This window comes from Ptychodera flava, chromosome 5, assembly GCF_041260155.1.
Source record: "Ptychodera flava strain L36383 chromosome 5, AS_Pfla_20210202, whole genome shotgun sequence".
In the NCBI taxonomy this organism is placed as follows: Eukaryota; Metazoa; Hemichordata; class Enteropneusta; family Ptychoderidae; genus Ptychodera; species Ptychodera flava.
The window spans coordinates 19,610,554-19,666,438 of record NC_091932.1 but is presented as its reverse complement, the minus strand read 5'-3'; the positions used below and the strand labels follow the sequence as shown (position 1 = coordinate 19,666,438).

Below are 55,885 nucleotides of genomic sequence, written 5' to 3'. Positions count from 1 at the left end.
ATGACGTCAGACAACTTCACGTAGTACATTTTCTGTCAGCTTTTTACTTGGTATAAAATTGCGTGTGTTTAGGAGTTCAAGAACAAGATTTGCGGAGAATGTACGATTGATCCACGGTCGTTTGTGGTTAGGTACACCACAGAGTGACAGGGAACCCAGAAATCTGGTTGTTGTTGTATTTGTTGTTGTTTGTATTGGACTAATTATGTGCAGTGCAGAGAGTGTACCTTTGGGCGAGTTGCATGAAATGATGATAGTGTGATTTTAGTGTTTCTCTGACTCATGACATGTTCATTACGTTTGAAACAACAACAACACAATAGCTATGTTCGTTCGAATTTTATTGGTCAACACCAACACCAACACCAACAGCACAACTAATATAAACATAAACAACAATACAAACAGCAGCAACCAGATTTCTGGGTTCCCTGCGGATATACGGCATAATTTATTCAATAAACCAGCATGGATGGATACGGATGGCTTCCACTCCATGTCTAAATTTCTACCTTCTAGTTTGCATCTCGTCTGTCAATCTTCTATGCATTTTGGATGCGATTTCCGAGAGGACCTATGCTGTCAACACAATTCATGCGTTTTCAAGCTACTTCAAGGAGGCTGCTATACACGTGATTCTGTGATTGCATAATTATTTTTTTTCAATGGTCCAGCTGATCGCGCACTCACAGTAGTATGATAGCCAACCACAAAATCGGTACTCTCGAATGTACAGCAGAGGTAACTTGAAAGCGCTCGTTGACAGCAAGTGAAAAGTGAAACTCATTTGGTTTACAGGGAAGGGTTCGCTATCATTGTGGGCAAATTTGAATCCGCACTGAGTATGCGACCACTGTAGTGTTACGCGATAAAAACTCTGTAAACCTATCGGAGTAATATACCCGGTCCGCAGTCGTTGGAACTGCGCATGTGCAACTTTCTTGCCTAAAAACAATGCATATCATTTACGGTACCTAGCTACATCACGTCAACATACATAGCTAACATAAAAAAATTACGATGTAAATTATAGCAAACATGTGTATAACTTTCACCAATTGCAAATGTACCTTGGATACAGTGTTTGCATCGGTCATACGGCTCCCAAACAGCATTTGAGCGCAGTTTCGACGACCTTTAATTGTATGTGCAATATGGTCCGACTTTTTGTGCCTGCCCGACCAATAGCGCTAGCTCTTTATTCCTTGTATCACTATATATAACATAAAGTAAAATGTTGACGGTCCTTGCTTTAAATATCTCTCTCATATCAATGTGATCCTACGAACGTTGTTATTTAAATATTTTACCATTATAGGTAGCTAATATGAATATAAACGCACTTTTGCAATGAATAATATTTGTCAAAAATTGCTATGCCGAAGTTAATGAAACGATTTTAAGTGGTTAATATACATGTCCATATGTGCTGCCCTGAATTTTATGATATGTTTTTAAATCCCACATTGACTTCACGTGACATCTATATGATTAGATACACAAAACTCCGATTAATCTTGTACTGATATGAATTCACAGCGCCTTGTAATTAAGGTAGAACGCACCACGGGGACAGACATTAGGACTCTCAAAATTATACAATTATCTTCTGATATACCACATGTGGGGGTTCATTTTAAAGCTCTTGGCGAAAAAAAACTTTTCACCGGCTGAGTTTTTCGAACTTCGAAAATTTTTATTTTTCTCCATAGAGTTAACACAGGGATGGCGGCCATTTTGAATTTCTAATATGAGTAAATTTTGGGTAATTTGTTTCTCTAGTACCAAAATTTGCACGGTGACCCCCTATTTTTATTCTTGATTTTGAAAGAGAATGATCGAAAGATCCCTTGAGGAAAGTCAGAGCAAAAGTTTAAGTCTTTTACTTTCGAGGTGCATACTACCTTAATTTCATTAATAATTTGCATATTTTATTACATAATTGGAATATTCCATAGATTTCAGTAAATAGGTCTGTACATTGAGTAATGCTGAACCACAAAGTTAAAAGTTGGTTTAGATACAGGAGACACACACAAAAAAGAACTGTTTTGGCAATTAATTGCTCATATGACTAATTATAATATGCCTAACTGGAATCCGGCAATCTAATTGGCTTGAGCCTGGGTTTCTCAACAAGAGGATCTGCGCGCTGCGTAACATTTTTGAGCTCGCGCAATTTTCGAACTACAGCTTTAGAGCTCAAACGCAAAGCGCCATAATGTAGAACAAGTCAACGGTTTGAGGTTGATTTTGATTGTTAAATTTTAGTAAGGTAGTGTGGTGCAGTTCAATGAACCCACAAGTGAAGAGTTTGTATAGCAGCGGCGGCGATGTAACAACAGCAATTTTTTGAAGTTCTTTTTGAGCTTTTTTTTTCAAGAAAAATTCAAGTTTGATGCGTAATCGCAATAGCGATGCGTCACGCTACCTACTGTATTGTATGGAATCAACTGGAGTCCAGCTAATAAAGAATCCATTATTTATCTGGTATCCTATCTTTTTCGAAGTGGTATCGGGTGTGTCTGACTTGCAGTCAAAAAATAATGTCGCACATTTACAGTGTGATCTCTGTCTCTGTCTCTGTCTGTCTGTCTGTATATATTATATATATATATATATATATATATATATATATATATATATATATATATATGCCTATATATATAGGCCTATATATATATATATATATATATATATATATATATATATATATATATATATATAGGCCTATATATAGGCCTATAAATCTGCTTTTCGCATCAAGCACTGTAATATCCCACGAGGACATCTATATACTTATATATCACACACACACACACACACACATATATATATATATATATATATATATATATATATATATATATATATATATATATATATATATATATATATATATATTGACAGGATAGGTCAAGCAGCACCAATCTAGGACACAGTGTTCTTCACTACAAACTAAATTTTATTGTCCGACGTTTCGTGGGCTTAATCCCACTTCATCAGGGTTAAAAATTGTTGACTGTCAAGATGGAAATATATATATATATATAATATATATATATATATATATATATATATGCCATATATAGGCCTATATATAGGCCTATATATAGGCCTATATATATATATATATATATATATATATATATATATATATATATGTGTATATATATATAAGTATATAGATGTCCTCGTGGGATATTACAGTGCTTGATGCGAAAAGCAGATTTTTCAAATTACTTCAAGTACACAGTAATATCTGTTCCTTAAGGTGAAGTACTACGAATTACGTCAAAATTAAGTTGTGGTGTCATTTTCTTGAAACTTTGCACAAATATTCTTGAAAGTTGTGCAAGTGCAAAAATAAAATAAAAAATGGGGGTCACCACGCTCGTTTCCATGGAAACGGACGTTAAAATGGCGTCGTTAGAAATAAATAAAAATGATAAAATTCACTTAAACTAAAGAAAGCAATTATAAAAAGCTTAGCAAATGAGTTAATTTAATAAATACCAAGACTTAAGATCCATATCTATCGAATGTATAGTTTTCATGATGTTTGTAAAGAAATTTTTACATAAGTATCGATTACAAAATGACGATATCGAAATTATATCACTACATAATTTTCGAACTTTCTTCCTGTCGCTTTGAATGGTGTCATTTTGACCAAACTTGGCGAATAAAATCCTGACATAATACCATTTAGTTTACACTTTTAATAAAAGGGTGTCACCACGCTACTTTTTACAATATCTCCAGGTGAATGGGTAATATGCGCCATGTAAATGGGAGAGAAATCTTAATTTTTCGCTCATATTGAATAAAAACCAGCTTCCTAGGGGGTCAAAATATGACAAGGTTATAGGTCACATGTATTTCTAAGAGACTGGGTCAAAAAATTAGGTAAAAGCGCAATTTCAACAATGACAGGTGATGTTAAATACATCCGCTACTACAAAGTAGCCCATTTGCGACAGGCTGGAGTTAAATCTGCGCAGAAACGTTCTAAAGTGTGTGCGCGTCCGAATTCGTCGCCCTTTACCTTAAGTTTCATGCATCTTGCATCCTGCATGAAACTTCAGTGACATATTAGGCCTATTTGTACTTGAAGTAATTTGTGTTATTATACAAGTATATTATACGCATACATAGTATATCGACAGAGATATAATGCTTTCTTTATTTACAATGTCTTGATCTGAACGAAAAGTACACATTACAAGTGTTACTGAATTATGCAAAGGAAGTTGTGTTAGAACAATGGGAATAATTTCCTCATGGGCTAGTACAAGACGATTTACATTGCCTTTGTTGTTAATTGTGAAACTACCGCTATATACCATTTCCTGAATGCCAAGACTTAGTCATGGTCTGAGAACCATTAAATCCTCCCAAAGTCCTGATTTGTTTGGATTTTTAATAGCTGGTGGATGGAAGCACAAGGAAGATGAAAATGTCTTGTGTTAACAAGTTTTCTTTGTGTTTTCACTGGAAACTTACTATTTGTAGATTACCAAATTGTGTTAAGCTTTTTAACTGGAAAAAAAGTGATTCTCCTTTGTGTAAACATTGCTAAATATATGACATTTAAAAGCATAGATTTTGGGAATGTACTGTTGCAAAAAATATATGGAGTTTTACGGAGAGAGTAACAAGAAAGGTGTTACAAATGCCAGTTGAGTTAAATTTTGCAGATGTGATCAGAGGATATTATTTCAATTGGAAAAAGTTGTAAATCTTGCTATCATAGCCAAATGGTCTATACATAAATACGATGTCTGTAATCTTGAAGTCATTTGCTTCTGTAATTGTCTTGAGAAACGAGTTGTATCAAAGAGCTCAAACTCAGAAAAATTGAAACTATGCTTACAGTCATGTGATTCTTTGTTGGTCACTTCGTTGCAGTTTTCAGATATTATACCTTTTGTGAAAAAAAAAATTGTGTATTCTTTGCTTGAGAGGAACAGAGAAGTCACACTTTTTGGTTAAAATTTTTATTAATAACATATACGTGTACAATCAAATTAAAATGATTCAAAAATATGCAAAGATAGTGACAGAATATGATACTAATGAATTTAAAAATTATACGCCTACATTGTAAATTATCATTTTTAGGGGGGTGAAATTGTGTCTATCATGAGAATTCAAGTTGGCTGACGGATAAATGCAAGTATATAACAGTCACAAAGTAAGGTGATATGTCTGTTGGATACACTGATTAGGCAAAAAAGATAAATTGTGCTGTTCCGATAACATGGTTTTCAAAAATAGGGTAGGTAGGTAGGCAGGCAGGAATTTTTTTCAAAAATATTTATTTATTTTTGATATTTATATTTTATTTTATATATGCATTTTTCAGGGGTTCAGGGTGGTCAAACACTGGCCACAACATTTCCAGAAAAATGTATCATACATATAAAATGAAAAAAAACAACAACATAAAAGGCATCCTCGTTCAAGCAAAAATCAAATGCCAAGTAACGAACGTGTGATTTTACGGTTTTTTTCTTTCTTTTTTTTACTTCCATGTTTACATAGCTCTAAAAAGTTTAGGGTCGGCAGGTAAAAAATAGGGTAGGTCGGGTTATCAGAACAGCACAAATTTTTTTGTTCAGCCTTATGCAAGTTGACAAGGCTGTGCTCATTCTAAAACATTGCAGATAACAGAGCCCTGATCATTGGTATTGCTAGTGCACCAACATGTGCTGCACCAGTTACAAGGGCACCAAAATATCTTGAAATTTGAATTTTGGTCAAAACTGTCCCATAAAAATTGGCATCTTAAAAAAATCTAAATTGTCTGTCTGCAGAGCAATAACATAAACCGTACAGTTTGAAGGTTATTAATGGTTTTTTCACAAACAGAAAACATATTGCAACCTGGTAAACTTACAAGACAAAACTGAAAAATAAAGTTCATAAGTGAATGTAAACAGCATCTAAGATAAGAATACCATGCCGTTTATGCTAAATTTTGATGATTTTTTTTCACTATTTTTGTGTTTAACGTGGAACATAATTTCTTGTTCTACTCACCAAAACATGTTTATATTTACAGTGTTAAAGCTTGTCAACTCACTCTACACATGTGTACACTGCAATGTTATTTTTGAAATTTGAATTCTGTTCCAGACTAGAATTCAAATGTAAAGAATAACAGTGCATTTTACACATATAGACACTATGTTGATAAGCTAAATAATGGTTGTTCCTACATTCTTTTGGGAGTAGATTAAGAGTTTGCAATTGACATATAAAATAAAAATAATGAAAAAATCATCAAAAGTTAGTTTTACTGGCCCTTTAAGTGTACGTTCGATATAGTTTTTGAAGGGACAAATTCAAACAATGAAGCAAAATATCAGAATATACTATCTGAAGTATTTCAGGAAAGAAACTTTTGTGGATTTTGAGTATCTGTGTCATCACTTGTCTGAAAATAGGTACACATAGAGGTATCATTACTGTAATGACAGGACTTAATCACCCACAATAAAATACAGTATGTATATCAGAGGTTCCCAACAGCCAGTATTAACCTTTCAGCCATGATTCCTCGTATATACATGTAGACCACCCATCCAAAAACATTATACGGGGATGCATCTAAGTCCAAAGGTGCAAGGGATAAATTACTTGGTCATCCCAGATACCCGTAAAAAGGTCCACAATCACCATGGATGGCAATGAGTTTGCAAACCATCCTTCAAAAAAGCGTTAAAAGAATTCAATCGTACCTTTTTCATAGATGCCAGATATTTATGTCACTGTGTACAGAATGTGAAACAGCGGGTACTTGTGTACAAAACATTATGCAGCCAAAACTGTACAGTGTTCCAGACATCCAATTAAAGTAAACAAGACTGACATGCTGGTGTAACATTCCCGTACATTGCATTTGAAATTCAAGTGTCTGTAAAATTATTTCAGTACAGAGTACCATTTAATAGTATGGCATTTTCATATCATGACTAGAATTAACAAGTAACCCAGCAGCCGATATAGCTCCACTGTGTTCTTTAGAGATGTACTACTTTTGACACAATTGTTGATGAAGGAGGTGGAAGCCTTTGATAGCTCATTTCAGTGGCCTGACGAAAAATGGCAAACATAGATGCAGAGATACACAATTAAAGATTTCATCATAATTTGAACATACCACATTAAAATCATCCCTAAGAACATGTCAACAAAGGCTACACGAGAAGGCAATTGTTGATGGATGACAGATGACAGATGGATGACGGAAAATCAGCCTATTTGATAAGCTCCGTGTTGCTGACAGCGGAGCTAAAACAGTCAAGGTTATACATATACAAAAGTGCATGCAATGAAATACTACAGAGATTCCCCAATTTCATACTAGTACTGTGAGCAATGAAGGTAAAGCCCTTTTAAATGTGTCACAATGAATTAATCTAAACAAAATGCATTTTCATAGTAATTATCAACACAACTCATCTTAGAAAACAGTTAAATGTTACATAAATATTCCACAGCAAACTATTTTCTCTAATAAAGGCAGCATTGCGTCAAGTATATCAGAAGGTGTTGTATTTGATGTAAGGACAGAGGTAGATACAGGTATAAATTGTTAGATGACTGTCATATGGGAGTTGTATATATGAAATGATTGGAACTAATTTGGGATAATTGGATGGTGAAGTAATGCCGATTTAATCTACAAATGTAATCTCATCTGCTTTTCTTTTTACATTACACACTTGCTTTGATGAATAATTTGCAATATTGAAACATTCAGCCATATGGCACCTAACACTTTTGAGAAATTTGAAAAATATGAAAATCCAATTATCCCAAATTAGTTCCAATCGTGTTTATATATATATTATATATATATATATATATATATATATATATATATATATTGAGAAATTTGAAAAAATGAAAATCCAATTATCCCAAATTAGTTCCAATTCTGTTTTATATATATATATATATATATATATATATATATATATATATATATATATATATATATATATATATATATATATATATATATATATATATATATCCATACATGAATACAGTAATGCTAGACACAGAATTGCAACTTACAAAACTCTTATGAATAAAATGGTACACTTTCCATCGTAAATGAAGCCTGCACTATCTTATGTTGATACAGGTTTTAAATTTAACTTCACTTTCGTCAAAATTACTATCAATAATTTATGACTATTTAGTTGTAGCAAACATGATACCAAAAGAGTCCCATGTTATAATGTGAAAGTAAACTGTCAAAGTTGTGCGTAGTTATTTCCTGTCAGAACACATTTTTATACTTGTTGAGGTTTTGTACTTGCCATAAAAATAAACAGAAAATAATAGAAAAGGTTATACTATGGCTTTTGACAAATTTGACATTGGAATACCAAAAGGTTACACTATTGCTGATGACAAACTCGACACTGGAATACAAAAAAATATTATACTATGGCTGGTGACAAATTGAGATAAGAATACCAGAAAATGTTATACTGTGGCTTGTGACAATTTTGACATTGGAATACAAGAAAATGTCATACTGGGGCTGGTGACAAATTTGACTTTGAAATACAGGCAAATTGTGCCATAACTGATGACAAATGTGACATTGGATTACAAGAAAACGTTGTGCTATGACAGGTGAAAAATTTGACATTGGAATACCAGAAAATGCTATACTTTGGCTGATGACAATACCAGAAAATGTTATGGTATGGCTGATGACACATATATTGAATTTTAAAAAGAAACTTAACATTTGAAGGCACCTAAAACCATAGCTACTGTAAACATGATTTTTACTGACCAAATCCCGCTATAACACACCATGTCAAGTAGTCTTGCTTTCCAGACCTCGTTTGCTTAGCTTACGCATTAAAACATCAAAGTTAAGTGAGCTGCACTGGCGGTACGGACAGACATATCGTTGAGCGAAGCAACTCATCACCTCATGACTCGATGTTAAGTCACACTCTTCAACACTTGCGACACACTTTTCTATGATTATTATGCAAGAGCGAAGCAACTGAGGTCTGGAAGTCGAGACTAAATGCCAAGTACCTGATAATACATGTGAGTTGTGGCTCAATCAATACTGCCTTTAACAGACTTGGCAGACAGCTTTTGACAAATCTTGCATGGAAGGTTTAAAAATATAGTGAACCTTGTTCTTGAGATTACCTACATATATATCATTTGAACTATATTGTTTTTGGAGGGGCACAACAAATAAACTGAAACTAGAAATTATCATTGTTACGTGCAGAGAAAACGAACAAAAGGGTGAACTCAGCAGTTAACGTTTAAACAAAATTTATTACGAAAATAAAACTAATTGCTAAGTCAGGGATAGAGTACAAGCTTTAAAAGTGTACAGACTACTTATCTCAGCTGGGACGGCAAAGCTCCAGTCTCAGAGTTGTAACAGTCAGTTGGATGAATGAACAGTCCTTGCAGGCTTGAAGCTGCACAAAGTCCACAGTATAAATCCAGCGTTGGCAGTGAAGGTCTTGAAAAGTCTTGAGAATGACTACTGCTGGAGTTTAGTAACACACAAGAGACACGATCCCAAAAGTCTGACTGGAAGCTGTGCACGTCCCTTTTATAAAGGCATATAAGAACAATCTAGAACTTTTATTGACATGCTAATTACTGTTCTAAAATTATCTCCCTTACACAACTAATCAACTTTCCAGAACATTCCAAACATGAGTAATGAATTCAAGGTTGTGAGGTCATCAAGGGCAGTGACCTTGAGAATGTTCTAGACTAATTGAACTCAGGTCATGATGAGTGTGGGGGAAATGACCTACATAACACACCCCCTCTTCAAAAAAAGAAAATTTTTCAATGAAAAATCTTTCTTTTACAAATGTAATCTTAAAAGTGTGAACAACAATAAGTTCTAAATACGAGAGAGACAGTCTGCAATTAAATTGTCTCTGCCTTTGATATGTCTAATGTCAAGATTAAACTCCTGTAACATTAAACTCCATCTTAGCAATCTCTGATTTTTGCCTTTAAATTTCTGCAGAAAAAACAAGAGGGTTGTGATCAATATAAACCACTATTGGCTGATTTGAAGAAGTAACTTCAAAAGTAACTTCAAAATGCTGTAAAGCTAATATCAAAGATAAACACTCTTTTTCAATTGTAGAGTAGTTTCTCTGGGATTTGTTAATTTGTGTGAAAAGTAGCAAACAGGATGTCCCATGACTATCTTCTTGCAATTTGTTGTTGGAAAACTTGAAATGGCACTGAATTTGGCATAAAGTATGCACGGCAAAGTCCGGTTATTTTTACTGAGTTCGATAAAGTCATTGTTCGGCAAATACTTGGCTTCTCTCTGGAGATATTCCGCTTTCGCAGGATTCAGTCCGTCTGGATGTTGTTCCACTGGATTACTGTCGCAGACATCTTCGTTGTGATAGATGATGTTTGTCCTTGTTGGAACATCTTGAAACAAATGTTCATGGATTGGTTCTTTCAGCTGTTGTTGTTGTTCTGGCTGGAGGTGTGCCAACTTTGTAGACTCCAGCTTCTCCAGGATTTCTGAGTTCTGAAGCTTGACCGAGCCCAGCTTTGAGTTTAGAGTATTTTCACTCAAGTCAGTTTCAGTATCACTATCTTCATAATGGTTGAACTGACTGCACTGACAGGCTGAGTTATAGTAGGATTATCCCTATCCAAATATGGCTTAAGCATATTTACGTGACATAGCTGTTTTTGTTTTCGCCTGTCAGGTGTTATTATGATGTAATTTAAATCACTCAATTTTTATCAATTAGGTATGGCCCAAAGTAACGAGCATGGAGTGGTTTGCCAGGAATTGGAAGTAGAACAAGAACTTTTTGACCTGGTTTAAACTTCCGTTTTGAGGTGCTTTTATCATATTTGGTTTTCATTGACTGCTGAGATGACTCAAGATTTTCTCTGGCTAATTCACATGCTTTAGAGAGTTTTGTACGAAAATCTGACACATATTGCAAAATATTCAGACAATCATCATCGTCTGATAGGAATTTCTCTTTAACGAGCTTAAGTGGGCCATGGACTGTATGTCCAAATACAAGCTCAAATGGGCTAAAACCAAGAGACTCCTGAATTGACTCTCTAACAGCAAAGAGCAGAAAATGAATTCCTTCATCCCACTGCTTCTCTGTGTCAAAACAGTAGGTCCTAATCATGTTTTTCAAAGTTTGATGAAATCGCTCAAGAGCACCCTGACTTTCTGGATGATAGGCGGATGACCTATACTGTTTAATGCCTAGCTGATCCATTACTTGTTGAAAAATTCCAGACATAAAGTTGGAGCCTTGATCGGACTGGACACATTTAGGGAGGCCAAATAAAGTGAAAAATTTGACTAAAGCTCTCACTATAGTCTTTGTCTTTATGTTTCTCAGTGGTATGGCTTCTGGGAACCGAGTTGATGTACACATAATTGTCAACATGTACTCATTTCCTGATCTTGTTTTTGGTAGGGGCCCAACACAGTCTATTAGTATCCTACTAAATGGTTCTTGAAATGCAGGAATTGGCTGTAAAGGGGCCTTGGAATAGTCTGATTTGGCTTTCCTACCATTTGACATGTGTGACAAGTTTTACAGAAATGTGCTACATCCTGCCTGAGATTAGGCCAATAAAAGTGACTGAGAATTTTATGATAAGTTTTCCTGACTCCTAAATGACCAGCCCAGGGCGTTTCATGGGCCAGGCGCAATATTTCAGCACGATAGGGCTTTGGAACCACAATTGATGTTTTATAGCCAATCGTCATCAACCAAAACATCTGGAGGTCTCCATTTACGCATGAGAATACCAGATTTTGTATAATAGGAAACAGAGCTATCTGAAGTTTTATCTTCATCATCTACCCTGTCAAACAAAGACAAGATATCTGGGTCTTTGTGTTGTTCTGCAATGAGATTTGATCTAGAAAATGTCTGACTTTGGTCAGCAGTTTTACTGGAAGTTGCAAATCCACGAGGGATAACGGAATGATCCGTGTCAAACACCTGACTGAGAAAGGTGTCATTTAAGTCAACATCTGTGACATTATTTTTGAGAGTATTTTGATTCTCGGAAGTTTTCTTTGACATGGCTCGAGTAATAGCACACGAAGGAAATAAATCGGGTATCTCTTGTTCAATTGGCTCTGGATCCTGATCTAAAGTAGGATTATCAGTCACAAGTGGATTAGTAATGACCTTGTCCCCAGCAAGGTCGTTTCCAAGAAGAAGGTGAATCCCTTCGAAAGGCAAAAAGGCCTAATACCTAAAGTCACAGGTCCAGAAACAAAGTCTGAAGACAAATAGACATTATGGAGAGGAACAGGAATGTAGTCATTACAATCTACCCCCTTAATAAGAACTTTAGAACCTGAAAATGACTTTTCAGAAAACGGCAGGGTATCTGCCAACAAAAGAGACTGGGAAGCCCCGGTATCTCTTAAAATTTTGACAGGGGTAGCGGAAGAGAAATCACTAGAAAGTGATATAAAACCATTATGAATAAATGGCTCGAAAATACCCATAATGCTATCTTGAGAAGAATTGACCTTGACCTCATTAATTGGGGATAAGAGGGGTTTAACCTCAGAAAATGTGTTACACACATTATTAGACTCTAATTGAGTTGATGAAGAAATAAAGCCGGTGGGCTTAGATCCACTTTGACCACTTTGACCTTCACGTTTTCTTTTCAATTTGAAACACTCTGACATTAAATGGCCGTCTTTCTTACAATAATTACAAGAAAGTGTACCAAACTGTTTTTCAGAAGGAGATTGAGACTTGGGATCTGATGATGTGGGAGTGTTACTTGAACTCTGTGAACTGTTGTCATTTGATTTTCTACTGTCCTTTGAAAAATTCTTGGATGAAAAGGAGGAGTTAAATTTACCTGCATTGTTTCTGTAGGAAAAGGACTGGGATGGTTTGCTGAGAAATGAAGATTTGTGGGTCAATGAATAATCATCGGCCAAACGTGCAGCAACCTCCAATGTATCTGCCTTTTGTTCATGGATAACGTCTTGATGTCACTCCGGATGCACCTTTTAAATTCCTCAATCAAAACAAGTTGTCGTAATTTGTCATAATTCTGACTGACCTTTTCCGAAGAACACCAACGATCAAACAGTTGTTCTTTTGTTCGAGCAAATTCAACGTAAGTTTGATCTTTCACCTTCTCACAATCCCTAAATTTCTGACGGTAAGCTTCAGGCACCAACTCATAACCTTGAGAATTAATTCCTTCACAGAATCATAATCTGAAGCCTGCTCTACTGACAACTGAATGTAAATTTCTCTGGCTTTACCCACCAAAGCACTCTGCAAAAGCATAGACCAGGACTCCTTAGGCCAATTCAGACTCTGAGCAATTTTCTCAAAATGAAGGAAATATTTATCAACATCCTTTTCTTGGAAAGGGGGAACTAACCTGAAATGCTTAGTGATGTCAAAATTGTCTGAAGGGAAGAATTTTCCTGACTTTCCAAGCTCTAAACGTCTCATTTCTAACTGCAGTCGGTGTTCTGCTAATTCTCTTTCCTTTTCTTTTTCCTCTCTTTCTTTCTCCCTTTGTCTTTCTTCCATTTGCAATTCTTTTTCTTTCATTTCCAATTCCCTCTCTTTCTGTCTTTCTTCCATTTGCAATTCTTTTTCTTTCATTTGTAATTGCATTTGTATTTTTTCTTTTTCTAATGCCAATTTTTTAAGCTCCAAATCTGCCTGAATTTCTAATTCTAATTTTTGAGTTCGAAGGAAGACTCAGGCTCATAATCTTTTAAGGCAGACTCTTCAAAATGGCCAGAATTAACTAAATGTTTTGCAATCTTGAATTGAATTTCTCGCTTGCGCATAGATCTTTTGACATCTACTTTAAGGAATTTGCCAGTGCTATGAGGTTGTCTTTTCTGAGGGAATTAAATGTGTCCTGATCAAGGTCATCCATAAATTCGTCTGGCTTAAATTCCGCCATGATTGAATTTCGCTGAGTTCACAGTATACAGTAGTTTTGAAAAGGTAGGCAAAATGTTGTCAAACGGCTCAAAATATTCGTCTCCGGACGAGCCCCCAATTTTGTTACGTGCAGAGAAAACGAACAAAAGGGTGAACTCAGCAGTTAACGTTTAAACAAAATTTATTACGAAAATAAAACTAATTGCTAAGTCAGGGATAGAGTACAAGCTTTAAAAGTGTACAGACTACTTATCTCAGCTGGGACGGCAAAGCTCCAGTCTCAGAGTTGTAACAGTCAGTTGGATGAATGAACAGTCCTTGCAGGCTTGAAGCTGCACAAAGTCCACAGTATAAATCCAGCGTTGGCAGTGAAGGTCTTGAAAAGTCTTGAGAATGACTACTGCTGGAGTTTAGTAACACACAAGAGACACGATCCCAAAAGTCTGACTGGAAGCTGTGCACGTCCCTTTTATAAAGGCATATAAGAACAATCTAGAACTTTTATTGACATGCTAATTACTGTTCTAAAATTATCTCCCTTACACAACTAATCAACTTTCCAGAACATTCCAAACATGAGTAATTGAATTCAAGGTTGTGAGGTCATCAAGGGCAGTGACCTTGAGAATGTTCTAGACTAATTGAACTCAGGTCATGATGAGTGTGGGGGAAATGACCTACATAACATCATCCATCTGGATTACAGCTTACTGAGGCAAGCAGCCAGTGAATTTTATGAATATTAAAGACTCATACTTGACTAAATAGTGGCTTTGTTATCAAGAAGTACTTAGTCTTGATTTAAGTCACTGGATGATCAGGTATACAGGTATACTAGTACTGCTGGCCAGCTGTCTACAAATTTTGTATGATCTTAGTAATAATATACATCTTACTTATTTGATAATATGTAAATTACAAATTTAAAATGTTGTTAAACTAATGATGGCAACAAATTTTATTGTTTCTATACATGAATATTACTATGTTTAAAATCAACTTGAATCAGTCATACTATGTTTAAAACTTAAGTAGTTGCAATGTTTGTTTAAAATGAAATATTTCATTGACTTAAAATCCATTTCAAAATTTTATCCTAGGTGTGAGATATCTTCATATTGACAATTTATTTAGGACTCAGGAGGTTTGGTGTTCACTCTGCATATAAGATCTGGCAACTGCCCACAGCAATTTTCCCTGCCTATATGTACTTATACCTGAGAAATTCAAAGAAGTTGATAACTTCACTGATCAGACTAAACTGTGCTTGCTGTGAGTAGTTTAATATTGCCCCATTAAGAATGACGCACAGCTAGAAATTTCTGATAACAGTTGTTAGCATACTGTGTTGTGTGAAAAAGTGGCTGAATATTTGCCTTACGTATAGCAATGTTAAAGCCTAATTTCCTAATTGCCTGTTAAGCTACGCCAGTCTAAGTAAGGAGAAAAAAACGCACATTAATACGAAAATTAAGTGTGGCTTCTTCAGCTGTCTGTCACTGAAGGAAGGAACAAGCTCGGAATGAAGTATTGCACCATATAAACAGGCAAGGAATACTAAATGTGTCTGGTCATGATTACAAAAATCTCACTGCTTGTGTCATGTAAAAATTCTGAATTCATATCATTTGTAACATGATATGCTGACATCTGCATTTACCTGTCTACATATTTACATACAAGTACGTGGCAAATCTGAACTCAACTGTGATTATAATTCTATTAATAGCTTACTGTTTTGCACTATGCTTCATCAATCAATCAATCAATCAATCAATCAATTAAAAAAATATGCTTCATCACTACAGATGTATAAAATTCAGAATACCACTACAGCCTGAATCTGTGTATAGTAACTTTAAAAATATAATTTGCTAGGCTTTCTATCTTTCTTACTGTCATGTGGATGATTGCACAAACATTGAAGTGTTTGTTCACGCAGCAAAATCTGGCAAATTAATGGCAAATATCATCAAAAATTCCTGAGATTTGATGTACCTTGCTGTTTGTGTGCGGTTGAACATTCCATTATAGGAAACTCTGTCACAAGTCCACTGGCCTGGAGAGGACAGATTTTTGAAAAATAAATGTTTTGAAATGAAATGTCACCTGTTGATTTGGCACACTTAGTGTGCTTTGGACACTTGGACACTCCTGGAAGGAGTCTATAACAGACAGATTTTACGGTACTGCGATTCCCTAGTCAAAGAGGGACTCCAGTAGAGTCACCTACTACAAATACTTTGTGCGTTAGTTTACCCTACTTCTTAATTCAGACAGAAATTAAATGAGAGATGTGACCGAAGTATCAAACACTAAATAAAATATTGATACATGAACGGTAACGCAGTGACAGGAATCCTCAATATTATGGCTGCCATTGGATAAGACAGTTACAGTTCTGTACTAGCATCTGCAGTATTCATAAAGACAAATACAAGGTGTCGTACCTGACTGACCAAATTGTCTGGCAAGTCTCTGATCATTTTCATTTCAATTTTTCTACTAACCATTTTATATCATTTTTATGTAATAATCACATGACAGTGAATATTTGCATTTGGCAAAGTTATGGGCAAGATTGGAATGTAATGATCATCTCTACTATTTCAACACTACAATACGAACCTATTGATCTTAGTGACCTTTGTTATTTTCTGCAGTAAAGTGGGAATGTTCCAACAAGAAGTTGAAAGGTTCTGGATGATGTTGAGAATCACTCAGAGACAGTGTAGATCATTTACTAGTGGTTTGTGTTGAACTTTTGGCAGTACAGGAACTAGACATACTGTCTATAATGGGAGTTGCAAAACTGGTAATTATTGTCTGGGTAGTAAAATCAGTCAACCACAAATAAATCAACTCTGCGAAAGTTGAAATATTGTCTGGAAGGAGGTCACGCTTGGTCAAAACAACACCACATATTGACTGCACACATTCCGCTAACTATCCAGAATGAATCACTTGCAAACATTGTTTGTGCAGATCTGGTGGTGTTTTTATGACTACATGCACCTTTGACCTTCTTCCATACAATGTACCAACTTTTCACAGAGTTGATTTCTTTATGATTGATATTATTACTAGATGATATTTACACCTTACAGTATAGGCAACTCTGCAATTTAGACAATGTGTCCGATTGCGTACCGCCAATGGTTCATTACAAAGAACTGTAGCAATATTTCCAGTAATTTCGATGTTTAGCAGTTACTTAAGTAAATGTACATCCGTAACTCTTGATACATTTTTCAGAGTTTTTGTTTGTAACATCAACTGCAGTTTCTTCTTCTACTTCCAAAAATTATGCTGAGATATAAAAGTATTCATCATGTTGAACTCAGCCTGTACATGTGTTCGACTGCACTGTTATTATTGACAGGTGAATTCTGGTCTGGACTAGAATTCAAATGTAAACTATGAGCATGCATTTTAGCATATAAACATTGTGTTTACAGGCTAAATACGTATAAGTAAATATGTGTGTCAACATACTTCAGGAGTAAAATGAGAAAGTGTACTTGAGAAAATCATCAAAAGTTATATCTGCTGTCCCCTTTTGGACTAGGACAGTGTGCGTATTTTTTTGTTTGTTTTTATCAGCCATCATCCAACGAATGTTAGCCCAATTACAGGATGAGGTACCCATAACCCACTAACCCTAAATGGAGCACAGAGGAGTAAAGTGCCTTGCTCAGGGGCACAACACCATGCTGGAGTCTTGAACTCATGTTTGCTAGAGATGTATGAAATATTCAAACAATGAAATAAAATAAAAGTTGCTGTGAGTACCGCATGGTCATCAGTGGAGGATAATGAACTGTATGCAGCATTTGTTTAACAACGTAACAGAGATACCTTGACAAGAAATGCATGCATTTAGAATGCATCTCAGGACAGATATTCAGACTCAAATTTTTCCAATACTTCTCTGGTCTATTGCTTGAGCAATCTCATTTTAAACCTCTTGAAGTCAGAACAATTTTCAGCGTTTGTTTCTTGAAAATCAAAAATTGTATTCTTCCCCATAGAGGGGACACAGAAATGGCAGCCATTTTGAATTCCAGATATTTGTAAATGTTAGGTAATTTGTTTCGTTAGTTTCAAACTTTGCATGCATGGTGACCTCTGAATTTTATTCCTGATTTGCTAAGAGGATTGTTGTTAAAGTTTCACTGAGGAAAGTTTGAGCAAAAGTCTAAATCTTTCACTTTAGAGATTTTAATAAATAGGTTCTCCACTACCACAAAAGACAAACATCACAGATCCTAGTGCATTAATGACAGCGGTGGAAGTGAAGACGGCAGTCCAGCTGCCAGTGAATTGCAGTATGTGCCCGCTGATGTACACTCCAATGAAGCCTGGAAGAGCCCCTGCAGTGTTGGCAAAACCTGGAAAATGTGACGTAAAAATAAGAAATAATTGATAATGAATTTGTAATGAAACAGCGTAACTCTCTTGTACATAGTTTGTGACTTGATACATACTGTATGTAAAGGTTAACATAAACAAATCAGATGAGATTAACAAATTTACATATTAGCATCTTATCTGTAACTTTTAAGTCTGTCATGTTTTTACATGTAATGGTCTTGAACATGGAGCTCTTTCTTTATATTTGTCACAAATAATGTGTTTGCTTGAGGAAATACAAAGTACAGCATAAGAGACATACATGTACATCAATAGCTTAAAATTACGCATTCATATAAATTTTAGAAAGTTGATATTGTTATTCAATGGGCTCTAGAAATTTACATTTCAGTGTTCTTTTCTATATCAGGATATATTTCTGTTTTGATTTGCCGGTCAGGTCTAATGTACATGTACTACTTTGGTGTTCATTTTTTCTTTTCCCTGATGCAAGAATTCATCATTCCCCAATACATGGTTTTCTCTACCCTGTTTGCAAGTCCCAATCAAAGCACTATCATGTTGCTTTCCATGATCTGAACACGGTGAACTATTCATGTGGCAGTACAACCCAGAAAATGCAATTCTTCATCATGCAGTGACATCTATGGTAGACTGTGCCTTGGGACATGTACATGTGTATAGACTCAAATTAACAAAACTTTTCTGGGCTACTGCTTGTGTGGGCTAATTTTGAGGCTCTTAGAGTAAATCAAGTTTCCACCATTTGTTTTTGTGAAAATTGAAAATTTTGTTTTTTCCCATAGAGTTAACACAGGGATGGCAGCCATTTTGAATTTCAAATGTTGGTAAATGTCAGCTAATTTTTTTCCCTGGTACCAAAATTTATGATGAACCCCGGTTTTCATTCTTGATTTTGACAGAGTATGAATCAAAGTTTCCAATTGGAAAGTTTGTGCAAAAGTCCAGTCTTTTAGTTTAGATGTGAATACTATTTTAATTCTCATATTCCTAAATGTTTATGCATGGCTTGTCTTCCCCGATAGCAGAGTTGAACCTCTATCACCCTGCCACTTACCGTAAACAAAACCAGCCCAGTTTGGGGCAAGATCTTGTGGGTTGATTGATGCACCAGATGAATTGAAGCCGTCAAAGAAGAGAATACCCGTAATAACCAGCAGGGCTGACGTGTATGATTCAACAAATGGGAAGAGCATCAGGCAAACTGTTGTACCTAGACCGTATAAACCCTGGAAGATAATGAAATTACTTTTTTCAGATACTCATACAGTATTACGGATGTACATGACTTCATTCACAAAAATTTTGGTTGTAACGGCACACTGTTAGTATGTGCTCTAGCAATCATTTTGTTGATCAAAGATTTGTAGCTCTGAGTTGGGATGTAATATGTGGTTATGCAGACTGCAGACGGTAAAAAAATATACCACTTCTCCGCAATTGAATATGGTTTCCTTGTAGCCATGGTTCAGTTTATAATGACATTGTTTCATCTTTGTACGTCTAACTATATATGAACCTCTGTACGGATTTCCCTTAGATAATTGAATTGTGGTACAAGGCAAAATCACTTGGTTAGAATCTACCATGATCAGTCTTCACTTCTAAAAAGCAGGTAAGATATCTTGGGACGACAGTTCATGAGCGAGTCCATACTGGCGCAAGGCACGTATCGTTAAAAAAAGCATAAAATTCATATACTTCAACAGTTACAGAAGATGAAAATTTACATGGCGGATGATTAACAGTACACTCATACACACCGTAGATTTCATTATAAACTGGGATAAAAAGGGAGCGCCACCTACCTGGATAATTTTACGAGCTGTTGTGACAGAATATTTCCTAATCAACTTGTCTGCGATGAACCCCATGGTGATACGGGATGGCCCACTTACAAGCCATGGTACAACATTAAACACCCAGCCCTGTGAAAGCAAACAGCAGTACTTGAAACATGAAATATATTATGGACAGCTGTAATAGCTTTCGGGTATGCTATGAAAAATCTATTCTTTGATATATGGGTAGTGATAAGAGCTCTTCATTGAATTCCATCTGAACTTAACCCTTTGAGCACTGTAATTTTCCCCCTAAATATCAGGGTAAAAGTTTACCAATTTTTATGAACTTTCTGTAATTTTTTCCAAGATTTTGGACTAAATGGACATAAATTTTCACGAACTACACTTTTTGACCAAAATTTTGGTAAAAATTAGAAAAAAATTGTCTAGATCTGAAAGAAATTGTTTGGCGTTTTATTGTATAAAATCGACTTTGGCGCTCAAAGGGTTAATCTTTATTCATGTGATCCTCCATGTGTACTAATCAGTCTGTGGAACACCGCACATCCCCATTTTATTCTGCCATTGAACCGTTGGAAATACACATTGTCTACTGAAAATTCTCCTTGCTCACCTTCTCTCCGGGAAACTTGTCTTCGAAATACGTAGGCATCCATGAAAACACAAGGAAGAACGAATAGCCATTGCAGAAAAAAGCCATCAACATTGCCCTGTTGGTACAAATAAAAGAAAAAGAGATGATATAAAACAATGCAGTATGTTTAAATGGGCTTTGTACATGTTACGGCATCCTCTGTACTGTACATTCACACAGTAAATTAATTATTGCATGTTCTATATTTGTTCCGGTACATACCCGGTACATCCCCATATATTAAGGAACAGTGACTTAACCTGTAACATTTGAATTTCATACCTAAATAGTTAATATTAATTTAATATTTCAGCTGAAGTTCATGGTCATTGACATTTGCTTCATATGATTTTGATTTAATATTTTGGTTGTATAAGGTTTGATTGTTGTTCTTTGTGTATCTGTACTTACCATATGTGATTGACAGCGATTTAAAAAATGTCTCCCTAAAAACTGCAGACAAATATTTCTTTTTTGCGTGTTACTAGCCCAACTGTAACATACTGGTAAGTTAGAAACAGCCCTTTTCACACTTTTCAAAACAGAAAGGCCTAACTCACCAGAATGCTTTGTGTTTGAACCAGAGTTTCCAGGGAATCCTCCGAGAACTCGACGAAGGCTTCCTCCGGAACAGGTCTATGGCTGACTTTTTCACATTGCTGGTATTGCACGTTTTTTCCATGAGAAAGTGTCTCATCAAAAATGCCCAGAGAATTGAGCTGATACCAAGGAAGTAGAAGACGCTCTCCCAGTGATATTTGTGTATTAAATAGGAACCAATGCTGCCACATAGCACTACTCTACATGTAACGATGACAAAAAACAGATGGGAAATGTAAATGAAATTGAAAAGAAATAAACCAAGCATGTACATTTAATCTAAAGAATTTAAACGGGCTCAATTTTGCAGCAGAATTGAAATATTGAAAACAAGGAATATATGCAATCAAGGAATGAACACATCTATTTATCTGCCAATTTATATACAGCGGTTTGTGTTGAACTGTTGGCAATATGGGAACGAGACATACTGTCTAAATTGCAGAGTTGCTAACACTATCAGGTGTAAGTAGAGTATAGCAGTAATATCAGTCTATCATCAACCCTGCAAAAGTTGAAAAGTTGTTTAGGAGGAGGTCAGTTACAGTCAATACAACACCACTACATGTAGATCCGCACAAACAACATTTGCGAACGAAGCGTTCTGGAAATTGCGTGGGATATGTGTGGATGCGTGTTGTTGTTTTGACTATGTTACCTCTTCCAGATAATGTTTGAACCTTCGCAGAGTTGGTTTATTTGTGGTCAACTGATACTACAGCCTAGACAATAATTACGCCTGGCAGAGTTGGCAATTTCCGTAGAACCAATGGTTCAATGCCAACCACTGTATGTACTTTATTGTAGTAGATTGTTTGTTTCACAGAATGTTGGCCTCCAGAATTGAAACCCTGCAGTACTGCGAATATGTGCAATTTAGCTTTCCAATATGTTAATTTTGACATGGCCACTAATAATAATGGTCCAAGTTTTTGTATTGTTTTGAAAAGAGAGTATTTAGCTCATTGATTTTATTTCTTTGGTATGACTACAATTAATGTGGAGTAAACGTGTATCCTAAGTTAGAAATGTGTAAACTAATGATGACGAGTTTCTGGTGAAACACTTCAATAGATGATGGTTTAAGGAAGAACATGCCTCAAAAGTGAAAGACTTACACTTCTGGCCAAATTTTCCTCAGTGAAACTTTCAACCATTCTCTTACCAAATCAAGAATAAAAATCACCGGTCACTGTGTACATTTTGGTACTAGAGAAACAAATTACCTTACCTAACATTTTACTGCTATTCAAAATTCAAAATTGCCACTATCCGTGTGTTAACTCCACAAGGAAATGTAAAATTTTCGTTTTTTGAAAAACTATGGCAGAGAAACTTTTGCTTTCCCCAAGAGCTTTAAAATGAGCCCCCATAAGTGGTAGATTAGTTAAACAATAAAGCACACCCAGCGATGGTATACCACGAGATTTTAACAAGTTCATGACATATATGCAAGAGTGATAGCGAGTGCATATACCGGTATGAAGAGACCTGGTCAAAAATCGAGTGGTATGGGTATGATTTTTTGCTATTATATCATAACAGTATTTTGAAATTCTGGCGTGGAATGCAAAGACTGATGTTTGCTCAAGCTAAGAGCTTGAGCATATGCCAGCCATGGTATATCGCCAATATACCAGGGTTCTTTTCGCATCTCAACCAATCCGATCGCTGTATTTGCGCCATCAATATACTGGTATGATATAATAAAGAATAGAGAAAATTTGAGAGTCTGTATGTGGCGCATTCTACGTTAAACAGTAACATACAGCAAGTAGCAACATATACATGTATGATGCACCATCAAAACTAAGACACTAACCACACGGAGATACAATAATGAAACTGTCTTTACCCAGTTGGAGAGCCGGACACCATTATTCCATAAACAGTGGATTTACCCTCTGTTGGTACTTTTTGACTGATTAGACTGATTATGGCAGGATAGTGAAGGGCTGGAATGGAACATACATGTAGAGCCGTATTTAATTGAGAAGTTACAAATGTAACATCAAGGAGACATCATGGGCCAGTGGCTAGAGCAGTGGACTCACGATCAAAGGAAAGCGAGTTCGAGCCCCGGCATGGCTATGGTGTTGTGTCCTTGAGCAAGGCACTTTATTCCTCATTGTTTCTCCCCACCCAGGAGTGATGGGTACCTGGTAGGACAGAGGTTGTTATGTGTGCGTTTAGCTCTGCTGCGCTTACTGGCTGCACATGTGAGCTGTTGTTTGCTCCCCAGGGAGTTGTAGTGGTATCACATTAGGTCCCTTGACCAGGGGTAATAATAATTGTAAAGCGCCTTGATCACATGTACTTGTGGATATGTGCGCTATATAAGAACCCATTATTATTATAATTATTAACTGAAGAATATGTTTCACAATGCAGAGACCTTACTTTGCAAACTATGACAAAGAAGAGAAGGTTGGAGGGATGCACATGTCAGAAACTGTCAGTCTTGAAAACTCTTTCGTAATGGCATTTGATGTCCGTCTAAACCTGTTGTCCATTTCCTGATTCTCACACTTGCCCAATCTTATGAAAACACCAACCTTGTAAAGTACCGAAGACAGTCCTTTGCAGGACCAAAGCTGTCATCTGCACTGACTTGTCTGAAAACGTGTGGCAGAGGTATGGCATAGCTAGCGTCAGCGACCCCCATCCTATGGCTGCCAAGGTGATGACCTGATCTCCTCCAATCACATCACTGATATACCCGGCTGGTATCTGCGTCAGGGAGTAGCCCCAGAAGAAACTGGACAACACTAGTCCCTGTAAATAAAGTTGGAAATTTTGAGAAAATTCTGAGAAAATGTTGAACCTCATGATGAATGATGATATCATTCAGAACAACAATTTGGCATTTTTCAAACAATATCAAGGTCAATGAGTTAGGCTAGATTTACAGAGAACGCCACATTAACCCGTCAAGCCATTTAGCTAAATGCCTTGTCAAACAGAGAGTCATTTGGCCAGATTACAAGGCGGTCAACTTCAGTGGTCTGGTACAGCGATTGTAATACAAAAGTCCGCAGGAAGCCCAACTCTGGCCATAAAATTGATACTGATACTACAGGCTGCGTAAATATTGCACAGTGGTACAAACCATTTCTCTCATGGTGTATCTTAGAAAATAAACTGAATCGAATGAAGAATAATTCACGATTGACACCGATTGAGATTACCCGCTGATTTTAGTGTTTGCAATTGCTGTACCCAACCAGTGAAGTTGATCGCCAAATTATTTGTTATCTGGCCAAATGACTCCCTGTCTCACTAGGCATTTTGCTAAATGGCTTGACGGGTTAATGTGGTGTTCTCTGTAAGGTAGAATGTGCCTCAGGGACAGATATTCGGACTCTCAAATTTTTACAATTCTTTTCTGATCTGCCACTTGTGGGGGGGGGGGGGTTCATTTTAAAACTCTTGGGGTATTAAGAAAAAGTAAGTTTTTCAAAAATCAAAATTTTTGTTTTTTGTCATAGAGTTAACATGGACATGGCAGCCATTTTGAACTTCAAATATCGGTAAATGTCTGGTAATCTCTTTCTGTAGCACTAAAAGTTGCATGGGACCCCTGATTTTTATTCCTCATTCTGTAAGAGTGTTGATGAAAGTTTATTGAGGTAAATTTAAGCAAAAGTTCATGTCTTTCACTTTCGAGGCACATACTACCTTAAATATTTTTTTCTGCCTTGGACTGTGCTTATTATTATTTTACCACTGCAACTTGGAGAACCACAATACCACTTGAGTTGAAAAATACAATTATATCCCTATAAAACAGTGTATAATGGACAGCATCAACTAGGGTTAAAACAAATTTATTCCCTCAAGGTTTTTCTGAAATCCATTTAAAAGACTTTGTCAAATTTGTGTTTACTGATGGACATGTATTTTCAAGAATTTTGACCTCAATAGCAACTGAATTGCTTTCTTCTGATAGGAAACCTTTTTGCCAAAATCAAAATTTAGCCAAGCAAAATGGATTTTTTTCCAAACCTGACATTGACTTTTGACAGTTAATACTAGACAAGTATCCGTCTCTCTGTCTGTTTATTCCCACATATACCAGACAATCTATCTTACACTCAGGCTTTCCTATACCGTACACTGGACATGTGTACTAGTATTTATCTATGCAGTAACACTTATGTCAAAAAGTTACCGTTTCTGCTTTGTCCCATCCAAGTTCAGTTCCCATGGCAACAGCGAAACAGGCACGGCATTTCGGCAAGAGTAATTCAGCGTTGAGAGAAAAAACAAGGCAAACGTCCACATCCATTTTTCTCTTCTGAAATTGGGAAACAATTGGAAGGTTACTGACAGCATAGAAATGAACATGTAATCATACAAATACTGATAGCACTATGTACATCAAATTCCATTTCCATGTCTACAGCATGTTAGTTTGATCTATGGTCCATCAATTGAGCAAACCACACAAGTTCTCTGGGAAATGTCAAAATGAACAACGGCAGAGTGGAATGCATTTTATACATGTACTAATGAAAATCCTGGCATACTTTTGGCATGTTTGTTGTTAAAACATTGTGGGATTACAAATCGGCCATAAATAAATTATTTCCCACAAAAATGCAATTATGATACACATTGCATTTCATGTGAAAATGTACATTTTACACAATTAATGTTGGTTTTGACTTCAAGTGCTTTACCAGCAGCAATTGATAATCATTTTTTCTCATTAATTCCTTAGTTGTTCAATGAACTTTAACATGCAATAAACAAGTTAATCATGAAAATTTCAAACAAATGAATATATAAAAAAATGAATAAATATAAACAAATGAAAAATGAGTAAATTAATAAAAACAAAATAAATCAGTAAAAGAAAAAAACAATAAAAATGTGAATATATATAACAGTGTTCTCCCTGATAAGGTAACAGGGGCGTGGCGCCCTCTTGTAAATTCCGAGCGCCCCCTTGCCAGAAATGAAAAAGATTATTTTTTTGAAAAATAAAACAATAAAATGTACGGGAAAAAAGTTGACAGTGATTTACAAGCAAAATGCGAGCGTGAGCGTCGATCCTGCAGACTGCAAACGTAATTCTCATCGATCTTGCAAATCTCGCGAGTTTGTGATGTCATCCGAGATCATAAGCCCATGTGCAACTCATCGAAGGCAGCATGGCTCAGTCCGTAACGTCACGTTAGCCACGGTCCCTCCATAGGGACCGTGCATTAGGTAGCTGAGTAAACATGGCAAGGAGCTTGAGGGTAACCAAGGACAGCAGAGTACACTGAAGTTTTATAGGAGGTTAGAATTTCGTTTGTGTATTACTTCCAAAAGCAAAACAACCTAATTTTAGGCTCGGTCGGACTTGTATCAGGATGAGAACACGTGAGTGTTATGGTGATAATTTTGCCATCGATGAATAAATGTATGTCTCTAGACTCGCTATGTTTTCGTTTGTAATAAAGTTATGGAAACTGTTTCAGATCTCTTTTCCTTTGAGTTTTTTGTACGAAAAAAATCTGAAAAAATGCTCCCCAAACCTGAGTGTTATGGTGATAATTTTGACATCGATGAATAAATGTATGTCTCTCGCTACGTTTTCGTTTTCAAAAAATGAAATCTTCATAATTGAAATCAGTGAACTGTAATAAAAGTTTGGTACACTGTCTCAGATCTCCTTCCTTTGAGTTTTTTATACGAAAAAAATCTGAAAAAAATACTCCCAAGTGCCACCAAATAACACCATTTTAATCGCTGTTTTTCAAAAGCTCCAACGGCAGGAGGGGGGACACCCCCCTCCTGACCTCCCCCCGCGACCGCTAACGCGGTCGCTTGTGGTGCTTCGCACCACGTCTTCGCCCTCTTCTTCAAAAAATCCTGGGGAGAACACTGTATATATATATATATATATATATATATATATATATATATATATATATATATATATATATATATATATATATATATATATATATATATATATATATATATATATATATATACATACATATATATATATATATAATGTATATATATTATATATATATGTATGTAATATATCCTGAGACTGTGAGAGAATAACTATGATGCAGTACGGTATATCCTGAAAGAATAACTAAATTAAACAAGTGTAACATAGCTGTTAGAATTTACTTTAATTTTAAACTTTAATTTTGTAATCTTTTAAATGAAGTTACTTTAAATTCAATCCAATTTTATTTTGAGATATTGGGCCACAATATTCCTTGCATGAGTACCTCTCATTACTAGGTCACTGTTAGCTGAGCAACTATGATTCATTTTCTAATACAGTGTAATGGGTTCTTTAGTGCCACCTGATGATACCAATGGAATGGAAAAAAAAAGAAATGGAAAAAATGGAATGACAAAAATAAACTGAGAAAAAGTAACTTATGTACATGTATGATACCGTAGGGCTATCGTACAGGTATGATTTTTAGTATCAAGCGTATCTAAATTTTTTATCACATACCAAACTAAACGACTTAGGACTAATATAACACTGTGGCTAAATTATTTCAGCTGTTTGCGCATCTGAATACTATAATCCGGCATTTGGATGAAAATGTGGAAAATAAATAGAGGGTAACAGCTGCTACAAAGATACTGTACATTATGTAGCAAATTCTGAACAAAAATGAATATGTGCTTCCTACACAATGTTGCATGGCATATACACCAAAATTTCACTTCACTGATATGACGGTGAAGCCTGATCATGATGGATACAATAAATAAAAAATTTGGGACAAATTATTGTATTAGTAGGTTTATATGTACTTTTTTAATTTGGATTGTAGAAAGAAGAAAAAAGACGCGTGTACCAATCATCTTACTACTCCACCGTCTGGCATGGCAGTATATCACATACATGCGGGAATTTTACAAAGATATGTTAGTTTTTTTATTTGGGAATTTCAGTACCTTGCCCTGTTCTAAATAGGAATTGCTTACATTCGTAGCAGAAACTCACATTGACAACATCTCTGCCAGTATTCTCATAGAATGATGTATTCACATTGATTCCAAGAGAGATCTCTTGATTGGATGACAAACACCTTACTATTATTTCTTAACAACAATGTGGGATTTATTGAAGGAACTTAAATTTATACGAATTTCATATTATTACCATTACAAATTATAGGTTGCAATAACTATTTTACTTGCAAGTTGTATGGGTAAGTAAAAATGTACACTGGCCACAGAATACCAGTACATCTCTCCACATCTGAAGGAAATTACTAAGAGAAACAAGTCTCATACAAATATCAAATAATTAAACATACTTTCATATGTTGATTATTAAGACATGCATATTATTTGTACTAAGTTTAGATATAAGACTGACAGGGTGCACTCATGAAAAAAATTATTAGCTGAGTTTTCATTAAGGTAGTATGCACCTCGAAAGTGAAAGACTTAACTTTTGCTCAAACTTTCCTCAATGAAACTTTTGACCATTCTCTTACCAAAGCAACAATAAAAATCATGGGTCACCATGCAAACTTTGGTACTAGAGAGACAAATTACCCAAGATTTCCAGATATTTGGAATTCAAAATGGTCGCCATCCCTATGTTAACTCTATGGGGAAAAATAAAATTTTCGATTTTCGAAAAACTAGATGATGAAAAGTTTTCTTTCATCAAGAGCTTTAAAATAAGCCCCCCCAAGTGGTAGTTCAGAAGAGAATTTATAAAATTTGAAGGCTGGAATTTCTGTCCCTGAGGTGTGTTCTACCTCAAGCCAGTGTTACAATCATCATCTGGTCATTTACTAAAGCAGACTCTGCAAGTCTATGATACTTGACTGGTGTCGAAAGAAGGTACTTACTTTTTACGTTGGGGTGAAAAATACATCCTTGCTGTTTGTGTGTGTTTTTTAATTTTAACGTTTTGGCGTAGAATTGGTTTAGATTGAACAGCAAGTCTGCCAATAAACTTGCTATCAAACAATTTTGTTCATTGTAGATCGTTTCAGCCTCTTGATTGCTTATTTAGGATAAAAGAATAATAAAAATGGTAATATTTATTGCATGCTTGTATATGATAGATTTACCGTAGAAGAAAAATGACCTGATTTTGGTTTGTTTCTGTTGTGAGTTTAATTTTGTTGAGAAAGTTGTTTCTTTGAACTTCACACTTTGGACAGACTAGCAAAAAGTGCATTTCATCTTCAATACTGTCTGTATTACATTGAATACAGTATCTTTCTGTCATTGGAATTTTTGGAATAATATTAATAATTGTTACATGTACTTTTAGCGATTCTGTCTGCCATCAGTTTTATACTCCAATTGTTAATAATTAGAAAATACTTACCCTTTCCAATAACATTTTGACGTCAAACCGACCATTTCAGAGCCTTCGTCATTTGTACCGTGTTCATCAAACTGCGAATCCTCCTCAAGTAGAGGTTTGGTGTCGGCAGACTGGTCTTTGTGGGCGTTTCTTGACATTATGAAGCCCGATATGACCACCAATTACAACATTTAATAGCATGTAGGCGGCATTATGAGGTGGCACTTAGGCTAAATTTATCGAGCCGTCTATTCTGTGATACATTATGCCCAACACATGTTGTTGGCACTTTGAAAAAAACACACCGGGAAATTGTAAAGTACTTGCAAAGCTGTTACCCCGAACCAGCGACGCACGGTAACTTGTCTATGAGTCCATATGGAACAACATTGTTATGACCTTGGAGTTGAACAATGTAAGCATTAAACTTTGTCCTGACGTTACGTTTTCAGCTATAAATGTGTAAAAGCGGTCCCTTATATGTGTAGAATCGTGTGGTGAGTGAAATCAACGCTTAAAGTCGTGAAAACACTAAAGGTAAACACACGTGCTGCATTATTGGCACACAGAGCCGACGATCACTGGGTGCGACAGCTACCTCCCTGCTTCAAGATGATAAGGTCGTGACGTTTGCACTCTGACCTGGATTTATTTAATTTTTCATGTTGATGATTATATGTTTAGCTTAATTTTCTCTTGTTTAAACACCATAATGCCAAAATATTGCCAATGAGATGACCTTTGTCAAGGAATCTCTTGTTTGCTATTGTTGTGAAATGAAAATTCAGAATATGATTAAACTTTCGAACTGAATGTTGGGTAATTTGTAAACAAAAATGGCTGCGGCCAAGGGAAAGCCGCCTTCCACGTTGCAGATCTCGCTATCTGACTCTACAAACAGCAAAGCGGCGGCGACAGTACATTATTGGAGCAGGCAAGTATTGTTTCATCCATGTAGAATTTGCAATAGAAAATTGAAATTCGAATTCGTTTTTCGGAGGAACGTCCTCGGGCTCCGAAACGATCGACTGAGAATAACGTTTCAACAACAAACAAACACGTACAGTCAATGAATGAGTTGTAAGAGGTAAGGTACGTACGAAGACGTGTCAACGGGACTTCCGGAACACAGATTTTTAAGTACATAGTCCTAAATAAAGCTCCCCTGTAAGTCGTTTCTCATGAAAGGTCAACCCTATTACCGGAAATTGTAACAAAAATGCACTATCGATATAGATGTATGAAAGAAAGATTAATTCTCAGGGGAATGATGTTCGCGCGTATACACTGTAGTCTGGACGGTGGTGTCCGTGACTTCCGAGTCGTGGGTTTGTTTATTGTTAGCCAGGCCATGGTCAGTCTCGGTAGAGTGACTGTAGCCAGGCCAAGGTCATAAAGTGAAGTCAATTGTTTCTATAACTCTTTAAAAGTTTTGAAAAGCCTCGTGACTTCTTGAAATCATGACGGTACTCGCTTGAGGGTCAGTGTTGAAATCAATATTTTGACAGAGGTCCAAAGTTCAGTTACTTTGAGCTACCTCCATGCTTTGAGAAAGGGTTGAAAATATGGGGAGGGTGTTCATGCAGGGCACGATTTTTGGCATATTGCTCCACAACAATATTTTGTCATGGTGGTCCCAATGAAAATTTTAATTTGTGGCTTTGCAAAACAAATTTCAATGTCATAAATGTACTCAGTCAGTGAACTATTCTTTTCGAAATTTGTTATGGAGTCAGAAATTCTATTGATTGCTCAAGGGGTAATTCATAATGTTACATTTAGTCCTTATATAAAATTTATGGACATTGCATTCATTCACTGGAAATTACATGGTTTAATGTGTTCACCCCAATGCCCTGTGAAGAAGTCCACATATCACTATTGATAACAATGGTTTTGGGCTAAACCATTGTGGCAAAAGGGCTGAAGTTGTAAAAAGTTTCTCAGACTTAATTATGGAAAGACCTAAGGCTCAGTCTGTTACAATTTACCATCAATACTTTTTCTGAGAAAATCTTCAACTACTCATCTTCTTGAGTACATACTGTGTCACGTTGTGAAAGCAGAGAGGATCACCAATGTTTTGCTTGTAAATGTGGTCAAAAATAATAAAAATTGGTCGTTGTTTGACTTAAAAGTATTTTAATTTAATATCAAACCCTCTTCTCAATTTTATTTTGATAGGATTTTGTTCAAACAAATATGCTGCTCCTATGTACTCATCTCTGGCCGTTTTGTTCAATATTATGTGTAAAATTGTAACTACGGGAAAGTTCATAAGAATATTTACAGTTTGTAGAATTTTGATGATCTGAATCATCGTATGTATCGTAACTTAAAATTTCATTCATGCAGTGAACTATCAAATTTATTGTAGCTACATGTACTGCAGCTTTTGATTTGATAGTTGATGGGAACTTCTCCCAAGATATCTACTCCATCACTTACAATACATGTACAAGGAAACCATGCAAAACTTGTGCACAATTATTCTCTGCATGTAAATGTGATTTAGGAAAATATCCTACTAGTTTTACATTGTGATCGAGAATTTACAGTATTTTCACTAGTTTTACAAGTGTACTAGTTTTGGGTAATATTGCTTATGAACATTTTGTGGGTTTTTTTTTGAGTAGACAGGAAAAGAGAGCATGGACCCTGGCACTGTTCATCGGAACTGTCATTATATATGCTTCCAGAAATGCAATGCCACTATGTGCTGTGTCAATCTCCAAAGAATTTCAATGGGACAAGGCAGAGACTGTAAGTTTGTCATTTTATTTTCAAAGTTTGTTTTCAAGGTGTTACTTTGAAAATGATTCATGATTTGACTAGGACTAGCAAAGAGTTTACTCAGCATAATGTGTCCCCTTGTTATTGTTATGGTGTCTGTAACTTTTCATGCATGGCTATTCCAAAGTGATTATGCTGGATAAAATTGCAGTACAAAAGGTGTAAATATGACAAAATTTAGCTGAACATTTTTTATTTAAAATCTGGAAAAAAACACTTTGCAATCACAAATATTTACTGATGGATTCTCCATACCCTCAACAAAACAGTAGGGACAGATTTGCTAGTTTGAGTGGCTGCTCGTATTTGCCAACTTAACTCATTACAAGTAATAACAGTACCACAGCAAAAGTGAGTGTTACAAACTATCCATATGTTCCACTGATTAGTAGAACTTACATATGATTACATATGATTGTAAAATTTGAAGCGACTTTGTGGAAGTGACTCGTGTGAGCTATGAGAAGCTGAAAGTATTTGTCATTGGGAATATTGAACACAGGAAAAATTTTGCATATGGACAAATTTATGTTCCACTACATGTATTAATGTATACAAACTTACCTGTATATAATATTGTATTAGCCAACTTGAAATTTTGTTTCATTACAGAAAAAGGTTGGTCTGTGCTATATTTCTTTTGCATATTTGTTAGATAGAAAGGCTTACAATGTATGATAAATCAAACATATACACTGTCCTGTCTGAATTTATTTTATCAGTTCTGAGACAGAGCCATAGCCAATTGGACAATTGCATGGCTTTTCACTTTTCAAGTAGCCACATAAAACAATGTTAAGCTTAAGTTAAAATTAACACATGGAATTAATTCAAAATATTCCTGTTAGGAATCAATACAATTTTTCTCGTCATTTCACAAGCATGTGTGACAATGTACAAAGAGGAAAAGCTGTTGCAAGCAACAGCTGTGACCTCTGTACATATGTCAGAGGTAATGTGCTGCCATGTAAAATGTTTGTGACCTTTTAATTCAAGGAACAAATAGTAATTTACAAATAAGAAATATTCTAGAAAAGATTGGCTTCTAGGAATTAGTTTCAACATAGAGTCTACGGCATATTGAAGTGCACCTTGTCTTTATAGAAGATGTTGTTTGTTGTTGATCACTCTAACTTCAAATTAGCAGACACTACTCCATTTCCATTGTAATATGCATGTCTGACCTGTGTCACACATGAATTTTAGATTATTCAAACTTGAAATCAGCAGATATTACTCCCATTTCGATTGCAGTATGCATGTCTGACCTGGGTCAGACATGAATTGTAGATTACTCTAACTGTAAATCAGCACTTACTCCAACTGTATTTCCATTGCAATAGACATGTCTGACCTGGGTCAAAAAGGTTATTAATGAGGGTCCATCTGCATCTTACCATGATAGTGGGTGTACATTACAGCTCACACATGAATGATTGCCATGACAATTTCTCCTGTGACATATTATGCTACATACCGATATGACCTTATGATATGTTTTTGCTTTCCTCTGATGTACCACTACATATGGTAACAGACGGTATAGACAACAATACCAGTGTTTATGATTGATGATCATTGCATTATCTATCTTTGGACCTCAAAAACATAAGTAGATTGTAAATGGACAACAGTTGGTTTGCAGGGTGAAATTTTCAGTCTGCGGTCGCATCACTCCCTTTCAAACACGTTGTTAATTGCCAGCACACTGCTGTCTCCTTGCTGAATCTTGTCATTTGTTTATGGTAGTACTGCTACAACACAGTCCCATTGGTTGCAAGGGTCTGAAGTGCTAACATTACAGGCCCAGAAAGAACAATTACAGGTTGCATCCAATTAAATTAAATGTCGAGAGCATAACCGGTACAACATGATCATCTGCATTCAATGGCATTGTCTGTTATGGTAGTTCTCCGAAATTTATCAACCAATGGATCAGCCAATTGTGTAAAGTAACACAATGTTATCTTAGTTTTTTTTACATTCAGGATACAGTAAATGTGTTCAGGAAAAATGTGTGCACTGGTGATGTGTACATATAATTTCAGTAGCTGACCTTAATTACCGTTAGATGCTCAGAAAATTCATGTGGTTGATTGCTTGATAACTACTCACAAGACCTTGATTGACTCAACCTGTGGAAAGAAAGTAACATACAGTATCCCTTTTCCTGCAAGTTCATATTTCACCATCAGGTCAAGTTTGTTAAAACTAGTGAAGCACAATATGTCCCATTTGATGCATTTTAACAAAAAATTAATTGAAGGCCCCTGAAATCACAGATACTGTAAACGTGATTTTTATGGACTAAAGCTGTTGGAACAGACCAAGCCAAATGGATGGAAATGCATATGGTTTTGGTTCAATGACGCTTTTCGCTGAGTTGGTTGATAGGGAAGTGACATCGTCTGGCAGGGAAAGGGTTACGTTAAACCAGTATGATCAGCAAAATCTGTGCATACCAAGTTGAATTTAGTGGAGTGTCAATGTTCAATTCATAACATGTAGAAATACATTGTAGATTCAACTTCAAGAAACAAACAGTAGTAAAACAAAGTGTAATTTTGATTCTTGATAAATAAACGTCTATATTCATTGCATTATAGTGTATTGAATGAAGGATACACTGCTATACCACATGGAACATTTTATAGACAGAGTGATGTGCAAGTATTGGACTTGTAATACGTTCAAGTACATCCAACCCATCAGATATGAAGTATAATCCCATGGTAGATTGAGGATTCAAATTGCATTATTAATTGTTTTCCATCTGTTAATTGTCTCCCATGAACCAGGGACTTGTCTTGTCTTCCTTCTTCTGGGGCTACGCACTGACGCAGTTCCTATCTGGTTACATCAGTGACAAATATGGGGGAGACTTCATTGTAACACTGGCTGCCATGGTGTGGGGACTACTGACAATCTTGACGCCGTACTTGGCATATCTTTATGAAGACAAAGCCTCACAGCTGACTTTTATGGTTTTTCTCAGGGTTATTTATGGTGCAGTACAAGGTAAGCCTACAGGCCTTCTCTAAGTCGAAAATATAAAGTAAATTTTCCTATTTTTAAAGCTACATGTAGATGTATTTAAGAACTTATATGTCAATTGCAACAAACCAGTAGGAAATTTACATATATAAGTAGAATATGGATGACAATTCGTTGGATAAAATGGTTTTAATCCTGTGTGTGACAGTCCAAAAATTAAAAAATACAGAAGTGGCACAACATAAATGTTCATTGTGAAAAAGATAGCTCTGGGTTAAATGTCGGCGCTTTTCATGACTTCTACATGACTGTACATCATGGTATTTTCATCTGTCATGTTCTGTAATTAAAATGCAAAAACAATGTAATGACATTCCTGTCTAAGGGTTGTCAATGAAAACTGATAGATTAATACCAACAGAAATACCATGACGTAATGGGATGTGGGTGCCATGATAATTGCCAATTGTTGTTTTTCTTTCAAGTTCTGCCTTACAAATAAAACCATCGACATTGTCACGCATTATGCCACAGTTAAGTGAATGCTTTTCAGAAATCATCATAAAATGGCAAGTTTTCTAATTATAAGGGGTGTGGGTCATTAGTTTCACTTGTGAAATGTGGTTCTTCGGGTATCATTAGAACTTAACAGTGTCATGGCAGTTTGAAGTGGGTAAAATGTCCAGACACATGTGTAACTTTCATATCCTTGTACATTTATAATGTACATGTGTTTGGTCCAGCTAAATGCTGCAGATAGAAGGTGAAAATACTGATGGAGTCAAAGCAGCTAGGAGGACTGTATGCATGGATGTGTGTTTTGTCCCACTCCCTGTTTGATACAAACTCCTGTACAGTTGCGCGAGCTGGATTGTAACACATCTCCATGAGCAGTAAACAGAACTACATTGTACTACACTGTTACTCAGGTCAAAACTACATGTAGCTACCACAGTTACTCCGAGTGTTATCAATGATGGTTTCTGGACAAAAAATAAATTTGTTGAAGAGACACTGTCACATGTGCACAAAATGACCTACACCTTTTAATGCAATGAAATACCTAGTAAATTAACTATGTTGAGAAACTTCTACCAGAACTGTTTTGACATCATGAATTTCATCATACAATTCATATTTGTACAGTTAACCTGTTTGTAAGCTGTCATCATCAACTACCTGTACATATTGATGATGAAATGACATACATTTATAACTTTTATTTTGAGAAATTGTATAGCTACACGATGAATTTCATCTTTGTGGTTCTTCTGAGGGTATGCTAATGTTTTCTCATCTTTCCCTGTGTCAATCTCTATCCCTAGCTTTTCATTATCCTTCTATGACTAGCCTTCTGGGCAGGAAGGTAGACAAATCTAGCAAATCATACGTTTACACTACAGTGATATCCGGTACTTATGCTGGGTAAGCATTGTAAAATTCTAGACTTTTTGTGTTTTTATCATGACATTTCAGTCAACTTATCCACCCCTCTATCTGTAATGACTAACCCAATCACCATTGTATACAATGGTATTGGACCTGTCCAGTTCTGGCTGTGTAAGCACCACACTACATGTATATAACATACATGCTTTGAATGCTATAAATACCATACATCATTGTGAAAGCTTTTTAGTCAGTCTGCAGATCGCTTACTTTTTGGATTAACTAAAAAAATTTTCCTCCGAGAAACAGTCTTTAATATTCTAGAATCCCAGAGTATTTCCAACATTAAAACACTGAAAATGTTACACATAGTGACATACTGCCAGTATGAAGGTTCTAAAATATGTACCGTACTTTACAATACCTTGTTGTACATTTTTCTATGAATGCCAAGGTAACATACAGCTGAAAGTTGGTGATTCTTTTTAACGTATTCCCATTCTGAAGTAAAAATTAAGTGGGCGAGGTGGAAAAAATTTCTTCAGCTCATGTAATTTCAAGTTCAACATGTTTAATGTGGGTATTAGCTGAATGAGGAAACTTGTATTCACATACCCTGAATGACCATAGTGAAAATCAGTAACGCAAAGAAATGCAGGTTTATAGTATAAAATAAAAAACAAGTAAAATTGAGTAACAGAATGTGACTAACTCAAAAAATTGACTTGTACCAATTACACAAAATTTGTTAAACATTCATACACTTTGTATACAAAAAACAGTGTCTAAACTTCTAGCTCCTTTCTCAAGATTCGGAGTTTTGACTTTGTTAAATAAATAAAATGTAACGAAAGAGCATACAGTAAAACTGCCAAGCCCAGTTGTTTGATAATGAGTAAATGTCATACTAGTACTTACTGAAAGAAAAATTGATAGATTGACTGGATAGCTTTCACAAAATATTATTTGCTTTTTGATCAGCACCTGTCACCCACGCATACTTTTTGCATTGCAGCTTCGCTTGCTCAACCAGATTTGAATTGACATATCTGAGTTTGCGTATTGTTTTTACAAACCTTAAATTGAGCCAGTTTCTGTTCTGAAGTTTGTAATATGCAAATGATTTTTCAACTGAGTACATGGGAATAACATCTGTGAAAACATAATGTTGACATCGATAATAATGGAATAAAAAAAATAATCCAGTTGCATCTTGAATGTTGGAATTATCATGTCAGTGAACACACGCCAGTATGTGATTCAAATCTGTTTGATGTATTCTTGTGTAAGTTTTTTCTGTGTATATACCGCAGACATACAGCTTTAGATCCGGCCACAGCCTTTCACAAAGCCATCCTTTGTCATTCCAGCCTCCCACTACCCTTCTATAACCAGCATTATAAGCAAGAAGCTTTGGAACAGTAGACAAAAGACTGTGATCTATACCACTGTTATATCAGGTGGCTTGGCAGGGTAAGGCTAGCCCATTGGTCTCATTTACATTCATGATATGAATCACAGTTATTATCCTGTCACTGTTCACCCTGCAATAAATTCCCTGTATTAAAAGTGGTCCACAATCATCTCTGATAAAAAAGGGTTTGGGTCAAACCATTATGGCAAACGGGTTAAACCTCCTGAGATGAAAACCATGTAATTGTGCAAAAACTGAGTAAAGTACAATGTATGCGTCATTGTTCAAGGTTTCGGCCTCTTTCTCACTTTTTAAGGGATGGTGCTGTAAGTCTGTGGTTTGATTCTAAACCATTTCTCTTAATTACACTGAATCTGTCACCTTGGGTCAATCTTGACAGGTGTAGCATGCTAACAGGAAACGTTTACGCCTTCTGGAAACCTTGTACCGGCACTAAGCATTTTTTCAAGATGACCCTATTGTCATTTATTATTTGTTTCTATGACCCGGTAAATTATTTATTTACATTTAGTGACTCTGATTATTAGACCTGTTTTGATGTTGTATAGCAGTGACAATGGCTAGGCACTGATATATTGTGTCATAAAAGTAAGTTTTGACACACATTCTACAATTAATTGCCTTATAAATGTAACTCTGAGTGCCAAAGTCAATTTTGTCACCTTTATAATAAATACTCTTGTAAATTTTTTCTAGATTTTTGCCAAAATTTTGATAAAAAAACTGTAGCAAATAAAATATGATGTCTGTTTGGTCCAAAATTATCATGAAAATTACAGAAAAATTCACAAAACTTGGTAAAATGTTGTACTAAAATTTTGGTGGGAAAAAATTATGGCACTGAAAGGGTTAACCACCCTTGCAAATACAAAATTATGAAGAGACAATGTCAAAAGAATTGCCAAGAGCGATAAATATCCATCAGGGAATAGTGAATTGTCAAAAGGTTGCTTCTGCATCTGGTACTAGTTTTCCCAAAATTTAATTGTCTCCAAATAGTAAAATACCTGAAAGGAAATGATGTCAGTGTAGGCTATTCAAGTGTTATTATAGTGATGTTCGCCCTGTGTTTTCTAGAGTGGTGCACTGTACCGGTACAAGTTGCCTTGGCACATGCAATCCTATCTACTGTAATGTGATTCACTTTCCTCAATGACACAAACTCTCCCACACCTGATCAATATTGAACCCGTCAATGATATGTGTTGTGCATGTTTATTTGTTAACTTTCTGTGTTCTGTGCTGCATATTCCATAGTAATGTGTAATTGCTTTTATCCTCAGTCACAACCTCACACAAAAATAATAAATGTAATATTATATTAATTTTAATATTATATTTATATTATATATATATATATATATATACATAGAGTGAGAGAGAGAGAGAGAGAGAGAGAGAGAGAGGTACATTTGTTGATGTCTGTGCTTGCTTAAAATGTATAGCAATGTCAAAGATGTAAAGTACATATGGTATCTTCTAATGCAGAGTAAGGACATACCCACAGAGCATACAGCATTTCATTTATAGTTCAGTTAGAGTTTAAAGTAAAATGCAGATGGAGAGTAGATTTTCAGAAGTTGAATTCCAACTCATCAGTCTGTGCTCAGTTCCTTTGATGTGATTTTGAGCTCCGGTAAAACTGTATAGGGATTCACCTTTACTTAGAAGTAAAGTAAGGTAATGTAAACAACACAAAAATTTCCCATAGAGGTATTTACACAGGAGGGTATGTACCACTTTTCTCAATTTCTGAGGTTGCTAAATTACTGGCATATACATGTATATAAGTGAGAAAATTATCAAAGACTATCAAAAATATAGAGCAGGATTTGAATAGAAGTTTCAGACTGTTAAGTTGCATCCTACTTTGACAATACCTTGACATCAAATGCCATAATTCTTCCATTTTGTGTACTTTTTTCAGAAATTTGATCTCTGGTAGTGTTGGATCCATCTTACTTGAAAAATACGAATGGCATAGAGTGTTTTATGTGTTTGGTTTACTTGCCATAGTCTGGGCGTTATCTGTCCGTGTGTTTTTAATGAAACAGAGGTTAGATATTAGATTATTTTATAATGGCATCATAAGAACTTCAGATGACGTACTCAGTCCTTCAGAAGCAACATCACCGGGGAGCGTTCCGTGGAAGGTTTTAGCCAAACATCCTGCATTTTGGTGAGTACATTGTTTTAATGATATTTCTTTAAAAATGTTTGAAAGAACAGTGAGAAAAATGTGATTGTAAATGTATTGTATATATAATGTATATATCGCATTGTCTTCACTGATGATAGGCAGATATCCAAAGAGATAAATACCAATTGTATTCACATATTTAAGAAGCATCTTCTGTATTATTTAACCAATAATTTACCCCCTCATAATGGCTCATAATGGATGAAATCAAACTTTGCTCAACATACATATAATATATGAGGCAAAGCCATGTACACTATGGAATTCAAAGTTTGCTTTTGTTTATCATTGGCCAGGAGGGGGTCCATTATTGTTATTCTTTTATAGTTTGGTAATTCCAGTAAATCTATAGATGTAGAAAACATCTAGAACAGCAATTCCTGATAATCAGATACACTGTTGGCAATAATCCAGGGGATTCACTGGTATTGACAAAACTAAAATAATTAAATGTACTGTGATACACTTGATCAGTGTACATGTACAGAAACGGTGAAGTGGTTTTTCACAGTCAGTCTGAAACCTTTCCTAATATTGGTATATTGTGAAAATCATATCATTTCCAACGGTTGGAGCAGTTTTAATGGAAGACCAGAAAATTTTTTAAAATGTTGTGATGAAGTGCAAGTTACATTGTTTAGTACTTTACAATTTCTACTGATTGCAGTGTTACTGTATTTGAAAGTTCTTGTCATACCGTGGTATAGAGTGATGTCATCATGTCCATCTGTTATACCCATTGCTGTAGTTTTACACACTGATCAAGACACCCCATGACAGTATTTAAAGCTACTAGTATTAAATTAGAACCAGTACACAAAAATCAGGCTCTTGCTGTAAACAGAAAAAAAATACAACGCCAATGTGTTTCATTAATGATGAGACAGAAAGTCGGGATCTCTCATGCAAGATTGTGAATAATAAAGAGTTACATTTGTAATACCATACAGTACTGTTACATGTCGAACTGACTTCATAACAAAATGCATGTACAACACACATGGTATTTTTATGAATTGATGCAAGATTCATAGAGGCGTTTAAGATACATGTATTACATGTCTAACTAAATTTCGTACTTGTAAAAGATTATTGCTTTCTTTATTTGGACAAGCACCTTGTTCTGTTTTTTTCAGGGCTATGGTCATGGGACATTTTTGTATAAATTATTCCTTCTTCCTGTTGTTTTCCTGGCTGCCTACATATTTTACAGAAAAGTACCCCGGACAGAAGGTAGAAGCCTACATGTATCACTACTTTTCTTTAAGGTATCATGTGCCCCGAAAACGAACAAACTTGTGCTCACACTTTCATCAAATTTCAACCATTCTCTTTCAAAATCAAGAATAAAAATCGGGGGTCATGAAAGACTTTTGGCACTAAAGAAGCAAATTACCTACCATTTCCTGATATTTGAAATTCAAAAATGGCCGTCAAACCCATATCAACCCTATGGGGAAATGAAATTTTCGATCATCAAAAAAACTAATTTTTCGTAATCCAATAGCTTTAAAAACAACGCCCACAAGCGATAGACCAGAAAAGAATTGTAAAAATTTGAGAGTCGGAATATCTGTCTCTAAGGCACATTCTACCTTTATGACTGTTAACCCTTTCACCACCATGGTTCCACCCAAACCCATTGTTATCAATGGTCATCTTGGACCTGTATACAGGGAACTGGGGTGAAAGGGTTAAATTTGGGTATGTCGGCATGTGGACAGTAAATGTAACCATGCTTTAGTCATGTCAGCATGTGGACAGTACAGCATGCTCCAGTCAAAGCCACGTGCACAAAATTGCAATTGCAATGACAGCCCATTAATCCTCACCAAGAAGTCACTTGTACAATTTTTGTGGTGCAGGGTGACTTACAAGTCTACAGTGCCACATCATCACAGACGACATTGATCCCTGTGAATCAACTAATTCAAAGATGTAAAGTGTTTCAAAATCATGAGACACATCCTGTGTCATTGGATGCTCTCTCCATGCATCTTTTAGCCCTTTCACCACCATGGTTTGTCCCAAATCCATTGTTTTCTATGGTAAAGTTGGACCTCTATACAGGGAACTGGGGGTGAAAGTGTTAAAGTTGGATGTTACTTTTGAAGACTGAACTTACTCAACACTGCTAAAAGATTTCACCATGGCCAGGCTCATGGTTAAATTCATGGTTAAAGTTGTGCGACAAAGCTTTTCAATGTCATAGCAGAACCACAAAGATTTGTGTATACATATAACCTGTGCAAAGTGTAGTACTGTACAAATCGGTGAACATTTCAGAATTCTAGAAAAAGCTGTGTAAAGGAAATTATGTTGTTTTTTATAGCTCGTACAATCCCACATGCTGTTAACTTTGATGTTCCCACATACCATAACCTGCACACCACTCATACAGTACATGATTCTTGATCTTAATGAGACTGGCACTGCATTTATGTTTGTATATTCACTTTCCAGACTGATTTTAATCCATGAGCATGGTGCACTATTTTCTTTCAGGGTTGGATATTTAATGTAGTTCCGTGGGTTGTATCGATACCGTCATCTATTGCCACAGGCTTTGTCGCAGACAACATAGTTGCCATGGGTTATTCTGTGACGTATGCCAGGAAATTTATACACGTAAGTGAAGTACTTTCCTGAGTTTTCTGTTTGATTTCTAGATTTACATATATGATAAATGTGTCTGTATAGGATTTGTTTTTAGCAACTCTTGTGATAAGTAATCCCATAAAAATTATACTCATAAATTACAGTCTACTTAGATATGTAATTTTTCATACTTTGCAGACGGTGGCATCCACTGGTATTATGGTTTGTCTGGTGGCAATCGGTCAAACCGATAATTTTAATGCTGCACTCATATTTGCAGCAGCTGCCCTCGTCTTCCAGTCCTTCAGCAATGCAGGGGTTTTAACAAATCCACAAGATTTGGCTCCCAACTGGGCAGGATCTGTATTTGGTAGGTATTCTCAATTTTGCATGGATTAAGCAAGTCATGCATTGTTGATGTGCAGATATCAGCATGCAGTGACTTTAACATTTTCTTTTTTAGACCAATTAAATGGAATACTAGTAGGGAATGATATCATAAAAAGTGCCTATGTCCTAAGTAATCTGTATGGTATTGTCCCCAGCTCTCTAGCTTCATTCCATAGTCTTAGACATGATGGTCAGCTGTAGATAATTAGATATATACCGTATTCCTCCGATTCTAAAACCCCCTTTTCAGAACCAAAGGTGAGGGAAAACATTTGGGGGTTGTATAAACGGATGTCACCGCAAAATCGAACGTCGTAGTTAATTTATGCTAATTAATGCAATGTTATGCAAATTTTATGCCAATGTGTTTTTATTCACGCGAGCGCTGCAGACAACTCATACTTTGTGATATCGACTCATGGCCATGCTGCGTCAATACTGACAGTCAAATCTGTACGGTATAAATTAGGCCTAATGGAGATCGACAAGTTTTGAAATTTAGCGTATTTGCCATACCCTCTTTTGCTAAACAATACGATAGCAATAAATCTTCGTATTTCGTGTATAGATAATTACCACGATACTTCGTTGCAACAAGTACGATCCAGCAGCGGCTAGCTCCCCATAGCATTGCATGGCCGCAAAGGTCAGACAAAGAGTAAAGGGAAAGTCCCTAAAGTTCCGCTGGCTGTGATTGGTCAATTCACGCAATAGGTCAAAGGTGTCAGTGCATGAGGTCAGGGTAAAATTCTGTTCCACACATGCATACAGTGCGGTAGTGTCCGTTCCATTTTTTAGCTCCGCTGTCAGCGACGCGGAGCTTATCAAATAGGTTGATTTTCCGTCGTCGTCCGTCGTCGTCCGTCAACAATTGCCTTCTCCTCTGAAACCGCAAGTCCAATTGCTTTGAAATTTTATATGCAGTTCACTTGGGGTGACCTCACTTAAGTTCAAATCGTGGTGAAATTTGCATATTTGTATTTTTGGGGCATTTTTTGGTGTTTTTGGTAAAAAAATCTTCTTCTCTGAAACCGCTTGTCCGATTGCTTTGAAATTTGATATGCAGTTTACTTGGGTGACTTCAGTTAGATTTGTTCAAATCGTGGTGAAATTTGCGTATTTGTATTTTAAGGCAATTTTTGTCATTTTTGGTAAAAATATCTTTAAAAATCTTCTTCTTCAAAACTACCAGTCAGATAGCTTTGATATTTGGTACATATGTCCCTAGAGATGATCTATTTCAGATTTGTTCAAATTGTGCAGAAATATGCAAATTTGCATTTTTAAGGCAATTTTTGCCGTTTTTGGTCAAAAAATGTGTATTTCCAAAACTACTCATCTGATAGCTTTGAAATTTGGTATAGAGGTTCCTACACATGAACTAAATGATATGTATTGAAATTATGATGAAATCTGCAATTTTGTATTTTTGGGGCAATTTTTGCCATTTTTGGTCAAAAAATGTGTATTTCCAAAACTACTCATCTGATAGCTTTGCAATTTGGTATACAGGTTCCTACAGATCACCTTGTAGAATTATGATGAAATCTGCAATTTTGTAATTTTGGGGCAATTTTTGCCATTTTTGGTCAAAAAATGTGTTTCTCAAAAAGCACTGGTCTGATAGCTTTTAAATTGGGTATACAGGTTCCTACAGATGAGCTAAGTAATATATATTTAATTTCTCCTGAAATCTGTAGTTTTGTATTTTTGGGGCAATTTTTGCCATTTTAGGTCAAAAAATGTGTATTCAAAAACTACTCATCTGATAGCTTTGAAATTTGGTATACAGGTTTCCATAGATGAACTAAATGATATTTATTGAAATAATGATGAAATCTGCAATTTTGAATTTTGGGGCAATTTTTCCCATTTTTGGTCAAAATATGCGTTTCTCAAAAAGTACTGGTCTAACAGCTTTGAAATTTGGTATACAGGTTTCTATAGATGAACTAAATTTGATCTTTTGAAATTATGATGAAATCTGCAATTTTTATTTTGGGGGGCAATTGTTGCCATTTTTGGTCAGAAAATTTTATTCTCAAAAAAACTACTCATCAGATAGCTTTGGTTGACATGTTCTTAGGGATGATCCGATGTGATATATTCAAAGTATGATGAAATCTTCAATTGTGTATTTTTGCAGCTTATTTTAGCCACTTTTTTCTGGCCACTGCATTGAGCTATCAAAGATTTCCCTTCTTCATCAACATGTGTCAAAAATAGTTATTCTCTACATAAACACAGCGGAGCTATATCGGCCGCTAGGTCGCTTGTTTGTATATACGATTTTCAATTAGCGTACTCCTTAAATAACCAAACAATTACACGTTGTGAGTTTTATTACTTTGCTCCTACGGTAGTTTCAAAAGTCTAACCGTATCTCGAAACGAAATGTGATCTTACGAACAGGCTGGCACTTGGCTCGAACTGATAAATTGTTGAAGCATCGGCTGGCCGAGACGAAAGATTGCTACGCCAATATGAAAATAATTTGATGAATTGAATTTTTGGCAATAAATCTTTTAAGTTTTTACTCGGGTCTATTTATAGACAGAGAAGGTATTAGAGTTGAAAACCAGTATGCTGGTGTCAACTACTTCCGTCTGTCAATACTTCCGTCTGTCAAGATCCGTTGACGTTATGTCATTGTGATGGGTCATATCATAAACTGGTGGGGGTGTTCATGGTTCAGGTTGAGGTGTAGGAGAACGATTTTGAGCTGTGACAAAAATCAAAAGGGACTTAGTGGCATAGCCACAGTGTTACATGTAAGCCTTTCTCCAAGGTTCTTAGTTGACTACGATCTATTACAGACTACTGAGCTGACGTTAGGGGTACTCACTTTGTGTCTGCTCACCCTGTGTGCGCTAGTGTTTGGTACTGAGTTGCGTGGATATCCCCTCATGGCCTCACGTGATATGGGCCTGTTGCATAATCTGCAGATGATCATATGCCTCTGAGTCTGAAAACGGTCATTGTGCAAGCCTGTCGGCATTTTCCTTCCATTTTTTCTCATTTAATTTTGCAAAATATCGGCGAGTACCACAATATTTCAAGATAACTCTTTCTTCCCAATCGTTTCCTTGAGTTTCAGAGTCATATGAACGAAAATGAGTGAAAGTTTTAGACAGGAAAATCGGACGTCGGCCATGTTCAATGTTTACAGACAGTACAATCAGAAGTTTATGTGGAGGAAATAACTAACAAACACTATTCATGATGCCCGCCCTCTAGAGGCAGACCTTCCTATATGAAGTACAACATTTGATGCTTGTGGAAGCTTGACACACACAAAGGAGCATTTTAACTTTTAGAAAATGACAAATTGAATAAGAAGCTATTCTGAAAATGTCAAATACTGAGAAAAAATGCGCAAATATTCAAAATAAACAGGTTAACTGACTGGTCAGCTTTAAAAAACAATGAAAATGTTATGATCAAAAGTTTTTGAGATGCTCACATTTTAACAAATACGAAATTATTAACATTATAAATATAAGACCAAACTATTTTTTCAGGGATGGGACAGGTTGGAAATGAGGGGTGAGAGACAAAGGCACTCCTATTGCTGCATGTGGATGCAGCCACACCATTTCATTTACAGCATACTTATTCACTGTGTGTTCCATATTGTACTGACTGTCATACAAGGATAACATGAAAACAGTAATTTCTTCACTTTCAATTTCTTTTGAATACTATGACAATTATCAGCCATGAGGTTTTACAAACACAAGACCAGATAAGCGTTTTTCATCATTTCCTCAGGTCTTTGGAATATCCTTAAAAACAGTTAAAAGTGACTTAAAATGATCACTTGGTATACATTTAATTTACAGATGCCAGGTTGTGTATTTCACATGCACTCAGGTCAGTAGGGAAGTGCGTCATTACTATTTTGGACTGTTAATTCTTATTTCTGAATTATTTAACCTTTTTTCCACATTTAACTATCTTTAGGCAGTTTATACTGTAGCTTAGAATTTTTTTTGATTGATGTATTTAATCATCTTTTGGGTTCTTTGGGTCCATATTCACCTCATGCCCCTACATCATCAACTATTTACCAATAACTCCATGCCAACAACCATTACCTGACCTGGCCACACATTAGAGAAGGTACAGCGTCATTGATGGTATTTTTTTTTATTTGTATCGATGAACAAAATGTCTCTTGATGTGGAATTCAGTCATCTATGATCAACTGTTCGGAATTGTACGAACATGCACGTGTATGTTCTAACTGTTAAAGTGTATAGGGCCGTTTATGAAGTTGGGTATTTTCCCTCGCAAGACTTCGAAAGCATACATAATCTTGAAAATCTGTTACACTATTGCCTACTCATTGCCGGGACTAGTTCAGGAAAAGGATACACACAAGCAAAGAAATGTTGTTCAAACAATAAATACATTAACATGAGAAAAACTATGTACAAAATTGATAAAACATTAACGAAAGAAATTCAAAGAATTTTCAGTTCATGCGCGGAAGAAACTTCGGATGTCGCGTTTGTCGATACAATTGCCCTCTTCATCGAAGTCAAACCCGTCGAAGTCTATATCGTCATCTTCCCCCTCGTCATCAAACACGAGTTCTACGGCTTCATTTGATAAGTCGTCATCGAGTACCAGAATCTCCTCGGAAATCATGTTGTCTTCAGTTCCGTCGAGCGCATTTGCGATACCCGTGGAAAGGAACGATTTTTTCACCATGTGAAATGAGCGAATCGTACTTGATCGACACGTTCAAAAACCTGACTATCGTAATGTTCATGTTATGGTAGCCAAATGGCATCGAAATATTCGATTCGTACTTGATCAAGATGTTCAAAAATCTGCTTATTTTGACGGTAGCAAAATGACAGTGACGAAAAGACGGCATTGTACTAGATCGAGACGCTCAAAAATCCAACTCTTTTAATGTTCATTTACGTAGCGAAATCCAAGTGGAATTTTATCGCCAGGAACGATAGAACCGTTCCCGATTGACATGTTCCAACACCAAACAATAGTGTGCTTGTTTTGAGGTTTGATACTTCACTTTGGCACTTGTTTGTGACTTTGATAAGCAGCGTAGGTGTCGCGGATGTCTCATTACATGACAATGGCTCTATTGTTCCAGTCAGAATTTGGGTGTACCCCCCTGGGGGGCGTTATAAACGAACTAACGGCCAATTACGAATCGATAAAATAATCCTGGGGGGGCGTTATAAACGGGCGGGGTTTTAGAATCGGAGGAATACGGTATTCCCTAATATTTTTCTTCATTCAGAGAAGGAAAATACGAGTGACATAATGACCGTGTCACCATGAGTCAAAGATGAGTGGTGACATGGTCATTACGTCACAAGTATTTTCCGAGCTGAACAAAGAAAAATATTAGGGAATAATATACTTATCACATGCACAAGCCAAAAATTCGATATTTTTTGCAAAGTAAAAGAAGTTTTCCATGACGATTCCGCGTTTAAACTTTTGAACTACTTTAGGAATAATATTAATACGCCGTGCACAACAAGTTGTCAATCATTTCAAGTCGTCCGTCGCATGAGCCAGGAAAACGGCGTTCACGTTTGTTCGTGTACAGAGCAAATGCCAGACGACCTCTCGGTCTACACGTACCTCCAGCAAAGTTATACACTATTTCAAACATAGCATAGACCTAGAAATTTACCTCAGACGAAGATATGCTATTTTTCGGGAACAAAAATCAACTGAATCTCGACGGCGCAAACACTGTAAACATCGCACCTGACCCAGGTTGCAATGCTTACGAAACCCATGGTAACGGGACCATTTTTTGTTCGGCGATGACAAACTTGGCTTGTGCATGTGATAAACAAACATTAAACAAATATATTAATACTGTATGCTCTGTTGTCATAGGTGTGATGAACACAGCCGGTGCCATGCCTGGTTTCATCGGTGTCTACATTACTGGTCACATACTTGAATCAACAAACAGCTGGTCGGCCGTCTTCGGCTCCGCGGCGTGTGTTGTTGCTGTAGGATGGACAGTCTTTTTAACATTCGGAACTGGAAACAAATTGGTGTGAAGGTCCGTTCTTGATGCCGTCAAACCTTCTTCATGTGAGAAATTAGTTTTGGTATTTACATGTGTGGAAGTGTAATTACTTTAATGTTATTGGGACTTGAACATTGAGGTTATTTGATTAATGGGATCAACATGCTGCAGTGTTTCAGCCAGCATGCGGCATTGCGACATTTGACGCAATTTTTTTGGTTTTGTCCCGATAAAATAACCATTGTGGGTCACCATGACGCAATCTGAGTAGGCCATATTTTAGTGGCTATTGAATTTTTAGACGGTGCTTCCTGGACAGAAAACTACAGCCACGGTCCCTCCACAATAAAATGTTGTAAGATGTTGAAACAGTTTACCCTCCTTCCTATAAAGTTGCAATGTAATGAAACAGTTTACTCTCCTTTCTACAAAGTTACAAATTCCCTGGTACGTAAAACAAACATTGTTGCTGTTCGATACTACAATACATCATGGATGTACAACGTCCATGAATACGGTACACTGAGGCTTGGTTTTGCCTAGGTGAGTGCCGCCCGGGAGTGCCGCGTACTGGTCGTCCTTGAGTTCAAGTTTTACCTACATTGCTTGCATCAAAGTTTGGCCTGCAGCAACTCAGTTTGATAGTAAAAACCATAATTTCTTAGGAAACTTTCACAAACAGAGTCATTGTACAAGTGAAAAGGCGAAAAACTGAGGTTTTCTGAAAGGTCAAATCTGGGTCATTTCACATGATGTCATGAATGAAGACCCCTTAAGTACACAATTATGGTTCAAAAGAAACCACCTAGGGAGGGCCAATAGGTACAATCTTATGTTGAAAAGAAATTTCTTGGTGCCTTCCAATTTAAATGACATTAAGCTTGACTGTCAGTTTTAAATTATCAGGGAAATTGTCAACAGTACTTGAAGTAACCATATTCATTTTCAAATCTTCACATTTGAGAGCTGCAATTTTGCATGGTAAATTAACATCAAAGCAACAATTCAAAAGTAGAGCTATTAAAATTGTCCATTTGGCATATTTCATACTGCTTTAACTTATACAAGAAATGGTTTGATTCTGAATGATTTTAATATTTCTGCAGATTCCACCAGTTTAATGATATAATAGTGAACATCACTAGACATTTCTTGATGATATCAAAATATAAATGAAAATATTTCTGGGCGAAAATGTTATCATAATCTTTGAAACAATGATTACTCTAAAACATTGGGAAATTAAATGAACAATATCATTGTGTATTGTTTTACAGGATTTGGGTTTGGCCAAACCATTTTTGTCTCAAGAAAAATACTTATGCTTAAGATGCTATTGAGCCTGCTTGATCACAACTATGACACAACACCAGCACCTTAAACACCACAATACTTGTATCTACATTGCCACTATGCTACCCAATGCTTTCTTCTGCATGGAAAATTTTTATCTGTGTGGCTCACAAAATTTTCGTCATGACTTAAAAACTGCATAAATTTGCCACATTAGGAGCTTGTAGCTTAAATGTATTAAGTTGTCATTCTGTGAACACTGACAGAATGCTACAGAAATATTCTGTATCTGTGGTAATATACACTTCTCATTGTGACCTGATTTTTAGAATTGCCACCTAATTTTATTTCTGATGGTAAAAGTTTACCACCAGAAATGAAAAAATATTTCTATCACTTTAATGTCATAAAAACACAGATAATTAATGCAATGAAAACTGAACAAACATTTCTTTAATGTAAAATACAAAACATCTTCATTTGAAAAATGAAGAACTCCTGAATACCAAGAAAGTTGTTGCCACACTTAAGATCATGAACTGCCTAAAATTTGTTCAAAGTGGCTACAAGATTTTTGATTTGGCTAATGAGTTGGCTAATCATCTTGGTGACTTAGGGGGAGCCGTACAGTTTATGTGCATACCACGTGGTAGCAGTAAACTTAATGATACTGCAAGTTTATGTTGGCACAATTTTTCACAACACCATTGGCCTACTATATATACTGACCGTTAATGCACTCACCTGACTTGCCTATTGAACACCAAATATAGTACCAGGTCATAATGACACATAATGACACTGTACTGTGTTGTTTTATTGAAATACATTACATGTCCCCCCAAAATTTAATTTGTCCCCCATTCAGACCTACTGTAGGTCACTGTGTCCCCATGCAAGCAAAAGCTGGCTGAAACACTGATGCTGAGCAAAGAAGTCTTCACGGAAACTACTTTGCTACTACCGATGTTGAACTTGAAAAATCAAGATAGACTACTTTCTTCCAACAGAAATCAAAGGTCACCAGACACATCCTACGTAAATATACCGGCATATATTAGTCATTATTGGTACAATATCAATACCTGAACTTATTTATTAAATTCCTGTTGGAAAACAAAATTTTAAAATTTCGACAAATTGTTGAATATACAACTTTATTTTATATAATGGTGTTATTTTACTCAATATTACAGGTGTATTTTGTTCTTTATTACTGGTACTTACAATTTTAATGTGCAATAATGTATGTATTGTTGTCAATGAACATTGGTTTAATCTCATTAGCCCCATGGACAATGCAAAGATTAATTATCCACTGACTGACCATTATTGTAGCAGTGAATTGGTATCGCACAAATGTTCTCACCATAAATTGTTTTATTTCCTATTTCATTTCATTTTACCAATAAGCCTCAACCATAATACATGTAGACTCCGTAACGCACATAAAGATATATTCCTAATTATTATACAAAGTATTATATAAAAGTCATGGAAGCCATCTCACGGCATGTTGTTTTATATTGATTCATGATCTAATATAATTACTACGGTATGTTATACAGGTAGGGGTAGGGGGTGGAGGGGAGGGGCTTACATGCAGGGCCTTCAAACATACATACCTCAGGTGAAATCATTGACACACAGTATTCAAAGTATTATTCATTGGCAACACAATCAAGTTCCCTGTGTAATGCCACACTTGCTTTGCAATTGCTGACTGGTTTCCAATGTGTATTTGTCAGGGGCAGTGGGCTAGTTACAGCAGGGCTTATTTGGGGACTGATTGTAGACTCGAAATCCTACCTTTTTTTACTGATCAAAATTATTTATTGATTTATGTTAAAACCATGAGAGAACCTTTGGGCCATCTGTTTTTGTGAAAATGCAGAATTTTTTTTTATTTGAATCAACTGGGTTAGTGCAGAATACCTTCCATTTTTACCTTCTCGTGTCTATTTATAGACAGAGAAGGTATTAGAGTTGAAAACCAGTATGCTGCTGTCAAGACTTCCGTCTGTCAAGACTTCCGTCTGTCAAGATCCGTTGACATCATGCCATTGTGATGGGTCATATCATAAACTGGTTTAAATTTTTTGAATTTCTGACAAACTTATATACAGTATGTGAGTTACTTCTCCAATCCAAAATTTACAGGGTTATCTTGCTGATTTGTATTCTTATTTATGAAAGAGAATTTTTTATAGATGCCTTGAGCACAGCATGACCAAACATTTAATCTTCATTTTAGAGGTATTATTTTCAATCTACTGTATTATGGGATATCAGAAATATGTTCTTTCAAAATTTGTTCCTTACCTGAGCACAAGTTTATCATGGAGAGAGATACTCAGCCTACATGACATACAACATCGTTGAATGATGGTTAAAAATGTTTTCTGTTTTATGGGCAATTATCTCTTGTGAAAATGAAATGGATTTCTTCCAAATAAAGAACCCCAATTATTGGTAGTTGGAGATATGTAACAATATGTAAATGGCTAATTTATTTCAGTTTGAAAAGTTGCACGTTCTTTGTCCAAGGTCAATCTACCGGTATCTTTTATGTAAAAGCTTCCAACTCCTTCCAAGGTTTCTCAACAGAATATTTTCTGACTGTACAAGCCAGTTTTCACTCATATCAGACTTTCAATAGAAATATAAACTTTTTTCAGGCTTTTGTACATGTTTGTTATTGGTGCCAATATATGTTATTTTTAAAATGCTATCAATGCTATGGTAATGTGAGATAATTTCCTTTTCCTGGCAGTAAAATTGCCAAATGATGGTTCCTTCATTGTACACTGCAAGTGTAATGAAATATATCATTGAGAATGAGCAACATCCATCGTACAGAACAATGATTACTTCTGTGTGACAGTGAGTGGGCAGAACTAACATCTGAGTAGTCCTTCCCGTTCAGGCCTGACTTTCTGGTAACTTACCACAGTTACCCCTATATATAGGGATTTTGGCCAGAAATGATTAAAGGGCTGGTAACTGTATCAGTTACAATGAACAACATTCACAAAATTTCATTTGGTCATAGAGAGCAATAGTTACCTCTGTATGATATTATGTGGGCAGAACTTACATTTGAGTAGTCCTTTAAAGGGCCAGTAACTCTAACTTTTGAAGATTTTTTTCAATGTTTTTACTTTTAATATCAACCACAGTTTCTTGCACTACATCCCAAAGCATGTTTAGATACACAGTATTCAGTTTGTCAACTCAGACTGTACCTGTATTTGTGTAGACCGCATTGTTATTGTTGACAAGTGGAATCAGGTCCAGACTAGAATTAAAATGTAATCAATAGCAACGTATTTTACACATAGATGCTATGTGAACAAGCTAAATAGTTGGCATTCCAAACAGCTGTGGGGAGTAGAACGATAAACTATGGTTGACATTGAAAATAAAAACACTGGAAAATCATTATGTCGAAGTGATTACGTCACCATCGTGTAACAATCAGGTTGACATCAGAGACAGGGTTTTACATTTTGCATAGTACATTACCTGCATGACTTTCTGCCCTTTACATGTGTTAGCTTTCCTTTAATTATGAGAAGTGTTATGACTCATATTTAGAAATAAATGGCCAAATTGACCAGCTGTTTGGCTGTAATTTGTCACACACCATGTCATGACCACCTGTTCAAATTGTATCCTTCCGAGTTTTAGATTACTGTTCAATGCAAACTATTTTATTAGTTGTATAGTAATTATGAGCACAATGAAGATTCCAATCCTTTGTACTGTTGCTATTTTTTATTTTTTATTTTACTTTGTTGTTAATCGTTGGATGGGATGGTTTAAGTCCAACGGAGACCAGACTTTGCATCGCCATTCATATAGTAAACCTATGTCATCTAATAGGGGAAGGAAAATTACTATCAGTTAAATTTCTCTTGGGATTTTTTATTCCCGTAGTCAATTTACAGAACTGGTACCGTTGTCATTGATTTGTGAATGCAGGGATACGTTACTTGTAACCAATTATTATGGTAAATTACTTCAATAGGCGAAGCTACATGTATACTGGTCAGAAAATGTAAGCTTTTGAAATGATTTTAGAAATGGAGGGATTTTATCAGCTGATGAGAATGTTTATTAGAAGTTTGTGTGTAAGAGTACGGTGCATGCATCTTTTCTAAATTGTTTTGAATTTCTCTTTTTTCATATAAGGGAAGGTCTACCATTTACATAGTAAATGTCCTTTCACAAGTATTGATTTGTATACTCCTTCCATCATTGACACAGGATTTCCACTACCTTGAAATCTCTGCAGTATTTCTTCTATAATTGTTATTCTGATTTGCCTATGGATTATGTACTGTTTAAGAAGCTAGAATTTCTCACTCTGTTGATTTTCACTGACAATAATGTGTCCAAGTCCGAGAAGTATGCATGCACGGGTATTTACTGGTTATACAGAATTTAGGGGCTGTTTTGAGGGAGCATACTGGATTTTTGGACCAACTTGTTGACATTGTGCTGAAACCAACCACTTCTGCAGTTTGGTTGCCATGACAATTCAAAAGCTTTGTAAATTGAAGGGAGGGTGTCGTCGGAACTCTACTCAAAGGTCTGTCAGGAACCCCCATGACCGATGTGAAATACCCAATACCAAGTAAGACAACAAAGACACACATTGTCAAGTTGATATAATATAATAGCAATAACCCCCTCCGCAGTCAGGTATACACTTGATTTTGGTACAATTCGCTCCATATAGCACTCGCCTATCGGTTCGGGCTGTATGTCGCGCAGTGTACCAAAATCTCGTGTATACCCTCCTGTGGCGGGGGTTACTGCTTAAATATACAAACTATGGTACTTGCTGTAGTACAATTTATCATCAGTAGTTACTCGTGCAGATATTATTCTGAAAATTTTTATTGCTTGAAGAATACTACTTAACACCTGTGAGGCATTACCGAAATAAAGACAAGGAGATATTTCAAACAAATGAAATTTTGTGTTTTTGTTTACGCTTGATTAGACAACTAAGTCTAAGTACGTGTATGTATAT

At 35.9% G+C, this 55,885-nt stretch overlaps 2 protein-coding genes across 3 annotated transcripts; one reads left to right on the top strand and one right to left on the bottom strand.

Moving 5' to 3' along the window:
- Nucleotides 1-16,486: 16,486 nt before the first annotated feature.
- On the bottom strand, nucleotides 16,487-30,338 carry LOC139133192 (voltage-gated purine nucleotide uniporter SLC17A9-like). The gene is made up of 9 exons (XM_070699628.1): nucleotides 29,746-30,338; nucleotides 25,588-25,713; nucleotides 23,972-24,191; nucleotides 23,272-23,371; nucleotides 21,377-21,616; nucleotides 20,796-20,892; nucleotides 20,186-20,305; nucleotides 19,435-19,606; nucleotides 16,487-18,373 (listed from the first exon to the last, which is right to left on the bottom strand). The coding sequence occupies exons 1-9, from the start codon at nucleotides 29,758-29,760 to the stop codon at nucleotides 18,204-18,206; spliced, it is 1,260 nt and encodes a 419-aa protein (XP_070555729.1). The 5' UTR covers nucleotides 29,761-30,338; the 3' UTR covers nucleotides 16,487-18,203.
- A 180-nt stretch (nucleotides 30,339-30,518) lies between these two features.
- Nucleotides 30,519-55,358, top strand: LOC139133191 (voltage-gated purine nucleotide uniporter SLC17A9-like). Of its 2 annotated transcripts, none has more exons than XM_070699625.1 (9): nucleotides 30,519-30,658; nucleotides 32,361-32,487; nucleotides 35,316-35,535; nucleotides 38,271-38,373; nucleotides 40,263-40,514; nucleotides 41,672-41,768; nucleotides 43,041-43,163; nucleotides 43,332-43,503; nucleotides 49,413-55,358. In XM_070699625.1, exons 1-9 carry the CDS (start codon nucleotides 30,561-30,563, stop codon nucleotides 49,580-49,582), a joined length of 1,362 nt encoding a protein of 453 aa, XP_070555726.1. In that variant the 5' UTR covers nucleotides 30,519-30,560; the 3' UTR covers nucleotides 49,583-55,358. The 2 variants fall into 2 exon arrangements, with proteins under 2 accessions (XP_070555726.1, XP_070555728.1); XM_070699627.1 differs by lacking the exon at nucleotides 38,271-38,373 and adding an exon at nucleotides 36,837-36,936.
- Nucleotides 55,359-55,885: the final 527 nt, after the last annotated feature.

Coding starts and splice junctions, on each gene's coding strand:
- LOC139133192 (XM_070699628.1), bottom strand. Junction 20,893..21,376: donor TTCAAACACAAAGCATTCTG/GTGAGTTAGGCC, acceptor TTGTACCAACAG/GGCAATGTTGATGGCTTTTT. Junction 20,306..20,795: donor ACAAGTTTCCCGGAGAGAAG/GTGAGCAAGGAG, acceptor TTGCTTTCACAG/GGCTGGGTGTTTAATGTTGT.
- LOC139133191 (XM_070699625.1), top strand. CDS start 30,561: ATGGCTGCGGCCAAGGGAAAGCCGCCTTCCACGTTGCAGATCTCGCTA. Junction 40,515..41,671: donor GCCAAACATCCTGCATTTTG/GTGAGTACATTG, acceptor TGTTTTTTTCAG/GGCTATGGTCATGGGACATT. Junction 41,769..43,040: donor AAAAGTACCCCGGACAGAAG/GTAGAAGCCTAC, acceptor ATTTTCTTTCAG/GGTTGGATATTTAATGTAGT.